The 72,089-nt window shown below is 42.9% G+C and overlaps 1 long non-coding RNA gene across 4 annotated transcripts; it reads right to left on the bottom strand.

Moving 5' to 3' along the window:
* Nucleotides 1-23,333: 23,333 nt before the first annotated feature.
* On the bottom strand, nt 23,334-43,197 carry LOC125402392 (uncharacterized). 4 transcript variants are annotated; one of them, XR_014999838.1, is made up of 5 exons: nt 42,953-43,197; nt 29,170-29,355; nt 26,394-26,601; nt 25,812-26,006; nt 23,334-24,088 (listed from the first exon to the last, which is right to left on the bottom strand). It is a non-coding gene; the product is annotated as an uncharacterized LOC125402392 (long non-coding RNA). The 4 variants fall into 4 exon arrangements; XR_014999837.2 differs by having other exon boundaries at nt 25,812-25,987; nt 42,953-43,192; XR_014999840.2 differs by having other exon boundaries at nt 26,445-26,601; nt 42,953-43,192.
* Nucleotides 43,198-72,089: the final 28,892 nt, after the last annotated feature.

The raw sequence follows: 72,089 nt of genomic DNA, 5'->3' as shown, positions 1-72,089 counted from the left end.
TGTGAGATAGTGGTGTACACCTATAATCCTAGTACTCAGGAGGCAGAGGCAGACGGATCTCTCTGAGTTCGAGGCCAGCGATGTCTATAGAAGGAGTTCTAATATAGCCAAACCTACACAGAGAAACCCTGTCCAAAAAAAAAAAATGAAGAAAAAAAGAAAAAGAAAGAAAGAAGGTGAGGTAAAGATTTTTCCTAGACAAGTAGAAAGTAGAAAAAGACAAGATCTCCTGAGTAAATTGGGAGCATGGGGACCTTGGGGGAGGACTAAAGGGGGAAGGAAGAGACAGGGAGGGGAGCAGAGAAAAATGTAGAGCTCAATAAATATCAATAAAATAAAATAAAGAATGTCTTCATGGAAAAAAAGGATTTTCCTAGACAAATAAAATGTGAGGGACTGCATCATGACTAGCTAAACCTCATAAGAAAATGTATACCTTACGTGTGAAAATGGAAAAGGAACTTTTGGAAGCTAAAAAAGGACTCAAAACAGTAGCTTTGAGGACTTAAGAAATTCTAAAACTTGTCAATGGATAACATGAGTAGGAAACTAGAAATGGTGTACTGTAATAGTGGTGGTGATCAGATCGCTGATTCGGATCTGAAAGCAAAGAAGCAGCCGTCTGCCACTGGACTGTGCTCCAGAGACCTGCAGCTCATGGTAGCTTACGTTCAACTACATTCCCGTTGTCTTCAGAAAACACTCAGCCCAAAGCAATCTGTCATGGAGGAAAGCAGGCAAGGAACCACAGAGAGACCCTGATTGCTGGCTCATTCTCTGACTTGCCTTCTTGGGCTCATATCCAGCCAGTTTCCATATACAGCCCACGGCTGTCCTGCAACAATAGGCTGGGATCTCCCACATTTATTAGTAATCAGGGCAATCCCTTATAGACACAGTCACAGACAGTCTGACTAGGGAAATCCCTCGACTGAAACTCCCTCAGGTGTCTCTAGTCTGTGTCAATTTGACAGCTGAAGCTGACTAGAAGTTAGTAGTTTAAACACCACTTAAAAGTTTGTTGGAAAGGTAGATCAAATTTTAACTGTTCTTACTAATATAGAAAATAATTTTAAAAAGTTAAAGCTAAAAGATCCTCAGGCAACTCATGTGCACAGTAAGTTCTGAGCAGTACTGCTACAGGACACTTCTGCATGTGTCCTCTATTCCAGATTCGTTGTGTGAGGCTAGCCCCTGTGTACTTCAGAGCATGTTTGTGCTTAGAAAACCATACTATTGAGATTTTAGGGGTACCGCACCCTGGTATGCCTATAAACACTATCATACCGCAGGTGTCCTTGTCTTACGACCTCATCTTGTTACTGAGACATTGAACTTACAGTTAATAAAGGTTACCTAGACTCTTCAGACAGACAGCTTCAGGGGTCTGCACACACACAGTTATTCCTTTTGATCTCTGGTTCCTTTAAGGGGCAAGCCACGCCCACTCCCAGCCACTTCTGACTCCCTCGTAACCATCTTAACCCCTTCCTTCTGTCCCCTCTCTCGGCGTGTGCATATGTGTCTCCTCTATGTCTGTCTCCATATCTCTCTGTCTCTCTGCCTCTTCTTTAAGTAATAAATGTTCACCTTTATATTCAGCCTTATGTTTATTTATTGTGTCCTGTAAACCTTTTATCCGCAGCACCTGGTCACCCGCCCGCCTGACTCTCCCGGCCGCATGGCTGGTATCAGCCTATCCGGGATGTGCTCCCGCCAGCTCTGCCGCTTGCTTGGGGGAAGACTGGTGGCAGTCTCTGCCTGGCTCGCAGGCCGCTCGGGGAACATGCCAACATTATATTTTTAAAGAACAAAACACACCACCTAGCCTAACTTTTTTTTAAAATCAAATTCAGGTCCTCATACTTATGGAACAAACACTTTACCAAGTCAGCCACCTTTCTAGCCCCTCTTCTTCCCTAATTGTATCTTGAATTCTCCAGTAAATTTCATTTTGGTTGTAATTTTCTCAAGTGTTGTCCTTAGGTCTGATAGATAGATAACATCCTCAATAATTTTTTATGTATTTGCTAAAAAAAAGTTTTTTTTCACACCAATTGATGAATCTCAGAATCCTGTTGGGCAAAAAAAAAACCTAGGTACAGATGAATACACGCTATATTCATCCATCCACAGGACTCATGAGCAAACTGGACAGCAAAGCTGCTGAGTAGCTGTGACCTTGGGGAAGAGAATGTCAGAATTTACTGGTGAAATGGAAATGTCTATTTCTTGTTCTACATGATGGTCATATATGTTTAGACATATGTGAAAACATTCAACTGCATACATACGTTAGATCTTGACATTTGTACCATATTGTAAAGTTTACATCAATGAATGGCTTTAAAAGATAACAAATGCATTAACAACTACAAAACGAAAAAGGAAAAAAGGCCAAGATTAAGCTTGTCCTTCCTAAAATGCACAAGATTACACTGAAAACTGATGAAGGCAAATTCTAACAAAACTCACAGTAGCACATATTTTTAATTCATTTAAAATATCATTAATTTTTAAATGGACTGAAATCAAAAGGGACAGACACCTACATTCCAAACCTTCAGGCAATGCCCCACGTTTGGGCTTAGAAGAGACTGAACTAGCTCAACTGCCCTCCACCCACAGCCGCAGAAGACTGAGGAAACTGAAGAAAACAGCAAGGTTCCTCCACTCTCGGTCCAGAATCCTTCACCTACAGGTTTGGCTTATCTGATGGGATACGGAGAACAAAACTGACTTAGATAATTAAAAATGCACACAGTTCAGATCTATTCTGTGAGTTCCAGTTACTTTGATCCATAATATCCAATTAGCATTTCCAACAAAAAGACATCAGGCAACGAAGAAGCAGTAAGCAGAGGTTTTTCGTTAAATCATTCAAATTCTTTAAGGGCTGGGGACATAGCTTAGTTGGAAGTGCACTTGCCTGGTTTGCGCAAAGCCCTGGGTTCCATCTCTTCTCTCACATAAACTACATACAGTGGTACACTTCTCTGATCCCAACACTTGGGAGGTGAGACAGAGGATTAGGAATTCAAGACCATCTTCAGTCTACATAGGAGTTGAAGCTATCATGGGATGCATAACAATCTATCTCTAAAACTTTTTAACTAATTTACTAATTAATTCTAAGGCCACAGGTGTATTAGAAAGCATGATTTAGCCAAACACTTGCTGCTGTCTGAGAGTGTGCAGACACAAACAGTGAAAGACGGGGAGGATGGAGAGCTATGTATGTTCCTCTGATCCCTGCATAAAAAATTAAGGTATTAGTAAAGATCTCAACTTCTCCACACACTCGTGCTAGGTCCTTAGAGGGGTACACACTGGAGTAGCTGAGCGGCAAGCTGCCCCCAGCAGCCCCAATCTAGCTCCTGCATCATAGAAAGACTGTCTGCTGCAACACGTTCATTTTCTAGACCAGGGACCAACTTTCCCCAGTTCTTTCTGACCTCCATACAAATGAGATTTGTGAAGCAATTGTTGCATCTACTGAGCTGAGAGGCTCCTTGCATTCATGTGCTGCTTTCTGGGGTTCTGTATTCAGGCAGAAGGAAAGAAAAGGCTGATGGAGCAGCAGGGTTTGGTCTGAAATCAGTACTCGGAGTATCAGCCCACGTAGAAACAGATCTTTTTGTAAAGTTGAATGTGGCTGATAAAATAATCGAGTTTCCTGCTGTGTGGAAGCGATGGGAACGCAGCTAATGGGGCTCACTCGGGTTCCAGGAACCTACCTAACAGTGGCAGCAGGAAATAGTGAAAAAGCACAATCTCAGTAAGGCAAATTAACCCAGTGGGTGAATGTGATCTGTGTGTGCATCTATCTACCATAGTAACTGAGTGTGTGAGAAGAAAATTTTAACCATTAACACACACACACACACACACACACACTTAATATATTTAACATCCTCTGATGTGAGCTGATACTTTAGAACTATATTTCAATCATACTCTTACTGAGAAAACAGTTTCCCCAGGCTATAGGACTGTGTATTCCATTAAAACCAAATCAACTGAATTCTTAGGTCATACAAATGTTTCCACGCAATTAGTAGTATAAATATAATTTTCTGAAAAATGTCACATAAATAAACCTTGAAACATAGTGATCAATTCAAAATGTTCATTTAGAGTCCCTGAGTTTCAACTTCATGATTTCCAACCCACTCAATATCTTAGGATTCCAGAACACATGTTCCACGGCTAGAATGTAAGAGACAACTTGGGGCTCTCACTTGAAGGCCAAAACCACCTTTTACCTTTTGGCTCCCTTCCTCCTGAACTCAAGGGAGGACACTGTGGGGCCAGATGACAAGAGCCTGTATCCATGTGCTGAGTGGCCCATAAGCAAAAGTCAAAGTGAGTATGTTTGTGTGAGACAGAGACAGAGACCAGAGAGGCAGGCAATCAGGAGGACAGCTGTTTTTACAGGAAAGAATTTGCTGAAGTAGAAAAGAGAATATACCATCACAGCAGAGCCAAGTCTCACGCTTTCTCTGTGAGGATATGTGATCTCTTCCCCAAGCTGCTTTAGGCTCCAGCAAATAGTTTTCGGTAGAAAAGGCTGTGGTGGTAGAATGTTGCAACATGGGCTTCCCGTGATGGACAGAAGGGCTGCGCTTCTCAGAAGCCTGAAGGAAGGGAGGGTGTAAAGTAGCTTCCCTACACCCCCAACCATGCAGCTTGACCTTATTCCAAGATTTCCTGGACAGAGGATATGGCCCAGATAGAAGGGTGTGCATGCTGTCCTGATTCTTCATAAACTATTAGAATATTAGTAAGCAACTCAACTCTTCAATGCACTAATGTTAGGTTCTAAAAAGCCAAAGTTTGGAGCAACTGAAGAGGCTGAAACTTGGGATAATCTAGCAGTCCCTCGCATGTCCCTAGGTGACCATGTCACAGTTAGCCCACAAACCAAAGGAGCCTGAGTCTGTACAGACAGGAAGACAATAGGGCAGTGTTGATGACCTCAGCTTCGCACTCTGGAGGGTTGAACATGAGGGAATTGTGAAGGGAACTAGTTGTCAGTCCATAGTCTCAGAGGCTAGTCACTTCCCCCGTGCATTTCTTAGTGGGGGAACGAAGGACCTGCACGTGAGAAGGTAATCTGTTGAGGCCAGCATCTATGCAACTGTGTGTTCTGTTTTTGACCTGCTCTCTGCCATGGGAGTATATCTTCACAACGCACCACGACTGACCCTGGATTCAACTGTGGACATGCCTAAGCTACGTTGACAGAATTACTTGTGGGCTTATCACGCTCTTCAGTAAATGCTGCATGATAATGTTCTGTATGTTGTTTCCAGTTCCTTCTCTGTGCCACATCCTACATCCCATTAGGATTGTAGAAAGGGACAACATACCATACTGCGCATTCCTCACAGAGCACGGTGAATGCAGGCCTCTTTAAAGACACCAACTCTCGCTGGATGATGGTGGTGCATGCCTTTAATTCCAGCACTCAGGTGGCAGAGGCCGGTGAATCTCTGAGTTTGGGGCCAACCTGGTCTACAGAGTGAGTGCCAAGACAGCCAGAGCAGTACAGAGAAACCCTATCTCAAAAAACCCAAGAACTGAAACACCAACTCTCCCAGTGGTCAAATAGCAGATCCAGGTAGATTTCTGGGAGCTTAGGCAAGCCAGGACTACATAGCCAGATGCTATCTTTGAATAGAAAATAACAGAGCTAATGGCACTGATTCTCTTTGGTGCTTGTCTGTGGAATCATTCTTTCCCAGTCCTAATAGAAAGTGCCAAGGGACAGTGCACACATGGTTGTCGTCTGGGGACTATGATCATCATGGCCTGCACTGAAAAGTATAATACAGACATCAGGTCAGAGTATACAGTAGATAACTATCAATTTTTCCTCACTTTGTTATTTATCTATTTCTAAGACTACTTTCTGATTCTCCCCCTTTCTGAAGTTGCATAATTTTTCTTCAGAAATATTTCCCTTGAGATGGTCCGTTGGGAATGAATCATTCAAAGGGTAACCCAACAGTGCACCACTTCAACAGGTTATATGGTCATCGGCCACATTAAGAGAACACAATACAAACAGACGAGGCAGTAAGCAGTAATTATCTGCTTTCAGGGAAGACTTTCAGCTCTCCAAGAGAGAATTGCTATAGGCATATTGTGTTTTGTAAGTGTTTTGGTTTTGGTTTGCCTGAAGCTCTTTGTAACAACGGTGTACTTACTAGAATCTCTCCTACAGGAGGATGGAGATTTGCAGCTAGGCGGCACAGACTATAACTGGCACATTTGCATTTCAAAACATTTTTTTCAAAAATATATTAACCCCACACTACAAACCTGTACAAAACAGCAATTAGAAAACTCAAGCCTAAAGGAAGATCCTCCTCTGAGGATTGTGGCAAAGAAGCCTCAAGGGGACTTTTCCAGCCCTGGCCACTAATCCAGCTGGATTACATCTGCATGTGAATGAATGACGTCAGATTCTTCTACAGCTGTGACCCACTGGGGTCACTGGCCAATCAGAGAGTCCAGGCACAGCTGGCCATTTGCTGGAAGATCTTATCAAGCTTGGCTCTTTTTTTCCATTAGGACGCTCCTGTCTCTGGCTCTCAATTTTCCTCCACTAACAAATGGCCGGAATAAGAAAAGGCTCAAAGGGGTCTTCTAATCCACTGGTTTCTAAACTTGTTATGTTTTGTTTTGTTCTGTTTTAATCAAGGAACCCTTCCCCTCAATTAAGACTTACCCAGAAAAAAACGAAATGTAAAACAGAAACGTTTGGCTGTATCTGGTCCTGAAGGAGGAGCCTGCTGACCACCTGCCGTGGTGCCTTGTCTACCCCTCTCAGTAAGACACCCAAGTTAGAAATGCTCCTCCGTGAGCAGGTGGAGAATCTAGAGGCCACAGGCCTTCAGACTTTGCTTGGAAAAGTTGGAGGTGCTGGAGGCCAGAAGCCGTCTTAACACGCAGCTGTTGCTTCCTGTGTTGGTCCTGTAGCCTTGCCACCTCCACCTATGAGCTGGAATCCCCTTCTACACTTGTACTGACCCAAACTGACTCTGGAGAGACAATGACTCTGCCTCCTCCACATTGCCAACGGCAGGCACAGAGTCCATTGCCAGAGACTGACTACCTAGAGCTCTCTGCTGGCCACTGGGTAGATTTTTCTGCCAAATGCAATTGTTTTCTCTTCCCTCACCCATCTTGAGCTTGATTTAATGGTATGATGTCTACTAATCAAAGCTAGCTTCTGCTCCAGGACGTTGCCTTGATAGCTCTTCCATACAAGAGTAAAGGTTAATCCCAGAAAGACGATTTCCCCTGGATTCTATGCTCAGTGCAGCTTCCCCTGGAGGGATTTTCCACCAAGTCATCATTTGTTTGGATTTATTTTATTTATTCTCACCATTATTTGTTTGGATCATCTAAATTCTAAAGACTGGAATCACTGTCGCTGATCCTGGCTGTGCAGTCGGGGGATCCTGGCTTAGACTCTTCTACCACTGAGGAAGGTTTGTGAAGCATCTGTGGCTCATCTAGAATAGACCGCCCTCCCCTGCAAGGACTCTGGTGAGAACCCTGTGCTGCAGGGCACACAGTACTGGGCTCAGCCAGTACTCAGGGGATGGTGCCTCTGTTGTGTCGCTATCTCCTCACCTTGCATAATTAGGTAGAAGGCAGGAAATTCCCCTGTTGGCAGGAGGGAACCAAGCACCCCAATTCTGAATTCTTTGCACAGAGTTTTTCTCCTCGTATAGACTTAAGCAGTAATGCCAGCCCTGTTTGGAAGAAGGATAAACTCGCCTCCTCATCCTCTCCAGAGAGCTGACACCCCGGATGGTGTGATCTTATTTCCCACTGATAGAAAAGTCAGCAAATACCCAGACCTGCACTAGCTGTCTATCAAGTCTGCACCAAGACCCTTGCATCTGAGACAGTTGGCATCTATCTCCACTGACAGTTTGAGTTGTGTAGTTGAAATCATCTTTGACAAGAAAAAAGCAGGCTTAAGTACAACGAAATCATAGACCAATAGTGACCAATTTTCAAACTTCAAAACCTACACCAGTGCTTAATTATGACAAACAAAAAAAGAATTCTCATGGAAGTTTGAAATGAATTTTTGTCTTTTGCACTCAGTACTAAAGAAACCAGTTGAACAATTTCAAAAATCACAGCTATTAAGTCAAACTAAACCAAACACAGTGTTCTGATATGTTTGCCAAAAGTTTCAAAATACACTTTACTTTGCTGAAACAATTAGTTTTACAAAGTTATGTATGTGTGGAGCATTCTTTCAGATGACTACACAAACTCTATCCACATGGCTAGTCTTTTAAATGATATATACAGATGTTAAATATGTATATATATATATATGAAAAAGTATATTTTATTAAAATAGTTAAAACCTAAGTAAATTATAAATTCGATATTAAATTCCATGTTGAAATTTGTTATAAACAACAGATCAAATTCATGGACTCTTCTTAATAGAAAGCTTTTGTGTTTCTCTGAGGAGATTTTGTCCAAGACTGGGAGTGAATCCGCAGTTACATTTCTTTCTTTTTTTTATTTTAAATGAAACAATAATTACTCAATTAATCTCATTAATCTCATCAACAAGTCATGGCTGGCTTTATTTCAACTGTATACTCATTATCATTGGGTGGATCTTTAGAGTCTTGAAAATGTTGTCCAATTGTGACAAACTATGAATGAAGCAAGGCTTGCTTAATTAGGGAATGAGAGCAATTAGCTTGTCAGTGGTCCATTCCGTCGGTCCCTGGAGAGATGCTACATTTAGGGGATCTGTATCACAGGAGCCATTGACCTCTGCACCTCCTGCCTCTGCTGTCACTGCTGTGTAATGGAAAATCACTTATTCTGTCAGGCTAATAACTGGGGTAATAAAGTAGCCTATAGCTTAAACTCACTGCTCTGTTTTCCTCTTGCTAAGTTTAGAAAGTTTAAAAATAGATGAATAGATCTATTCTGGACATCATTAAAAGAGGAAGCCCAAGGTAGGGTGAGACAGAATCCGTGGAGCCTGCGGCCGCCAGGCTCTCTGGAGTTCATTAGCTGGCAAAGCCACCCCGCCAGAGGAAGGCTGCCGGGGAAGATTTTAAGCGGTGTGTGTCAAGCCTGTTTCATCTGAGAATTTGCTTTGACCCAACAAGAAAGGATGATCCTGAGACAGGTTCTTTGGTTCCTTCTCCACTGTCTTTGGAAAACAGTGGCGCTGTGGTGTCCCTCTCCTGTCAGCCTGGCATTTGAGAGGCCGGGCAAGAGACTCTTGGAGCACAAGGTCAACCAGGGCTACACAGAAAGACCTTGTCTCAAAAACACAAACCAAACCAAAGCAATGGAATAAGTTCATTTCTTTGCAGCCACCAACTTGCTCCCAGGAAAGGAAGTTTAGGGTAGGAACTGTTTTTCATAAAAGATCTTGAAAATAAAACTCCAAATTCCTCAACGAACCCACCAAGGGGTAATCTGGCCATCAATTTCGAGCACCTCCCTTTCGCAGCATAAGCTGTGCAGAATCTACACACCAGAGTAAGACTCAACCCGGCCCACTGCTCTCGCGCGTCTCCCCGTCGCTGGGCCCACTGCTCTCGCGCGTCTCCCCGTCGCTGGGCCCACTGCTCTCGCGTGTCTCCCCAGACACAGTGCTGGAGCGGCTGTGACAGGAGAGGCACCAGCCTGACCGCCGCCTCATGCTAATGCAGGCCTTCACTCCGCTCTCCTCCATTTTTACACTGGGGCCACCGAAGAAATGTCTCTAAACCCAAACCACCAGAGCCGAGGGGGGAAAAAAAGTGAAAAGAGAACAAAACAAAAATGGAAAGGGGGCAACTAATTTGATCTTAACCCCGAGTTTGGTTGTCAACAACAGTAGGGTAACAAGGTTGACCTTTTTAAAAGTCAAAGGGATTTTAAAAAACAAACAGCATCTTTCTTTCCCTCCACTCCTGACTTCTGAATCAAGTGAGAGATCCAGAAGAGGTGGAGTGGATGGGAGCCCATGTCACCTTTTCAAAGGTCACTTCGGATTTTACTATTATCTCAAGGTAAATTGCCTCAATATCTTTTTAAAAATCAGCAAATATAACACCACTGAATAGCATACCAGAGAAGGTGGTTGGTAGACAATGTGGCTTCCTACAGGCCACCACAGAATAGCAACAACTGAGCCACATGTTTCCACAGAGGAAGGTGCCCTTGTGAACCAGTGCAAGAAGCAGAACCTGGCACCTCCTGGTGCCCACAAGGCCAAGAGGCAGGAGTGAGCTTCACAGGCTCAGCTTTTCCTTCAAATTCAGTGATAAGTGAAGCCCCTCCTTCTACCTCACCTTCATATGCCAGGCTTTGTGACAACCACGGGAGGCTTGCCCCTTTCTGAACAGAAACAGAGGGGGAATAAATTGGGGAGTAAGTGAGATAGGGGGAGGAATAGGAGGAGAAGAGGGTGGGAAAACTGCAGTCAGTTTACAAAATAAATAAGCTTAATTAATAATAATAATAATAATAATAATAATAATAATAATGAAGCCCTTCTTCTTCCGAGGGAGCAGTAAGGATGGGGCAATAGCACAGAGAAGCTTTCCACGTAGAATCCCCTCCTAAGAGATGTTCCCCACACGGGCGAGACTTCTGCATGGTTACATTCTCAATTAAGAAACTGAGTACAATAAAATCAGAATTAAACTTCATTAATTTAAAAATTAGAGCAATTAACTTTTTCATTGTCAATACACAAAGAACCTAGGAGGCTAATTATTAGTGTCAATAAAATTTTCAAGAGACTATTTTGATTCCCCGGAGAAACCACTCATTTAAAACACTTCAAGGTATCCACTCAAGTAAACAAAAGCCCATGCTAATTATAAAGACACTGTTAGCCGTTTAAGGAGCTCGTATATACATGTGTTCTCACCACAGCAGTAGAATTTTTGTACAAACTAACTTGATGGTTTTATTTTACTTCTCACTATGCACATGTTCTCCCAACAGTCTGGCGGTGACGGTAGCCAGGATGGAATACCTACGTTTTCCTGACTCCACCCACCCCTCCCCCACCACATCAACACTTTTAGCATAAATGACTGATACAGAAATTAATGAAATAGCTGAAAAGGTGAGAGGATTCCCTGGTCTTGTAACAAATTCTGGTTTGAGCAGGAAGTGTGATCCTTTGGAGCTGTTAACATTCGTTCTCCTTCCGTCCCTTGTTACTCGGCTGTGGCTGACACACATCATCTTGTACTTTCTTTGAGTCTTACTGAATGCCCATGCATTAAAGGTCCACCAGTGTCCTGTGTTCCTGGGGTATTATAAATGCTGTCGTCAAGTGAGATGGCTCGCTATTGTACATGTCTCCTCTGCTCGAATGTGAGTTCTGTGGGCCCACTATACTTCTTTCTCAGGCAAGTTCTCTTCGATTGGCAAGAAACATGGCCATTGTCACATCCAAACCCAACGTCTTACGTCTCCTGATTCTACGGAAGAGATGTGCTGAAGGGAATTCCACAGGAGTCTTCTGGTTAGCTCATTTGCATGGCCCAGCTGGAGAAGTCACGGAGAAGGAGCAGGCTTGAGGACCTACCTGACAGCACTGTGGGCAGGGCAGGCAACGCCAGACAAAGCAGGGAAAACACAGAACAGGTGAGGGATGACTTCCCCGAAGATGAGCTGCGGCCAACAAGGTGACACATGCTTGACAACTGTACCCCAGCGCACTCCTAGAACATAGGAGACTTCTATGACACAGATTAGGGCTTTCCTCTTGGCCTCAGTCTTAGAGGGCCCTTTTCCCTGCCTGGGGAACTCGAGATGGCATGGTAACCCTCAAAGTCCTCTGTAGTCACTCACCAACTGTAGCCCTTGGCTGGGTTTTCATGTCTGTTCTTTGTCACACTGTGAAAGTCTTAATTTCTGAGACAGTGAGCAGGTGCTGTTCATAGTAAATGTTCCACAAAGAAATGGGTGTGTGAGTTTTTCACTTCCAAAGATCACACAGCTAATGAATGACAGACCCGAAATGAAAATCCCGTGTCTTTCCTGTGGCCTGTGTTTCAAAACCTTTGTAGCGTGATACTCAGACAAGAGGCTGGTGAAGAAAGGCCATACTTTTTCATTTGTTGCAACAAACACCTTAGTTTCTGGATTAATGTAGAGGAAAAAAGAAAAAAAAGACAGTTCTTCAATGAATAAATAGAAAAAAATCTCAGAATGTTCTGCAGGTAAATTGTATTATTGGAGTCGTGATAACTCGGAGAACTTTTCTATTTTTAAGTCAGTATGCAGGGTAAACACCACTTACTTACTGGATACTGAGTTGGAGCCCGCCCACCCTCACGATGAGGGAAGGAGTGTGGGGTAAAGAAGACTCAGCGCCTGCTTACGAGAAGATACTGTCAGAAGAGAGTGTCATCCCCTGCAGCCTACACAAGCTTTGAACATCCAGGCAGTCGTGTTCTTTTATGTTCAAAAATATCCACTGGCTCATTTTTATTCTGGAAAACTTCAAAGTCGTTATTGTGACTTGTAAAATACCCACATCTTTTTCAACTGTCTTCTCCAGTCCTTCAGTATTCCCAGGCTCTCTGTCTCAGGCTGTTGACCCATCCTTATCTAAAATAACCCTCCCTCAGACCCCTGGAATCCAGTCTCTCCAATCCTTTTGATCTCTGTTCAAATGCCTTCTTGCCTAAAAAGACGTTCCTATTCCGTCTGTGCCATTCATCCCTAAACATCTAGCCTTGCTTCATTTCTCAAGCTCTTACTGCTAACTAATATACTATACGTTGCTTCTCTCTCTCTTACATTCACATACACAAAAAAGAATTATAAGATCTATATTACTTCACAATTATGAAATCCAAAGCAGGAATTTGCTGTTTCATTCATAGTCAACATGCAGCTGCTGAGTGGATTAATGAGTGACTGAGAGTGCACATTCTATGAACTTTTGTGAAAATATAACTCCTCCCAATTACATGCCTGTGACCACTTGTTATCTTAAACTCCTCCAGTGACAGCTCTGCCTCATGAGGACTGCATGTTGGTGCTCAGCACTCAGTTCCCACTGCTGTGGCCGTTTGCACTTCTGGAGAGCCGTTCGGAGCACTTGACTGGATGAGGTAAAGGATACAAATGGTTAAAAGGAGATTCGTGCTTGAAGGAGACCAGCAAGTCAGAGAAAATCTACACCTGGTCATTCAAATGGCATCAAATGCACTTTTGAAGATAGAGCATGTCATCAAAGTCAGAAGGAAGGATTTTTGTTGGAAGGTCAAAGAAGACTTAGAGAATAAATTGGAGTTTAATGTAAGTATTGAAGACACATGAAAAAAAGACAATTACCCACAGACAAGACTAAGGAGAGTTTCTAACCTGCCCTGAACAGCACCAATTGGAAAGTGAAATAAAGATAGAATGAACAACTGAGACCACAGGAGCCAGAGAATATGCTCAGTAGCTGGCTTTGGCCAGGCAGAGCTGCAGACCTGTGCTCACACCCACCCTGGGTCTCAAGAACAAAGCTAACTTACTAGAAAACTTGAAATAGCAGTCCTTTGTTCTCAGAGTTCCAACAAATAGCAAGCAGACATAACTCAGAGATATCAAAAGTTCCATTACAGATCACCACCATAAAGCTAACATCACAATGAAGTGAATTGCGTGAATTGTAGTCTCAGCCCAGTGGTGGTGGCATTCGCCTTTAATCCCAGAACTCAGGAGGCAGAGTCAGACAGATCGCTGAGTTCAAGGCCAGCCTGGTCTACAGAGCCAGTTCCAGAACAGCCAGGGTTACACAGAGAAACCCTGTTTTGGAAAAAGAAAGAAAGAAAAAGAGAGAGACAGACAGACAGACAAAGAGAAAGAGAGAGAGAGAGAGAGAGAGAGAGAGAGAGGGGATTATAGTTATAGTCTCAGTGATTGTGGAGTCCTCTCTCAAACTCTGCATTTGCTTTACCGATAAGTTTAAGTGATATTCTAAACCCTTTATGGTCATTTCAATAATATTGCAGCATCTTCAATAGGAGAAGATTCCAGCTCAAGAAGCCATTTTTCTTCTTTTCTTTTATTAAACACCAAATCCATATGCATCAATCTACAAGTGATGCCTGTTGTTTGAAAACAACAATTAAAATAAGTCATTCTGGAAAGAAGCAAACACATAAAAATCTAACAAACGTTACCTCTACTATGTGCACTGTTGCCTCCGAAGACGAAAGGACCTAGCACAGTGTTTCAATAGCTAATACAAGACAACAGCAGCAAAAAAGCACTCATTGTTTGAAGCACAAAAGACTATTTTAAAAACTGATTTATATACATATATATATATATATACACACACACATTCATAAATGTAGTTGAGAAGGAAAAATTGGAAAGCTCCTCAAATTCCAGCATGATGGATACTGATGTGTGAGGAAAACATTTTATTTGCTCAGCTGTAAGAGGTAACACTCTCTCGACTCCGCTTTTATCATATATTGCAGCAACTTGGCTTCTCTTCTAGTTCTAGTTCTGTGTGTTTCCACCACATCTGCAGTCAACATCTGCAGTCACTTCTTCCACTAACGCCTTCAGTGCTTCTAAGTCATCTATGAAAGTTAGACCTGACTTCTTCCAAACCCTCGTCAGTACTGATATTTTGACCTCTTCCTATGAATCACGAAGTCTTCAGTAGCACCTAGCACACTTTCCAGAAGACGTTCAGCTCCCTTCCCCGGGTCCATCAACAAGATCGCTATCTACAGTGGGATGGGTCTCTTAAATACCGGGACTTGAAAGATCAGGATTCTCCATGATCGGGAGTGGAGGGTTGTGTTAGTGGGATGAGGGCATCATCTCATCATGAGCAGGAGTGGAGGGTTGTGTTAACGGGACAAGGGCAACAGTCTCATCATACGTCCAGCTTTCAGGTGACCAAGTGCAAAGAATCCTTCTTCTAAGCAGTGAGGCTCAATCCAGGGGTTAGAATCTTCAGCCGTCCCTGTAAGTGGTTGTGCATGGTTTGCTGTTCACATGTAGAGAATAAATGAAATGGGAGTAATAATTCTCAAGGACCCCAGGACTTTCGATATGGAAGAGCCCTGGCATTGTCTGAAAGTCGCGAGCTACATTAACCACGACAAGAGAATCATCTTGACCTTTGAAGCCTTGCTTTGACTTATCCCTACTCATGAAAGCCCTAGCTGGTGTTTTCTTCCAATGGAAGGCTGTCTTATCCACATTAGAAAGCTGGAGGTGGTTGTTTAGTGTAGACAGCCACTTTCCTTTCATCTTTGCTAGATCTTCCCAAAATGCATCAGTTCTAAATCAGCTCTCACTGCCTTACCCTACACTTTCGTGTTATAGGTGGCTTCTTTCCCTAAAACTCATGAAGCAGTCTGTGTTACCTTCTACTTTTTTTTCTGTAGTTTTTTTGCCTCTTAGACCTTTTAGAAGTGAAATGAGTTAGGACCTTGCTCTGCACTAGGCTTTGACTTGTGGGGATATTATGGTGGCGTCTTTCTAGTCCACTGAGACTCTCCACCCCAGCAATCAGGCTGCTTCGCCCCACTAGTGTAGGAACTGGAATCTCACTTTTCTTTCCCTTCAAGTCTGTTTCTTTGGCTTTCACTGATTGTGTCCTCATTGATGCAAACAGTGTGGATTTGGCCCGTCTCCGCTATTGCTACGTTTCCTCACCAAGCTTCTTCATGCCTAGCCTTGGATTTAAAGGAAAAATTGTACATCTCTTCCTGTACTGAACACCTAGAGGCTACTTCAGGGTTCCTTGACCTAATTTCAGTTTTTATTGTGTCCTGGGGAGAAGGGTACCTCAAGAAAAGCAAGAGAGATCAGCCAGCTGGTGAAGTAGTCAGAACACAATATGACTTTATTAAATTAATCTTATATGGATGCAACTTATAGCACTCTCAAATCATGGGTCACAGATCACCACACCTGAATAACCATGAAAGCATTTGAAATATTGCAATACTTACCAAGTATGGGGAGCCAAGGAATGAATGTGCAAGATAAGATAAATTCCTGAGTGAATGTATATAGCTTGACATAGGCACAGCCATGTCAAAGACTCCAGTGTCTCAGACCCATGGGAGCGGCAAAGCTTTCCCCTGGTTAGGCTCTGAAGAATTGAAAGAAAAAAAAAAAAACCTTTCTCTGGTCTGCATACAATGTTCTGGTCTGCATGCAATGTTGACAGCGTGCAACTATGTTCTTTACCAATAACTGAGCAGTGTGTACAAGAATTAGGAGCTGCAGCCTCCCCATCCTGGAGCGTCTTTATACTGGATGACTGCAGGCTGAGACTGCTCCCCTCCAAACTCTCCTGTAAAATGAATTCTTCCTCCATGGGAGGAAGGAGCTGAGGTCCAGGTTGCTGCGCAGCTGGTGCACCTTCTGCCCAAGCACAGCCCACCAGACCCCAGCTTTTCTGTTGCATCTCTGCAGTGTCTTCTTTCCCTCACCACCACAGTCAGGTATCACGAGACAACAAAGGGTATGACACAGACACACATGTGAACACGTGCTACTAGGAAAAATGGCACCTGCTGATTTCTTATAGCAGAGTTGCCACAAACCTTCACTGTATTAAAAAAAATACACAATACAATGCCTGCCAAGTGTTATATAATGAAGCACAATCAAAATGAGGTATGGCTGTATTTGAAACTACTATATATCATATTCTGCTAATCTGGTTTTTTGTTATGTAAAATGTGTTTTCCACTCTTGGAAGCAATTTGGACAGCAGAAGGGCACACTCAGTGTCTGCTTGTTGTCCAACTGTCTGAGACTCTGGGGTAGTTGAACTTCCACTTCAGTGGGGACTTAGGAAATTCCAAACTCAATTTCATATTCCCTATATGTCAATCACACATTAATCTCTTCTTTTATAGACATGCATTTTATATATATATATAATATATTATATATCGAGAGAGAACAGCAAATTTGACCCACCTCCTACTTGTAAATGATCTATCAGCTGAAAATCTCATTTCTTTATGTTTTTAAGATAACAATTACAAAACTTTAGTGTTCATTCACAAAATTTTTTTAAAGCATTGCCACCAGTATCCTTTTTGTATATGATATTTTTGTCTATGATACTTTTCATTCTGTAAGAACAAAGTTAAGTACAGAGCCGTGAAAGCTGTAAAACCAAACATTTCACAACTGCCCCTTTACAGAGAGTGCTGTTGGCTCCTGGTCTCCTAATTTATACTAGACATCTAGAGAGAGGGAGGCTCTCCCAGTACCCTACGTGATGGTTTCACATTCAGGAGAGCTGCTGAATGTCTCTTGCATTTAGCAGCACAGTGAAACTTTTAGTATTCAGATGTATGCCACAAAACTCCTGCTTCTATATGCTAATGATGCTGAAGGCACTAATTTCCTTATATTTTTACAAAGCTTGACATTTACCTGGTTTGATATTTAGCATATGAATTCTACAAAAGATTCTTAACAAGAACTCTGCTGCAATGAGAGTTTATCATACCCAAAAAGAGAAGTAATTTTGTAGTCCTTAAAAAAAATATGAAATAGATGTTCATGTTGAAATCTTGAAAATTACACTAATGTACCATTCAAACTTTAAATGTCAGTACATAAAACTGTTAGTTTTCTAGTGAAAAAAATAAAGATTAAAAAGTTCCAATCCCTGGCACTGCATCTCCTGAGGATAAATTCAGAACTAGTGTAACAATAGTTCTAAAAATTTCTAGATTTTATATTTCATTTATTATTAGGGAAAACAGAATTAGGGAAAAAAGAATAATGCATCTTACAAAGTGTGCTATTGTGTGTTTAACAGAATTTAAGCAAATATGTATCCAGTAATTATGACGGGAGTAGATGCAGTGGACGGAAAAGGACGGTGTGCTTTGTACCAAATTTTTGTACTAAATCTTTATGGCTGTTTGAATTATATACTGCTACGTGGATGTGAAATTTGAATGAGGTCCCACATGACGATTTTAGTACAGAGTTTTACAGCATGCTAGAGTATCACAAAATATTATTTTTTCTCCATCCTCTTTTCAAAAATTTCCTTTATTTTTGGCTTTGAGATGAAAACTTTGCACCCACAAAATCAGGCGCTGCACTCCTGAGCTTCTCCTGTATCCTCTTCCTTTTGTTTATAACACACATCACCATTTTTCCCGGGGGAAGAGAAAGCCTAGGGATGAGGGCCTAGACAGTAGGAGATGAATTACGTGACTCAGTTCCCTGAGCAAACACATAAGAAAAGTTCCCAGATGCAAGGCACATCTTGAATGATAGAATTAGGCAGAATTGAGGCAGAAATGGGCATCACCCTTCTTAGGGAGCAGGAACTGGTACGTTCTGGAGATGCTGGGACGTGGGACATAAACAAGGAGGCTCCACCAGAAAGCACTGGATGAGAAAGGTCTGGGCTCTCCTTCATGTAGGGACTTGTCTGGGAAGGCCAAGATCCAAAGAACACACTGAAGAAAATGTGGGCAGAGACACAAATGACAGATTGGAGCCTGTCTCATGACAGTGAAGCCTACAGCGCTCAGAGCTTGGCTTCCAGAACCACCGCAGACTCCAGCAGACTTTCCACAGAGAGCAGAGGAAGTCGCTAGAACAAACACTGCCCTGAAACTTGCCCCAAAGCTGAACCTCATCAAACCCCAATGTTTTTTTGAGGTTAGAAAAAACTCCTGGCTTAGCGTTTTCGGGACAATATCTATTTGCCTTTTGTCTCCCAGTTGAAGCCAGAAGTGGAAGTTCTAAAGCCCATTAAAAACTTTGGGTTTTATTTATTTCTTTACTATAGTTCTTGCCTACCCAAAACCAGAGAAGGCTGGAACGGCGCAAGTTCATTCTCCTGAGATATCCAGATCAAAGTCCTTCTGAAGCGCCTTGGCTAAGCATCTGGATTTTTCCATTCTTACCCAAACCAAGGCTTCAATTCCTTGCAATTTGTTCAAATGCATCCACCTTCCCAAGTGTTCTGAGGCACTGCATTCGGCACTCATGTTTGGCCTTATAAGGATAGCTAGAAACTACACACTGGCAGAAGGAACGCATTCAAGTTTCTACCTCCACAGGATTAGCCAACAAAGAAAAAGAACTTTCTGGCAACATGGCCCACTCGATGTGTCTTGTGTAGAGTGAAAGTAGAAGAGAGGGCCCCTCCAACATCCTCCTGCCACACCAATGCTCATCTTGCCAGATAGCCAAGCATAAAGTTCAGTTTGTCTCATATGATCTGAAGGCAACTCATGTAAATCTAATGCTAATGGAAGAAGTGGATTCTGTTCCTCCTCTTTATATCTCCCGAGATATCTGTTGGGAATAGAACAAGCTAATCCTATCAAATAAGTTGTGTTTTTGTTGGGTAACCCAAAATTGTCTTTTATTTCACCATAGACCAAACTTTTCCTTAATCACATCCATCCATGTATTATTACCATCCAGAGAATTGGTAAGAACACAATCCTTTGTACCCCTTAATCTTTTATTGCTGTTGCTGTTTTCTTTGTTTGTTTGTTTGTTTTTTGAGACAGAGTTTCTCTATAGCTTTGGATACTTGATACTAGCTCTGTAGACCAGACTGGCCTCAAATTCACAGAGATCTGCCTGCCTCTGCCTCTGCCTCTGCCTCCCGAGTGCTGGGATTGAAGGCATGTGCCTCCACTGCCCGGCTGGAAGCCCCATTTTTAACCTTGCCTTCATTTTTAAAATCTAGTTTATCGACAATAGATTTTCTTCTCAGTGTTCTTTGTGTTGATTTTTCCAGTGGGAAATACAGAAAACTAGAGTTGGCCTTATCAAAGAAGCGAGTCATTTCCGCTTTTCTGATGGGATCAGGAAAGTGTGTGAGAAGACATAAGAGCCACGCCCATCGCTACCTTACCGTTGTTCTGAGCCCATCTTAGTGTTCTTGGGCATTCATTCAACCACCTGGTGCATCCCCGGCAACCCTGTGCTGTGTATATGAAGCCATACTCATTATGACATTTCCAGTGTCTAAAGAAGAAAACACTGGTCGTTCTGATCGGACAGAGCAACAGTTAGGATCAGCACTCCTACTTTAGTTCCCGTTATTTCTAAAACACAGATGCGACCCTTTAGCTTTGGAAGCCTCTGCCTGCTTCTTTGCTCTCACGCGGTTCGCCTTTGTTCAGCTGTTTTCACCACCCCCAGAGTGCTTTCACATATATTTCAGCTTCCCCAAGCAACCCCAGCTCAGCTGATTGACTTCACGGAACTCTAATGCTGGCCAGGCATTTTGCTGCAACCCCATTTAGACTCAGCAGGAACATCAGATTTAAAAGGCAGATTACGTTTTTTAGCTTTCTAAAAACTGCTTTATTAGAGAGGCTAAAAGGCACAGAGGTGGTAAGCTAGATTCTTTTGAAATACAAGCAAACTCATGACATCTAGGGAGCAGCCCCCCAGTCCTGGAGCTCCTCCTTCAGGTCTCAATGACAACAGGGGCCAGCTGCCTCTAAGAACTTTTTTTCAGGGTACTTGTGACGCCAACAACAGCATAACTGAAAGCATGAAAGGGGGTTCATTTGAGGGGAGGAGACCTTTGAAAAGCTGCTCACCCCAGGGCTTCTGGCAGGCCATTTTGTGTGAAAGTGTTGGTTATATACTGATCTCCCCTGGATTTCAGAAATGGCCAAGGGGCCATAGGTAAAGAACCATGATGAGATTGTAGAAGCCAGTTGGAGTGGACAGAATACCTACAGGCCTGCTTCCTACGGGAGGCAGCTGGAAGTCTCAGAATATAGCTAAAAGAATGCATGATGAAGGGATGGGTAGGTGGGTGGATGGATGGGTGAGTGCGTGGGTGGGAGGGGGGGGGTGCGTGGGTGGGTGGGTGCGTGGGTGGGTGCATGGGTGGGAGGGTGGGTGCGTGGGTGCGTGGGGTGGGTGGGTGCGTGGGTGGGAGGGTGGGTGTGTGGGTGGGAGGGTGCGTGGGTGGGTGGGACAGATGGATGAATGATGAGTGTTAAAGAAGCACCACACTGGAGGACACAGCTTCAGAGGCTTGTATTAAGCCCTGGAGCACAATTTGCGAGGCTGTTGTCTTTCACTCACTTTGGGCTCTGAACTACCCCTGATGCTTGCCGCCTGTAACGTGTCGACGACAAGAAGGTCGGTGTAGAGTGAGATTGTCATGCAATCAATAAGGTCTATACTGCAAGTTTTGTTAAGAGGTTTAGAGATGAAGTGAATATTACCAGATTCGGGCATGTGTCACAGAAGGGTGAGAATCGCTCTGGACCCATTTTAAAGACTGGACCAGAAATCCTAGAGACAATACGGGGCAGGCATAGATGACACTGTGTTCTCTGTCCCAGAGAAAACACCAGCGGCGATCACAACTCTGCCATAATGTCCCCAGCAGTCCTTGCCACCCTGGCCTAAACAGGAGGTGCCCTAATGATGTCTATGGACCAATTGGAAAGTGATACAAATTCCAAATTCCCGTGGGTGGGGCCAGCAAGAAGGGACAGAAGCTAAGGGACAGATGGAACGTCGTTATCACCTGCACAGGCAGTAGGCGACACGCTTCAGGTGTCACCCCCTTCAGCCTGAGATCTGTTCTGTCAACAGCAAATAAGATTAAAATTTTACTTAGAACCTCTTGACTTTTAAGTATTAGATCCAAAGATAGGTGTGTTTGGCCTTGTAGGCCTGACAGCTTTGCATGCCAACACACAAAACTAAAATGGGCTGGGCGGGGAAGACAATGACTCGGTTGGCAAAAATCATCTCTTTGAAGCAGGAGGACCTGAGTTTGATTCCCCAGAACTCATATTAAATAATAATAATGATGATGATAATAATAACAACAGTAATAATAATGAAATAAAATAAAGGCCAGGGTGTGGTGGCCCACACTTGTCCTAGAGTTGTGACTGGGAGGTCCCTTGGGCTCACTGGCCAGACAGACTACTACCCTAATTGGTGAGTTCCAGGCTGCCTAGAGACCCTGTCTAAAAATAAATTTTTTTAAAAAAAAAAGGTGGAAGGTAGATGGTGCCTGAGGCACAACTTTATTCTACACACACACACACACACACACACACACACACACACACACGGCTGTGGGTTCAAGTAGTACCAAAGCTGGAAGGAAGATTCCAGTTTCCTCTTATCTTTCCTGAACTCTCTTTGCTGGCATACAGGATGCTGCTTAAAAACAAACGAGAACCTCTCACCAGGGCTCTAAGAGGGCATTGACAAATTGCAGAAAATTATAGCCAACATTTTGTGGTTGCTGTTCTTCCCTGGGTTACACACTAGCAAAGTCCTCGGGGGAAGAATAGCAAACTCCAAAGATCAAAGTTTGCCCGCTGCAGAAGGGACTTTTCAGTCAGCTCGCTTTTGTCTGGCGCCTCCCACCCCCAAGCCTTCTTGTCAATCACAAAGCAGTGCGCCTAAGTTCCAAGCTGACATGGTCAGGGGCTAAGGGTGCCTTTCCCTGCTTGCTCCGTTTGTGCTCTGGCCCTCAGACCTCCGGCTCCCTTCGGGCTGTTTACATACAATTTCCTTCTGGGTGGAACTTTATTTTTCCTTTTCTTGTTTTGGGGCTGTTGATTTTTCTTAAAATAGGAGGTCATTTCAGGCAGAGCTGTGTTTTCGCCCTTTGCTTCCTCTGTGGCTGGGGTTGGGGCCCTTTGGGGCAAACGGAAATTTCCACGTTGTTTAGGAGGCTAGGTTGGTTTTCTTTGGATTTCCCGTTCACTTGCTGCGTTTGAAGCTTTGGAGTTCCTCCTATTATCTAGGACCGTGAGAGTGGAAGGTGCATCTTTGCTTGTTTTATTTCCGTTCATAACTGCGCTTTTTAAAAACTTATCTCTGCCTTACTCCCTTGTATCTTTCCAGTGAGCCTAGGCTTCCGAGGTGCAGGCTTCTGAATGCCGCCCTGCTGCCTTGTCTTCCCAGGATCCCCCAGCTTTGGGTGCCAATCTGGAGTTTTCGACCAGTACTCTGAACCAATTCCAGCATGAGTCATAGTCTTACACTTTTGGATGGAAAAGCAATTTTTCCCCTTCTCTTTAAAATGCGGTCATATCCCACTGCCATTACTGGGAAAGGCAGACATGGTGGGGCCACCTTTCTGGACCATATCTTCGGAGAAGAAGGTCAAATCCTACAGACAGCAGAGTCAATATGCACCGAGGTGCAAGTGATCGCCCTAAACCCCATATAGTTTTCTCAGGACCTGAGGAAGAAAACATTCTAAAGTGAGCACATGAGCTGAAAACAAATGCTTCCAAGACCATGTTTTCCAAAGCCAAACAGAATAAAACCCCTCAAGGTAAATCTTAAGGTGGCTTTATTAAGCTGGAAACAAAAGAATTATTAATTATGACATGATGTATTTAAGGCCACTGCAGACGTGTGATTTCGTGAAAACGGCATTATCACTAATGTAATTCTTAGACACTGAATTAGATGGAGGCAAGCGACCAGGTCCCGTGTTGACCGTCCAGTGCAGTCCCAGTCGTTTATGATGCTGGATTTGGGAAGTGTGCCATGGAGAAAGTGTACTGAGAGGAGTAAAGAAGGCAAAGATAACGAGATAATGAAGAAGGTGGGTTAAGGCGGAGAAAGGCTGTGGACAGGAACAAGTCTGGTGTTTTAAGAAATATGATTACACTGTTTAAAGATGTGTCACTCTGTTTGGTTTAATAAAAAGCTGGTCGATAGCTAAGGGGGATTTTCAGGCATAGAGGACACTGGGAAGAAGTGTAGAGTCACCAACCAGAAGAAGACAAGGTAGTATGGGTAGAACAGAATAAGGTAATAAAGCCATGAGACTAAAAGTAGACTGTTAAAATGGGTTAGTTTAAGATGTAAGAGCTAGTTAGTAATAAGCCTAAGCTATCAGCCGATCTTTTATAATTAATAATAAGTCTCATTTGGGAGCTGGCAGGTGGGACAGAAAAATCCTTCTGATGATGGTTGAAAGTCTGGATTTGGAACAGATGCAGATCAGGGTGGGTGGTTAGCTGACTTGATTCTCGTTGAGTGTCCTCAGACAATTTGCTCGCTGTCTACTCAGATTTCTCACCTGTAGAATAAGAATAATAACAGTTCCTGTCTCATAAAGTTAGTGAGAGGGAGTATGTTAGACATCATAAGCTCTTGTCACAGCCAATGACAATAAACCTTTATGGTGAAAATACGCATCAGACCCTACCTTTGCTAGAACACTCTGAGAGCTGTATCTTGTTACTACCTTCTTTTTGCCAATGAAAAATGAGGGGTTGAAAGAAGTAACTTCTCCAAAGTCTCAGAGCTATGTAACCTGGCTAGGGTTCCTGCCCCAAAGAACTGATATCAACCCTGAGCCCTTATGTACCGCAGAGCTTTGAACCTGAGTTTCCTACGTAATGGGGTCCTCAGTGCTCTTAGAGTCCGATCATCTTTAGCTCACTTATTTCCTGTGCATGTGAGTTTGCACCGAATTGTACACTGGTTTTAGCAGAGATGCTCAGAATAGCCAGTCTGTCATACATAAAATATCTACACCTGCACACATGTGCATAGACTCATGCACACCCAGAATTGGCAAACCACACTGGGCAATAAACTGTGTGGTTCAAAAGTATTTGCTACAGAGTAAAAAGAGAGATGACTTTCTAATTTATTTTTTACTTTCTAGTTAGACTGAAATTAGTCAGTTTAATCCCAATTTGTAGCTGGGCTTAGTGATGCATAGCTATAACCTCAGTACTTGGAAGGCTGAGACAGGGGGATTGTGAGTTCCAGGCCAGGCTGAGCAATGGAGTAAAATCCCATACTGAAACTAAAACAAAACCAAAACTCTCATTTCTCCTAGATTTCTGGCTAAGATTATTCTCCACAGTAAAGTAGATACATTTGGTAGAAATTTCAGAGTCAAAGCTTCAGTTCTGAAGGTCAGAATTCCTCGAATTGATCTAGTTTCTGGAAGAGCGAGTTCTAAACTGGGAATGAGAAAGCCAGTGATGGCCTGGTTTGGGCTCTGGTCGTTCTGAAGCTGTGAAGGAACGCTGCTCACTGGTGCACTCCCCAGCTCACTCCTATGCTAACGCGTTTTCATACAGGCCAGGAACTCCTGCGTAGGGATGGTGCCACCCACAGTGGGCTAGGGCCTCTTCCATCCAACATCCATAAAGACAAAGCCTCGCAGACATGCCAGCGTGCTAATTTGATCTAGACACTTCCTCAATAAACAGTTCCTTGTTCCCAGGTGACTCTATGTTGTGTCAAATTGACAATGAAAGCTAATCAAGGCGCAGAACTGGTATTTCAACAGAACCGCTAAACCACAGAGAACAATTTCTCTGTCACAGTCCCCATACTTCTTCTGTCTTTGTATTGTCCATCTGTCTGAACTGCTTTTCCCAGGTTGATCCGTTCACTCTCTCCCTTCCTTTCTGCAGTCAGGCCTCCTCAGTTGTTCTCCAGCATGACTTCTCCGGCTGCCTCATCCAAAGCAGAGTCCCTGTCCCCCTCTGTTGTGAAGAACTAGGTTCCACCCAGCACCCCTGCAGGTGAAGCAACCACACAGAGTTCTGTCTTCTCATTTGATTACTCTTGGGTGACTTTCTCTGCTACCAGAAAGAATAATCTATGAGGGCCGGAGTTTGTTTTAGCTCACACTTGTTTTTTTTCTGAAAAACACAGTCAATGGCTTGTTGCATTAATGTATCTGTGAATGAGTAAAAGACTCATGAACAACTACATCTAATATATTGAATCACTCTCAAGAAGAGATCAACTAGTGGTGAGTTCTAGTTCCTACTCACCAGGGACTTGCACTTTATCTGGCCAGGAGCTTTGGAAAGACTCACAGAAGCCCACCCAACCCTGCATGACACAGGACGCCGAGGACCGAGAAGGGTGGAGCCCTGGGCACTCCTGCTTTCACTTCACCTTCTTCCTAAGGTGTTGGCATCTTCCCCAAGCCAGTCGGACGTGATCCCTATTCCGAAGGAATATTTCTGCATCAACAAATCAAATGATAACATTTCTGAAGGGGACTTCAGACAAACTTAAATGCTCTCTGCAGCATGAGAGACGTGGTCGTTTTCTTTTGGATGTGACAGTCTCCAGAAGCCTCCACAGAGAGCACTGGGGCTTCCAGTCAGAGCACATTTTTTAATTACAGAGTGTATTCCCCAAAGTAAACCGGGAAAGTAAATGCTTTACAACTGCTAAAGATCTTGGGAGATTGAAAAGCAAACTATGCACTCAGCCCATTCGGTCCCAGCCACAGGGCTGTGTCTCCTGTGGGGGTCATTAATCAATCCCATTAAGTTATAATTCTCCTCCAAGCTAAGAAAACACAACCCAAACAGAAGTAAGCATTTCCTGCTCTTGCCACTTACCCCTAAATATAAAGAGTGGCCTTCTAAAGTCTCCAGTCTTCCTGAGATTACCTGGAGAATGTCTGCACAGTGTCCACTGGGTATGTCCGGAAAGCCAACGTGCCAAGTGTGATGACGGGCGAGAACACGACTTGATTCTGACCACTCACGTTCAGAACCGTTTCTCAGGCTCAGATAAAGCAATGCAGAGCTGCCCAGGATGACAAGACTAAAATAAAACAAATCATTTCCAATGTGATTTCCTGCCGAGCAGTGTGCTAAGCTGCCCACTGTGGGTAGCTGTTAACTAACACAGAACAGACCCTATGATCTGGAGTGGCAAAGCCCTCCATACGACAGATGACATTGTGTAGATAGTAATGAATGGGGCCAAAGGAAAGCCACGTGATATAAAGGAACCATCAATGGTTGCAGCTGAGGAAGACAACACTGTTCTTCATCAGAGAAGTGCAGCTTGATAGGGTATGATGGGCCAAAGGAATAAATGCCCTCTGGGACAATCCAACTTCCATTAAAGATGCTCAAGCAATGCAGAGAATGGCTTGCTTAAAGAGCTATACAATTTGAAACAATGTTTCATGTCGTCCAGGCTGCCCTGAAATTAGCTATGTAACCAAAGATGATCTTGAACTTCTGATCCTCCTGCCTCCATCCAAACATGTCAGCATTATAGGCATGTGCTGCTACACCGATTTACACAGAGATGGGACCCAACTCAGGGCCTTGTGCATAACAGGCAAGCACTGTGCGGTGTAACACAGTCTATCAAGTGCCTACTATAGACAATGTTAGAGGCTGGAGGTTGAAGGGCTAAAGATGCACAGGACGTCTCTGCTATTAGAGAAGAGCAAAGCACTAACTTAATAAGCCATCACTTCATTTGGTCCCTGTAAGAATCTGGGAAAGCAGAGCAAGCCCAGAGCTTAGAGAAAGTAGATGCCATCTTAGAGCTAAGGAGGCTGATGCTCAGAGCGGTGAGTGATACATCAGATCTTCATAGTAGTGAGCTCAGAAGCTCAGTGTGGGCCCGACCACAAATCCCGAGTCTCGCTGTGACCTTCTCCTGTCTGCCAACTCCACCTTGGGAAACACACCTTTCCTTCAGATGTATTTCCGGAGTCAGTTAAAATCTGACCTGTAACTCTAAACTCCTCATCACTCCATTATGTCATTAAAACCGTGACTTGAATATCTGTCATACACTGTTTGATCACGTGACAAAACAGCCAGATGATCTCCAGAAACAACAAAACAAGACGTCTACTTTCATGCATCGAGCAGGTCAGGACTGAAGGATGCCAGATGGCTCTGAGAGGTCCCAAAGATCACAGGGTCCTTACACTTTACATCCTGGGCTGGGCGCCTAGACAGAGTTAGCATCTCTATCTGGTCACAGAGGAAGCTGCCACTGCCTTCAGCGTGCCTGTTTCTTAAACTTCGGTACCACTTTCAGTTCACATGCTCCTTCCTGACATGTTTTTAAACATGTGTGCATGTTTATGGTGTGAGGGTACACATGTGAAGGTCAGAGAAATCCTCAGGTGTCATCCCAGCCCCAGGAACGTCACCACCTCCTTTGAGATGACCTCTCATGGTCCTGGAACCCCAGGGACTCCCCAGTTTCTTTCTCCTCAGTTGCGGCATTGCAAGAGCACACCACCAACCTAGCGCTTTTCTGTGGGTTCTGAGGATGAAACTCAGTGTGAGCCTGCAAAGCAAGCACTTAGCCCTTACCCACGGAGCCCAGGCCTATTTCCTGACATTTCTGGTCCTTAGAAATAGTTATTTCTTTACCTTTACCTTTGTGGTCAAAGGGATTCTTTAACTTCTCCCTCAATTTCTAGTAAAATATCTATTTCCTACATTGTATTCTCGTACATATGTTTTTTTATATCACCTATGAACTTAAAAGGCCTTTGAAGACACAAGCTGTAACCAAAGTTTAAATACTTTGGTTAAATAACCAAAGTTTAGATACATCTAAACTTCAGTCCTGAACTAAGTAAGCGTTTGGATGGTATATTAAGTGAGAAATCTTCAGACCAGCTGCGGTGGCACACACCTTTAATTCCAGCACTTGGCTGGCAGAGAGGCAGGTGGAATTCTGAGTTCAAGGTCAGTCTGGTCTAGAGTGAGTTTCAAGGAAGCTGGGATTGTTGCACAGAGAAACCCTGACTCAAAAAAAAAAAAAAAAAAAAAAAAGGAAGGAAAGAAGGAAGGGAGAAACCAACCTCCGGTTTCCATTCGTCTCCCGAGAGAATCCCTACCTGCCCTTCTCTCCAGGGTCCTTTTTCACCTGTACCCTTTCATTGTTTCTCCAGAGCTCTAACATTCCCTTAAGTATTTCTTGAGCCTGCCACTCTGAAAAGTTCATAAATCTTCAGTTCTTTCAACAATATCCCTGGCGAGGATGGTCACGGATAAGGAAAAGCGAGTTGTTACTTGGGGGAGAAGGTATTTCCAGCCTTGACCCACTCAAGTTACCAGATGTCCTGAGTCTTCGAATCAACATTCCAGTCAAAACACCTTCACCAGAGAGAGGAGAATCAGAGCGAGCATCAGACTATAAAATTCTGTTTCCTCATTTTCACCTCTAAATTGGTTAAAACCAGCAGTGCAATGTCACCTGCCCAGACTTACCTGGCTCCTCAGTAAAGGACCCGGGTATCCCTCCCAGACCTCTGAGATAACGCTCGTTTGACCTTCATTACCCAGAATAAACTACCTAGATTGAAAAGAAACTGATGCTTTGGTTCCTGGCTTTTACTAAACTTACTTTTATTTGCGGTCTCTCCTGTTTTCAGACTCGTCCAGAGCACGGGACCTCTCTGAGTGATGTGTCAATCACTATGGCTCCACCAGGCCGTCATCAAAAGAGAAGGAACATGTCTGGCCCCCTTGGAAGCACAGCTCTTCTGCTTAAGAAAGCCCATAAATCTGTCAGCCTGGAATCCTTTGATACCTGGTGGAACGAAAAGATCACACCTAGAGTTACGGCAGTCCAGTTGGGACTGGTGTGCTGTGTGTGGGTGAGGTCATTGTATTTGCCAACACGTAAACTGATCATTACATGCAAAATCGTTTCGCTGGAATCCTTGTGATTTTCATGTTTGTGTTTATATGGTGTGTGTGTGTGTGTGCAAGTGTGTATATGTGTTTCTCATGCTTTTTCTTTTTCTGTTTGTTTAGTTTTATTCTGGTTTGGTTGTTTTTCTTTTATTCACTTGTTTGCTTTCTAAAATGAGACCAAAAGAAGTCGTGGAGTTAAATGGATCGGGATGCTCTTGGAGGAGATGAGAGAAAGGAACCAAATCAGAATATATGATGGGAAAAATTATTTTCAATTAAATATAGAAAAAGAAAAAATGAAGCCAAAAAGATAGAAAGATTTAAAAAATAATAATGTCCAAGCAATGTAATATGAGACAAAAAGCAAAAAGTCTCCAAAAATACCAGAGTTCTTTTTGTGTTGGTCATCAACTGCTGGACACAGAGCCTGCCCTTCAGAGTGGTTTGTACACCCCATGAGACTCTGTTGGAGAAAACTAATTTTTCCTTTGCGAGCAGTTGACTGTTGGGAATAGGTTCTAGGTTAGGGATGGGAGTCATGTCCTCTTCCCTTCTCAGCACTAGGACCCCATCTGATTTGGATGTGCAGGCCCTGTGCCTCTGTCACAGTCTCTGGGCCTTCAAGTGTGTCGGTCCTTCTGTGTCTGGAAGACACTGTTTCCTTGGTGTCCTCCATCTGCTCTGGCTCTGCCAATCATTCTGTCTGTTCTGCAGGGTCATCAGAGTCCTCGGGGAGGGGTTTGATGGAGACGCCCATCTAGGACTGAGTGCTCCAAGGTCTCACAGTCTCTGCAGTTGTCCAGCCTTTGGTCTCTGTGTTAGTTCCCATCTCCTGCAGAAGGATGGCGTGGGAGCCCACAGAAGTGGGTCCGTCCCACCTTGGCTATAAAGACCAGAGAGTTCAGGCCTATTCCTGCTCCTTCATGGATGTGACAGAAGGTTTGACCCAAAGAGAAGCTGCCTACAGGATACTTGGTGGACGCGGTGGTCGCTGCATGTCCTGCCTGAACAAATAGAACTTAACTCAGGGTATAATTGCTTGATGCTTCAGGTATTGAAGAAGTAATTGCCCTGTTTTTCTTTGTATCATGTTAAAACAATCTTTGCCTTCTCCCCCATTTTTGGACTAGGGTATATAAGCATATGGAAAATAAACAGGGGCAAATTCAGTATTCACTGGATTGTCTTCCCAGTTTGGTTCTATTCTGTGTCCCTGTCCATTTCCTTTGTATCTCTGTTCTGTCTGTCTGGTGTTTTTAATCCACATGCCCTTACCCTAAAACGTGTGAACCCCATTGAGGCTGGACCCCAACAGGATGGCATCACCTTTTCTACTCTGACTTTCTAATTTTGATTTTCTGCTTTGTTTTTGTTTTTATTCCTTTTCTCTCATATCAATTTGTTATAAAATGTGAACATTTTATACTACATCGTTAAATCTAAAAGAACACTCACACACACAGTCTTTTGCTAAATAAAAGAAGAAGAAGAAGAAGAAGAAGAAGAAGAAGAAGAAGAAGAAGAAGACAGACTTCAGTCACACTGGTATACGCCTAAAATCACAGCCCTCAAGAGGCTGAGGCAGGAGAATCACAAGTTCCAAGCAAGCCTGAATTGCATAATAAGATCCTGTCAAAAAATAAATAATAATAAACTTTTTGCAAGATAAACCAATTAAATTAAATTAAATTCACTGAGACAAGTTAGAATTAAAAGAAAAGCCCTAGATATGAACCAAGAGATTAGGGTTCAAACCGAGCTCTCATTTCTCTGGCTGAGCTTCTGGGAGTCTCAGTGTATATTTGTAGTGCTAACAAGGCTACAGCGCAGAGGGAGCTGAGGGGTCCTGGCTGAGGTCTGTGTGTCATCAGTCGCCTGAGGACTCTCATCGCTCCATCCCCTCCTCCCCAGCCTTCCTTTTTTATACAGCTCAGCACTGACTGCAGGACATTCTGCAGCCAAACGTTAACTGAAGGGATATTCTAGGCTATTTTGTCCTACTGCTTCTTTCTGCGTCTTTTAAAATCTCATTACAGCATTCATTTAAGGGAAGTACATTAAATATGTGTGCAGTGTGAGCGATAGTGCACTTAGGAGGAGCAGTGGCAGAGACTGGGACTTCCTCCAGAGAGAAGCACCGAACAGCATGAGGTGAGAATTTCAACAGCTTCAAGAAGATAAAAGAAGGGAGGGGGTGGTAAGAAACATAAAATAAACAAAACCAACTTGAACTGAAATCAAATATTGAAGAGGTTTGGAAGTATTTACTTATATTTTTCCTTTTATCTGAACTCAAAATGGCAGCCTGAACAAATATTTTTTTATTTTATTTACTTATTTATTTTGGCTTACTGAGACAGTTTCTCTGTACAGCCCTGGCTATCCTGAAGCTTACTCTATAGACAAGGCAGGCTTCAAACTCACAGGGATCCTCATTCCTCTGCTTCGCAAGTGCTGAGATTAAAGACATGCTCTACCACTACCTGACTGAGCATTGATATTTTTAACTAGCGGGGGAAGCAACATGAGCCAGGCAGTGGTGGTGCACACCTTTCATCCCCACACTCAAAGGCAGGAGGATCTCTGAGTTTGAGCCAGATTTGCAGAGAGAGGTCCAGGATAGCCAGGGCTACACAGAGAAACCCTGTCTCAGAAAGCAAAATATTTTAAAAAGTAATGTAATTATTTAAAACCCAATTTAAAACAGTATTGAGAGTAAAACTCATCAAGAAGACGTAACCATAACCCCCATTTCCTTTCTGCATTTGTTTCCACACTGGCTTTTAGACAGTGTCCAATCACCCTTTGAATTTTAGTTCTCTCTCTCTCTCTCTCTCTCTCTCTCTCTCGGTGTGGTAAACATTTTCTGTCCATTTAAATGACTGCAAAAATATTTCATCATGCTACTGAGTCCTTATGTAACTTAACTAACTCTTGTCATGGCCCTAGACATTTGGAACTCGAGTTAAATTTGGTAATGCGGTTTGTCTCTTTATTGATTTAATGACACCTATAGTTTTCACTTCGGAATTCCCCATACCCCAACTTTAGTGGCTGTTTCTTTTGTATGAAGTATAAAACAGATCAGCCAAACAGAGCCACTGGAGAGAAGAGCTGCAGCTGGCCCTGTGGGGGAGGGGAGGCCAGACCGAGCCTCACAGCCGCATTCTAACACACAGCCTCAGTTCATGGACTCAGACTATCTGACGCTGTCCTTTGGATTCGTTTCATCAACCACTTTTCAAATTCTGCATTCCTGTTGTTAGAGGGCACAGTCTAAAAATATCTACAAACAGAGATTCCTAGGTTGACTTGACTGTCTGTTTGTGCGTGTTGGGTTATAGCAAAGGTTAAAGGTGGCTCACTTATGTGAGTTCTGAAGGATTTCAGACTTTGGCCAACCACTTGCCTGCAGTTTAATTGTTCTATTCTGAGGAGATTTCGGTTGGTCAGGGGAGTTCCCTTTTATTCCTCAAAGTCTTACTTCACATTGCAGCTATTTTTTTTAACTCCTTTCTCTCCTGTTTATGTAGAAATCAGTGTAGCATGCAGCACATCATCTCGGTACTCTCGGTTATTACAAACACTTTATTTTTATCTTGTTCTATCTCTTGTCTAATTATAACCTGGTGGAGGCTTGCTTACTCAAACTCCTGAGGTCACAAACCAGACTTTTATAGGTTGCATCTGATTGTATTAATCAAGTTGAAAGCAACAGCAATGGAGCAGCTAAGAGTTGGAGGTTTTTGAGTGAAGATCTTTATCCTGTCTATAGGAAGAGCTCTATCCTGTCTATAGGAAGGGCTCTATCCTGTCTATAGGAAGGGCTCTATCCTGTCTATAGGAAGGGCTCTATCCTGTCTATAGGAAGGGCTCTATCCTGTCTATAGGAAGAGCTCTATCCTGTCTATAGGAAGGGCTCTATCCTGTCTATAGGAAGAGCTCTATCCTGTCTATAGGAAGGGCTCTATCCTGTCTATAGGAAGAGCTCTATCCTGTCTATAGGAAGGGCTCTATCCTGTCTATAGGAAGAACTTTATCCATCTATAGGAAGAGCTCTATCCCGTCTATAGGAAGAGCTCTATCCTGTCTATAGGAAGGGCTCTATCCTGTCTATAGGAAGAGCTCTATCCTGTCTATAGGAAGAGCTCTATCCTGTCTGTAGGAAGAGCTCTATCCTGTCTATAGGAAGGGCTCTATCCTGTCTATAGGAAGAGCTCTATCCTGTCTATAGGAAGAGCTCTATCCTGTCTATAGGAAGGGCTCTATCCTGTCTATAGGAAGGGCTCTATCCTGTCTATAGGAAGAGCTCTATCCTGTCTATAGGAAGAGCTCTATCCTGTCTACAGGAAGGGCTCTATCCTGTCTATAGGAAGGGCTCTATCCTGTCTATAGGAAGAGCTTTATCCTGTCTATAGGAAGAGCTCTATCCCGTCTATAGGAAGAACTTTATCCATCTATAGGAAGAGCTCTATCCCGTCTATAGGAAGAGCTCTATCCTGTCTATAGGAAGAGATTTATCTGTCTACAGGAAGATCTTTATTCTGTCTATAGGAAGAGCTTTATCCTGTCTATAGGAAGAGAAGAAGGCAACAAATGCACAGGCATCGCCATTCACTGCAGCAGCAGCCATTCTGCTGAGATGTTTGTTCAGTGATGACTTGCATTTGTCATTGGTTTTGTTGTTGATTTGTCTGAGATTATTTTTTGTTTGGGTTTGGTTTTTAGTATTTACTACATGTAAAATTTCTGAGTTCTGTGCTACAGCGTGGAAGCATTTTGACAAGAGGAAAGGGACACAGTGTCTAGCTAGTCCAAAACTTCACACCTTTTTGGAATTTTAGAACTGACAAACTTTCCGTGTGTGGCTGTCACAGCAACCCAGTGAGAGGCAGGACAGGGAAAATGTCCTGTTTCTCATGGTAATGAAAAAGACCCAGTAAAAAGCGTGACGTTCTAAAGTCTATCAGAACTGGGATATGGAAAATTCTAGGCTCACGCTGATGCATTCCCATCCCTAATCCAACTTGATCACCACCACTCTCAACTGAAAATAAGACTTCCACCAGGTGGTCCTTGCCCTCTGTGTCTCTGTAGTTTCTGGATGCTCTTGACATTATAAATGTTCTAAGACCTCCCAGGCTGCTGTCAGACTGGCACTTCCCATGCTGCTGCCTGGCAATGGCCTTCCCTAGGTGCCCAGACTTCCTCTCTTCAGTCAGCCAAAGTCTACATTCCTTTCCCTGACCCCAGGCCAGGGTGGCATCTGCCTCAGACCCTGTAGAGTCTTTGGTAGTGGGCATCTGGGGACAGCTGTGCCTCAGCCATCCAGCAGCAGCCCCTACAGCTTGCTCCACAAAGCTCTAGTGTTCCTCCCTGTTCGGCCCAGGCCTCCCACCAAGTTTGTGACCAAAGCAGGATAGTGGTTAGATGTCAGAGATACTTGACCACCATTTGACACACACACACACACACACACACACACACACACACACACACACACACATACGCACTGGATGCTTCATTTAGCCACAGCTGTCAGGATCCTCTCCAGGGGTTGTTTTGATTCTAGAACAGGGAAAATGTTAATGCTGATTTTGTTTTCAGTTTTACTATACTACTTTGAAAAGAAAGGTGAGCCCAATAGATATTTTTTGCACCTAATTTTTAAAAAAAAGTATTTCCCAAATGTCTGTAGTCCTTATGAAAACCTAGGATGAACCACTGTGAGGAAGGATGGCCTAACCAGACGGGCAAGGCTAGAGTACAACAGCGCCGTCTGCTGGACAAATATGGAGTTCATTGGCTGCTTTCCAAGTAATGGCTGACAGTGGACCAATGAGCTGAAAGAGGACTTTGAGGGATTACTCTCTTTAAAACGTTTTAAAGTTTACTCCCCACACACCGAAACCACTCCAATCTGTGAGCTGACTTCCATTGTTAGGAACAGGATTACTGAACCCCTTCTCACCTTGTCACAGTACATCCGTTCCTTTTTTTTTTTGAGCTCAGGGTGTTGGGGATACGAAGTGAGACCCTACATCCACAAGTCATTGGTGGGGCTTCTAAAACTGGGCGTAGGCTGGCACCTGTTTCCTAGTCTTTATCAGCTTCCTGTTGATTCTTATATTTTCTGAGGTTCTCTGTTCTCTGCTGAGAAGTAAATAGGACATTTGGCTCTCTGTGTAAAAGAACCAGGCTGTATTTTAACTTCAAACTGGGTTTCTTCTCCCATGTAAACTCAAATCCTAGAATCCTTAGAACTGGCAGAAATAGTTGTGTATACCTGTAATCCCAACCCTTAAAAGACTGAAGCCAGAGGACTGGGGGTTACTGTCCAGTCCGGGGGATGTGCCAAACTCTGTGTCAAAACAAACAAACAACAACAACAAAAAGCAAAGTATGATTCTAATACCAACATCTTCTAGTGATTTCCAAATGGGTAATTGGAGGACATCTAATCTACATGGGAAGTTAAAAAAGACAAAATCCCCTGAGTAAATTGGGAGCATGGGGACCTTGAGGGAGGGTTGAAGGGGGGAGGGGAGAGGCAGGGAGGGGAGCAGAGAAAAATGTAGAGTTCAATAAAAATCAATTTAAAAAAAGAATGTGTGGCCCTCAACCAGCCAGCAGAGTCAGCAGCTGCGTTTTCTATCCATGTAAATGATCGGGTCTGACCATCTGGCTAGAGAACAAAGAAAGCTTGAATTTCCCTAGGCATGATTATTTTATATTAATATACAATTTCAAAATTTCCCTTCCTGGGGTGGGGAGATGGCTCAGCGAATACAGTGCCTGCACAAAAGCATGACAACGTGAGTGTGAAAGCCCAGATCCATGGAAGGTGGGGCGTGGCACTGCACGGCCCTAGATCTGGTACTCCTAGGCAGAGATGGGAGTCGGAGACAGGTGAATCCCCAAAGTTCACAGGTCAACTGGTCCTGCATGGGCAGCAGCAGACAACAACAACGAAAGGAGACCCTGCCTCGAGACTGCTGGAAGGTGGTAACCAGTGCTAAATATTGTCCTCTGTTCTGTTGTCCACAGACATTTATACTCACACACATGTACATGCACGCATGTTATAAACATATACATACATGTCATGTACACACAAAAACACACACCAAAAACTTCCCATTGTTGATGAATGAATGAATGTATAAAATGTATAATCTGGTCTTTAAAATTGAGTAAACCACACATAACATGAGGAAGAGAAAATAATTTTAGAAAGATAAGATGCCTTTCTATACAGATTAAGGAAATTGGGGGGAATAAAAATCTGTTCCACGTGTACTTACCATTAACAGATTATGTAAACATGACAGAGGTCACCTCAGTGTGCCCTGACATTCAAATTAAGCCATGCCTAACTCCAACCTCAGATTCCAGGTTTGCAAATGTTTGAGAACTTTTCATTCTCTTCATGTCAAACCATCCTCAGCAGATGCTTGTCAAAGACTTGAGGAACGAGAAAAAAAGAGAGATGTGACACTGGGGCAGCAGCATGGGGAGACAATACACCAGCCACACTTTGTTGGAAAATGTTGTAATGAGTGGCTAATACTTCGCATATTCATTTTAAAGTAAACAAATTTAAACTGCAAGAGAAGTCTACCTTACAGGCTGGGCATGGTGGCACACATCTCCAATCTCAGTACTTGGGAAATGAAGCTGGAAACTCACAAGTTCAAGACTAGACTTGACTATAAGACCATGCCTCAAATTCTTTTTCATTCTAGGTAAATTGAGTTTATACATTCTTTCTTAGCCATATCTTGGTAGTTGAAATATATTAGTCTGAAAAAAATTACCAGGAGCCAAGAATGTAGCTCAATGGGATAGTGTTGTCTTTCTCCAGCAACACAGACAGTAATTTAAGCTCTATGGAAACCTGTGTCCTAGTGTGGAGAGAGGGTGGGGAAAGATAGAGTAGAGACGGGAAGCAACAATTATCCAGATAGTCCTTAGAATAGTGAGCCCTGGTCTGTTCAGCTTTTCACTAAGCATGTAATAGGTCTGCGGAGGCCCAAAGAGGCCAAAGGTCAGGAAGTTTGGGACTTGTTTTGAGTTCTTTCAAGGTTTTTGTGCTTCTAACTCAAAGGTCCCACCTAGTTGTAAACCAGAGTTCTGCTTTCTCAAGGCTGTTGTCAACAGGCGTGGCTAGTTGCCAGACCTACTGAAACAGGGAAGTAGTTGGTTCCTACCTAAAACAGAAGTCTAAGGATCCAACTAAGTTCCAGTTTCCTTTATGGAAATAACTTGGGATTCCGTCCAGGGAGTGTTTGGTCTAGGCCTGTGTCAAGGGCATGAGCAATAAATGTACCCCATGACTTTCAATGTGTATGTTAATGCAGTCCTCTTGTTCTACTCCTACCTTTTGAAATTAGGAATATATTAAGTTGATGGAAATTAAACACGGACGAATTTTCAGTACACACTGAAATTCCCTCGCGATACTATCCTGTATGTTTCTGCATTTTATTATTTTCGTTTGTATTTTTGTATTCTTTACTATATTTCTAAATTCCCATGCCTCCACTCTGGAAGGGGCATTTTTGTCGAGGGGGGCCCACGACATAGGTCACAGCGATAGAACAGATGCAGTCACGAGGCAGCTTCGTGGGCTCTATCTTGTCTCCTCTCTTTCTTTCATAGAAAATGATGGGTGATTTGAGTGTTTGTAGGTGGCTATTAATACCTGTGCATACCCCTTTATTAAAAAGAATCACACAGTCAAGCTGAATTATATTCTCTTGTTTTGTGTTTCCAGTTTCTGAAAGGATGCGGAATCGTGAGGAAATGACCACAGGTTTTCAGAAATGAGAAACCCTTGTTCTCGTCTCTCCATTCTTTCTGTCATGGGAAGAACGACTTGGTGAAGGTTCTGCTCCTGCCAGTCCCAAGCTTAGTTTTTCTTATGGGCTACACTGTCTGCCCCAGAGCCTGGGTTAGGAATGCTCTCATAGTGAGTCCTGTCTGCTGCTGCAGCTTTCTGGAGATCAAAGGGCCCTTCTCTGTGCTGTCACCGTGAGTGACAGGCCAGCACTGTGCAGTGCAACAGATCAATTCAATTTTTCTCGAAACAAAAATAATAGGACTTCTTCCATAACTGGTTGAGTAAAATCAAAGCGCTAGTCTTGAACAACTTAATTTCACTCTTCAGGGACAAGTCTTTCTTGGGCCCACAGCAAATTAAAATTAGACTAGGCTCTGTCTAATTGCTTCCGGGTTAGCCATTTTACTACTATAACAATTTTGTTCTATTTTTGTCTGTGTCTCATTATTATTTAAAAACAAGTGTTATGTGAATGTTCTGAAAACATAAAATGAAAGGAAGAAAAGAATGGTTCTCAGTGAAGTTGAGTAACAGGTTTATATTTTTCCAAAAAACTGATGCATGAGGATTGAAATTTCAAGGCCAGCCTGTCTATATAATGAATTTCAAGCCAGTCTGGGATACATAGCATGATCCTGTCTCCAAAAGATAAATAAAAGTTGAAAAATATAATTAAATAGATAAATAAATAAAATTAGGGAATTAATGAAATAGTCATGGACCTTAGCCACCACTCCATTTAGGGATCCATTTTTCTTTGGTTGGTTAGTATTCCTTTCAGATTACTCAGTCTGGGGCCTCATTAACAAAGAACAAGCAGTCTGAAGCCCATGAACAAACACAAGAGGTATACTACTTTGTTTTCTGGAAGAAGCCAAAACCTCTCAGTTGTCGTAAGGAAGGGGCCACTTGTCGGTTCCCAGCCGCTTAGCTTCAAAATAATCAACACAGAAACTGTATTAATTAAATCACTGCTTGGTTCATTAGCTCTAGCTTCTTATTGGCTAACTCTTACATATTAATTTAACCCATTTCTATTAATCTGTGTATCGCCACATGACTGTGGCTTACCAGCTAAAGTTCCATCTGGCTCAGGCAGGGCTACACGACTTCTCTCTGACTCCGCCTCCTTTCTCCCAGCATTCTATTTAGTTTTCCCCACCTAGCTCTGTTCCCCTATAGCTCTTTTATAGGTCCAAAGCAGTTCCTTCACTAACCAATGATATTCACAGCATACACAGGGGAATCCCGCAACACTCAGTAGCTTTGTTTTGCCTAATACTGATTATACCAATATTAAAAACGTTAGTATATATACAATTAGACTAAGGTGTTCAATTTTTTGGATTATTTTCATATACAGAGATATTTGAAATGGTGCTATTTATAAAAATGAGGACCCAGAAAATTTAATGTCCGTCAACAAGAAGAAAAGCCCTGCTTTCATGACTGTGGAATAAAGCTTAACAACTGAAAGTTAAAGAAATCTATGTAAATAGTATGGTGTGTGTATATGTGTGTGTATGCTCACAATACATATGTTTCAGGAGATAGATAGATAGATAGATAGATAGATAGATAGATAGATAGATCTACAGAAACTAGGAACTTGTTTTTAAATGAATGTGCCCCTTTTCAAAATACAATGTTTGATATGATGTTTAAGAAAATGTACAGATAAAAGGAACTTCCATAGAAACATGACAAAATGTTAAAGATAATTATATATATGTATATATGTATATGTATATATACATATATACATACTTGGTAGCTAGGATCACCAATGAAGCGTTCCTTATCCTTTAAATGTTATATAATTTTTTACAATAAGCATGCATTTTTCCCCAGAGTTTTAAAAGCTGTTTCTACTCAGGAAAAAGTAACTCTGAAGTATAGAAACTATTTTTAGCAGGTTTTGTTTTCTTCAAATGAAACTACTTATATGAAGAAAAGATCTATGATAACATATAGTAAAGTTTAAGTAAGAAGAAAGACTAAGGAATGGAGTGTTTGAGTTGACTGGGTGTCTAGAGTGTGTTTGGGCACAGAGCAAGGGCACATCACAGAAAACTCTGCAGAGTGGCTTTCACACAAACTTTGAAGGCCTTTTTTTTTTTTTAATGACTGGATCAAAACCTAAAAGAGACATCCCTCAACCCAGCACTGTGTCACTCACCCTCACAGCTTGGCTGGAAATACATCCCAGTCCTGCCTCCCTGCTCACCCACAGACTCTTGCCCGTGAAAACACTGGAAGGATTTGTAGATAGATGATACAGCCAAATGATAGCCAGATATATAGGTGACGGGGAAGAAAGTTAGATACCGCCTTCAGATACAAAAGCTGATTGGCACAGCCAAAAGTTCTTACCAAAGTGGACCTGCCAGCATCAGAATTCCTGACTTTTGTTCCGTCAGCTGTGGTTCTTAATTTTATTATTGCATTTTATCTATGGAGTGTTTGTGCGCGTGTGTGTGTGAGAGTGGATGGGTATGCAGGAGTAATGCATATGGGAAGTGGACAAGCTTTGGTGTGCATCATGGGGAGATCAAAGGACAGTTTCGAGGACACCAGTTCTCTTCTTCCACCATATGAGTCCTGGTAATTGAATTCAGATTGTCAGACTTGGTGCCAGTAGCCTGCTGGGCCATCTCACCAGTCCAGTTATCGCTTTTATGGCTTCATCCATATCTTCACTCACACACACACACACACACATACACACACACACACACACACACACACACGCAATGCCTGTAGGGCAAATAGGAGGTTAGACCTGGTAAACAACAAATACTCTCGTCTCAAATCGAAACCATTCCTTTTCCAGTTGAAAAATATCTGCATTTTGGCTTCTTGAGGCTTTTACAAGAGACAACATATCAAATTATAAGTCTTTAAAATATCTAATGCAATCCCTCAGCGAAGCCATTGTGTTAAATGTCACAAGAGGTTTTCACCTTAATATTTAGTGGCTGGCAGGAGATGACTCACCACCATGGAATTTAATTTTAAATTGTTTTCAAGTAAACTCAAAGGATCCAACAGTATAAAAATTTGAAAGGTGACAAGGTACCTTCAGAGACGGGGGAGTTTTTAAACCATGTATCAAAGATTGGCTCTCACAGTCCTGAGAATTTATCATGCTCTCTGCCTTAATTGTTTCTAAAAGCTCTCGACCATGCTTTCCTGCGCAAGAAAATTCATCTTGGAATTCTTATCATCTTTGCCTGCCTGAGACCTCAAAGTATCGAGCCTCATACGCCTAGAAACTGCTCAAACATTCCTTTCTGGGGGTTGTCATTAAAGCCCTGTTTTCTGGAGACAGGCGCTGAGGGTGCAGCCACTGGTCAAGGCTACCCAATGAGTCAGTGCCAAAGCTGTGAATTCAGCTCAGACTTTCTGACTCCCTGGCCTGTCCCCTGACCAACAAGCCACATGCTCTTGACCAGTTTGAAACTGGTCTCTGTGTTCCCTCAGTGCTGAGGGAAAGAAATGCCAACCAGCCTTTCTTCTCCCAACCTTCACAAGTCGTTTACTTCATCAGCCAACAGGCAATTTCTCTAGATCATTCTTCATACTTGGAAAAAATAGATTTTTTTTAAAAATTAATTTGTTAAGGAAAGGCTATTTTAATTTGGAAGAGAAAGAAAGCCACTTCTCCCTCATCGTATCATATTGTGTAACACATGGGCGTTGTGGTCACCATGTAAACCGCTTCCTGTACTCTGCCGATGGCAGGGTATTTTGCCAGCTTTTTCCATGTGGCCTTGTACCGGGGTCAGGCCTCCCACAGTTCCTGGTGAGGGAAGGTCCCCTGCACAAGTCACAACTTGACGTGGCCACCCCTGCAGCTCTTTTGAATCTTCCTTGACCACAAGAGAACCCAGTTCTGCTAACTATGGCCTGCATGCTTCTTCAGATGGAGTCAGAGGTGGCTGTCCAACAGGATGCCAGCCTGAGTCCAGGACAGCGTTACTAAGGGCAAGGGGAAAGGTGCACAACCCTCCCCTGTCAGTGACCACAACAGGCGAGACAGCAGTTGAGCTGGTGGGGGTAACTTTCCTACTTGTTCTTGGAGTTATGGAGTTCCTTGTCTCCGTGTTTTGTACCTGTCCTGTTGGAGCATAAGACGCCTCTCTCCAAATGAGCTGATTTGTTTACTTCCAACAGCCTGTCGCCACCTTAGCGACAACTTCCAAACCCTGGGTTTGGCCTTCAGCCAGGTAGTTCTACCCTTCTTCTCCATCTTGGCAGCTGCTCATGACACTGGGCGCTAGGCTCTGTGCACAGACATGCGCAGCAGCTCCAAGGGGTTGGAAGAAAACAGAGTGTTTTTGCGGCTCTGTTTCTTTCTACCCTGGCCTTGGTAAGACTTCTCTGTCCAATCCACCCTCCTCAGAGTCACCTCAGATCTTCACACCGTCTCCCAGGGCAGTGCTGAATCTGGACCTTCGCAAATGCCTATCTCCACCTCGACTCCAGAAAGACTGTGAAGGCTAATCCATCCCACACACACTTCAGAACAACACCCCCACTGGCACCTGAGTGGCCACACATCAGTTTTCCTACAGTTCTTAAAACTGCAACACTTAAAAAACTTGATTCTGCTTGTCCTTCCAGTCACACATGGTTCCAAACTCACCGTGTTATTCTTTCCCCTGGCTGCTTCTGTCTGCACAAGCCGTCAAGTGTCGTGTTCCTGAGAGAAGCAATGTTTGCTCAGTGTGACAGCACCCTATGTGCTCCAGGGGGAGTGACAGCGTGATTTGTTTGCTATTCTCTCCAACTTCCGAAGAGGGAGACTTCATTAGCTTTTCTGATAACGCGCAAAGACTGTTATTTGCCTTATCCCTAAAATTAAGAAAGGGAGGTGTCTTTTGAAGCTCCTGTTGCTCTACCTGGGTGCTCAGGAGAAGGAGATGGCGGAAGCTGCTGCTGGTCCCTGACCTGGCATGAGAATATCCTAATAGAAGTTCTTGTCATACCTGGCAGCTACAAATCCGTTTGCTTGCCCAAGTATACTGAGTACTCTATCTTTCATTTACACAGTGACTAAACTTAAAAGACGGAAATTTCATTTCAAACAGTCTCTCAACCAAAAACATAAGAGACTTAAGAATATTGCACGAGGGACTGGAGAAATGGGTCAGCAATTAATAGCACCGGCTGGGCTGGTAGAGCCCTGGGGTTCCATCCCCAGCACCCACATGGCAGCTCACAACCATCTGTAACTCCAGTTCCAGGGGATCTGACGCCCTCTTCTGGCCCCTTCAGGCACTGCACATGTATGGTACACAGACAAGCAAAAGGCCTATACATGAAAAATAAAAGGAAGAAAAGAATATTGCAAGAGCTCTCAACAGCTCTGCCTTTAAGTTGCAGGTAGGGCTGATGAGCTGGAGCCTCAGATAGAGTCTGGCTTGGTAAGGAGATTATAGGGAAAATGAACCATATGTGTGGGTGTGATTTAGTATGAGTAGGTGCACCATGAGTGTGCAAGAGCCCTCAGAGATCAGAAGAGCAGCCAGATTCCCTGGAACTGAAGTTATAGACAGTTGTGAACCACCATGTTGGTGCCAAGAATCAAAACTGTAACAACAGCAAGGGCTCTTAACCACTGAGCCATCTACTCAGCACCAATTTATACCTTCTTGATCCATTTGTACCTGGTGCAAATCTGCTTGCAAAAAAAGAGTTGGCAAGCAAAATGGATCCAGAAAGTGACATGATTTTCGAAAACTCCTCCTTTTAAAAAATAAATCTAGAAGGGCAAGAGAGAAGCCCTGAGCATACTTGGGTCCGTGAGCATTGCCACCGCCTCCGACTGCACAAGGAAATCAACTTGCTTCCGAAAAGTAGCAGAGGCAGAAAAAGAGATTAAAACTGTTCTCGTCACTTAAATGTGTTTAGACACTAATAAACTTCCACATATGTGGAATCAGCCTTTTTGCTTCATTTTGGAAAGAACATTTGAAGATCTGAGTGTCTCTCCATGAAAAAGTTTCCTTCACAGGACTCTTTTGACTCTCCCCTCCCCCCCACCAAGAAAGGGGTGTTAGCTGGTGGCAGCGCATGCCTTTAATTCCAGTACTGGGGAGGCAAAAGCAGGCAGATCTCTGTGAGTTTGAGGCCAGCCTGGTCTACAAGAGCTAGTTTCAGGACAGGCTTCAAAGCTACAGAGAAGTCCTATCTCAAAACATCAAAAAAAAAAAAAAAAAGAAAGAAAGAAAGAAAGAAAGAAAGAAAGAAAGAAAGAAAGAAAAAGAAAAGAAAAAAGGTGTCCATGGCATAGTCCACAGAGTCAGGAGAAGCCGAGTCTGAAGAGGGATGCGGAAGAAAGATTTAAAGTCTGTGAACATCTCAGAACTCTTAGGGATTCAGGACTAGACTCTCTAATATATCAAACAAAGATTTCAGTTGAGCTGTTATTAATTTTAAAAAAGGAGAACTTGTTTGTGCTATTCAGGCCTTGTCCCCTAAAGAAGTCACATGACTCCCAACATATTAAGAAGCTAAATTCCTTTCTTGTGGGAAGACTGAGATTTGCTTTAACTTATTCTGATGAGATATACATACAAGAGCATCGAGCAGAAGCTGAAGTGCAGTGCAGTGGCACTGAGCATGCTCACCATGCAGTGCAGCCGTTACCACTACCCACCCTAAACTTTCCATCAGTCTAATAGAAACAGTAAGCTGCCCCTCTTCCTCGGCCGGGCCCTGGCAACCTATCTTCCATTCCCTTTCCCTTTACACTCACACAGCATTTCCCCTTTGTATCCGGTCTGTTTCACAAAGTGTGCTGTTTTCCAAGTCCATTTAGGTTGTTGTAAGCAAGACAATTTCATGACAAAAGAATTAAGCGTTTGCATACAAAGACACAAGTGTGGGCCCGTGACCTCCATACGTGCAGCTTTGGGTCTACTGTTTAAGGCTGCAGAGGAAAGAGTACCGTTTCTGATCTCCCCTGACACTGGCTGGCACAGCCTCCTCCTCTGCTCATCAAAGTCCTTCCCTGTTGAATGAGAGGCCCAAGAGGTTCTGGATTTTTGTTTGGAATTTTCATATGATTATTTGGTATTATGAATTCTGTTTCGAAAACTGAAGACAAAACCTCCTACATCAAGGCTTTGTGGTCAGGCCCAGAAGATCCCACACCCTTCTTTAACCTTCCTTGCCCGAATATTGGTTCTAATTTTCCTTCACTCAAATCAGGGAGGGCAACACCGTGCGTGCGGTAATGGGTATCTGCCACCTCCCGCATTTCTGAGCCCTGCCTTCTCTGGGACCTTTGAGCAGAGCTTCATTAACCCATCGGGTCCCAGGCCGTGTTACAGCAACATTTCATCAAATCCTAAACTGTCATTTAGAGCCGATAGAATATATATCCATACTCCATTAACTTTCTGAAGACAAAATAATTTCTTTTCTTTTATGTTTTTTAAAGACAGGGATTCTCTGTGTAACAGTCCTTGCTGTCCTAGAACTCGCTCTGTAGACCAGGCTGGCCTCCTTCTGCCTGCTTCTGCCTCCCAAGTGCTGGAATTAAAGGCATGTGCCATCACCGCCTGACTGAAATAATTTCTTAGGAGAAATAGAGATTAGAACTCACAAAATAGTTCAGAGGATTAAAGCCTCTGACGCCCAATCCTGATGACCTGAATTAGATCCCCAGAATCTGCACAGTAGAGCCATCTGAACCCCACAAATTGTCCTTTGACCTCCACATGTATTCTGTAGCATGTGCGTGCACCGTCAAATGTGTATGCACACACACACACACACACTCCACAAACAAAATGATGATGGTGGTAATGCCAAAGGCAATTTAAAAATTTTTTTAAAGCAATATGAACTAGAGGGTCTGAGGAGAAGCTGAGTTAGCAAAGTTCTTGCTGAGCGAGCCTGACGGACTGGTTTGGCTCCCCAAACTCCATGTGAAAAGCCAACCATGGCACCACACACCTATCATTCCGGCACTGGGCAGGTGGGAAAGAGAGGATTGCTTCCCAGGGCTTCCTGGCCAACTAGTCTTGCTGAATCAGTGAGACCCAGGCTTTATGAAAGGCCGTGTCTCAAAAATAAAATGAAGAGTGATGGAGGGGAGCACCTAATATCAGACACTAGCCTCCACGCACGCATTTACACCTACGTGTACATAAAACATGTATGTACACCTAATATCAGACACTAGCCTCCACGCACACATTCACACCTATGTATACACAAACATGTATGTACACCCCATGCCCATACCTCGAGAGTACTATAAACTAGAAATGCAAATAGAATGCTTTCTACAAAACATTATGTATTCCAATAGGTAAACACTTGGGAATAAGAACATTTGAAGCTGTAGGGAAATAGCCAGGCCTGTATTTAAGCACAGATTTGCACAGGAACACAAACCAGGATGGCTATGCCACGTAGACAACAAAAGTTTCTGAGCAGTGTTGGAACAGTATAACTTCCAAAATAATGAGCAATATTTTTAAAAATAATATTGATTCTTTGGGAATTTCACATCACGCACTCCAATCACATTCACTTCCCAGTTCTTCTGTGTTTATTCCCCCAAACCTTGTGATAATCCCAAAAAATAAAAATAATAAAAATCATAGAAAAATAAAGAAAAAAATAAACCCAATTTGTGTCATCTATATACTCTGTGGAGCATGGTCAAGCTCTCTGTGGCCTGCCCTTTACACAGAACTGAGTCCTTAACTGCTGTACCCCACCATCAATTGTGGAGAGCTAACTTCAGCTTCCTTATTGCACTTTTGAAAACTTCTTTATGCCGGTTTCTTGTTTCAGCTGTTACTCTGGGGGCCTGAGGTGGGAGTAGGGGTTGGCCATGACCCTCTTTCCCAACAGTGTGTCTACAGTCGTTGAAATCACTGCAAGAGTGGTTTCCTTGCTCTTTATAGCCAGCAGCAGCTTCCACATGGTTGCTGGTGGCAGCACAGCCCATCCGCACAGCCCCAGCTGCAGTAGGACCACAGATGCAGACAAAATGCTCAGAGGCCGCCCAGACCACAGACGACACCATCATGGCTGCTGTCGGGAGCACAGACTGTGAACATCCACAGGGATCTTGGGCTTCGTCGTGGCCTGAGGCATCAGCATGGACCATATACACCAACTTGGCCTCTGGTAGCATCACTGACCGTGGTTAACTGGGCAGGTCCAGTTCAGAAAGTGAGCAGTTCCTCATGTCAGGCCTGCGTTGTTGCTCATGGCTGGGGCAGCAAGACTGGGAACTGAGTCTGTCTGCTTACGCTCCAGGCTGCTGCACCCTGCCCCACTATGGGTCAACGCCGTGCTCTATGTCCACTTGAGCCACCTGTCACTACTGTCGTGTGTGCAGCTCTCTCCACAGCGCATGTTCTGCTCCCCTGTTCTAGCTTTCCTGCCTCTCCACACACCTGTTCATCACAGTGGCACCCACCTCTCAAGAGGTTTCCAATGAATGACATTTTTTTTTTGAGACAGGGTTTCTCTGTAGCTTTGGAGCCTGTCCTGGAATTAGTTCTTGTAGACCAGACTGGCCTCAAACTCACAGAGATCCGCCTGACTCTGCCTCCCGAGTGCTGGGATTAAAGGTGTGTGCACCACCACCACCCAGACAATGAACAACTTTTTAAAAGTTCTGAATGGGCATGGTGGCACATGCCTGCAATTCTAAAACTCAGAGAATTGTGAGTTTGAATCCAGCCTGAGCACTGAGGAGAAGACTATGTCTCAAAACAACAAGGGTTCTGAACAAAACGAACCCGCAAAGCCTTATACTTAGGAAGGCTAGGGTACATTAAACTACGCAGTAAACACAGGTAGTGAGATTTGGGGTTTGAATAATTAAATATAGGTTTCTCCAAATTTGTAATTTCCTAGTGAGGTGTGTGAGAGTCACTTCTAGTACAGATCACTTTTCTTTCCAAAGTTTAAGCCCAAATGTGTATACTGTTGTTATCCTGACACTTGCTCAGGAAATGTTAGCTGTACCCTCAATCGATAATCAAAAAAAAAAAAAAGGAAAAAAAACCTCTCACTTTTAAAAAACATACTTATGGTGGGAATAAATCAGGCTATTCTTTTCTAATATGTTTTTAAGTTATGTGCATATGTGTGTATCCGTGTATGAGAATGTGCACGTGTGAGCGCAGGAGCCCATGGGGCCAGAAGAGAGCTTAGATCACCTGCAGCTGGAGTTCCAGGCAGTTTGATCCACTATTATGGACGCTATGAACTGAACTCAGATTCCTCTCTGAGAGCAATAAGTACCCCGAACCACTAAGCTCTCTCTCCAGGCCCTGGTGGAGTCTTCTAGTGATGGGATACCAAAAGCCGCTGAATCTCAGGGAGTTCTCAAACATCTTTGCGCGCCCCTTTCCAGCTCGGGGTCTACAGAGAGAGAAGTCCACAAACAGATCAGGAAGGGGGGCTCCGTCAGTGAACGGCTCGGACCTTGAGGTGGCCTTGGTGTCCCTGTCTGCCCTGTGGCCCTGGGAGCCTGGCTTCTGCTTTTCTCTTGTAGCGCTCCATCACTTTCTACACATCAGAAAGGACATCATTTTACTGTGGCACGGTGGAAGCTTAAGAGCTGAACATGCAAATTATATCATTATAACTTCAAAAGAGGATCAAACTCTCTTCTATTTCATTTCCCCCTTTAAAGTTTGCCCTTAATTGCAGCCTCTAGACCAAGCTGCATGTCTTGGCATAACTCCCATGCTGAAAAAAAAAAAAAAAAAAAAAAGTTAAGGAATTCCTTCCTGCCTGTGTGTCTAGTCCACTTTCAATCTGGTCCCAGGCCAGCGCTGTTCTCTTTAAGGTTGTCTGAACCATGCCCTGCCTTCTGAGTGGTCTACAATTACCTGAACTGAGATCCCCCTGTGACAGCGACACCGTCTCCCAGTCACTCCTTGAAAGTGACCCATCTCACCACAATTCAGAAGCGGCTTCTAGGAACTAGAGATGTAACTGGTGATAGGGTGTGTGTCTAGCAAGCGCGAAGCCCTGGTTCAGTCTTTAGCACCGCATACACTTCAGCAAAGGGCTGGACATCTGTGATCCCAGCACTCAGGAGGATTAGGCAGGGGCATCAGGAGTTCAAGATCATCGTTCCTTAGCTATACAGTGAGTTCAAGGCCAGCCTGGAATAGATGAGAACCTATCTTTGCAGAGAGGGGGTGCAAAATTAGCAGATTCTAGACTAGGATCATTCAAAAATCGTGTACTCTCTAGAAAATACAAGGCCCTGGGCTCAGTCACCAACATAGTAAAGTCTAAGGGTGAATTAAAGTAAAATTAAACAAACAAAAGAACAAATTCTCTTTACTATTCTATAGCATTCAACTCCAGTGCTTACTGGGTAAAAGGTTAGGGATGTGACAGAGTGCCAATGAGCCCACTGGTGTGCAAAGGGGTCCGTGAATTTACTAATCAATTATTACTACCATCATTGGTGGTGCCATGAAACTGCTACTAAGTAAGAAGGGAAAATGATGTAGGCTTTTGTTTATTTTTGCTGCTGTTTTTAATACCAGCACAGTTAGATGTTCAGTCATCTATTCAGAACTCCACTAAAGTAAAAATATCTTTGGTGAAGTAATTCATATTTACCTTTTCCTTGCTCCTTTGAGAGTTAGTGAGTCTCTCAAAATGTCTTCCTGCCTTTTTCTTTGTCAGCACAATTGGAAAACCCTTCATTTTCTAGTCTATTATCACATCCTCAGACATGCCTCTGCCCTTCTGATGGTTTAAGGTGCCCTTCCTTTGACCTTTCCCAACATCCTTAGTTTTTTCTGGATATATAGAGACTTGCCAAGCTGGAAGATACATATACCCTACATTTGGGCACAGATGTAGAACCATACATTTTCATTTCCTTTCTAAAGAATACCACAGGCCAAGGAGCACTCGGGGGCTTGACATTTCTTAGAGAAGCAACCACTGTGTGTCTCTTCACTGTGAACCAAAGATGCAGCTTTCCGTTCATGCTTCCCTGTCCTTCAGCTGCTCCTTTACTCTAGAATTCCACGCAACTTCAAGACCTAACTTGAATGCTGCCTCCTCTATTGTATTAGTCTGTTTCCAGAGTAGTAATATAAGAAATTGATTCACGCGGCAATGAAAGATAAGACTCATAACCTGCCAATCAAAAGCTAGACATCCATGAGAGCAGGTGGTACAGTTTCAGCCTTAACTGGAAACTCCTAGAACCAGAATAATCAATGAGATAAGTTCCAGGTCAAGTCCAAAGTCGCAAAAGCTGAACGGCCCCTCGTATAAACCTGTTATGGTTTAGGCATAAAGGCCTCTCATCCCTCCCTACCAAAACCAAAGGACTCATGTGTTGAGGGCTTTGTTCCTAGTACCTTGGTGTTCAGAAGCAGGACTTTAAAGGAAGAATTGAAATGCAAAGGCTCTCCTGTCATCAATAGCTTGATCCACTGGTGGAGTCATATGTGGTGGTCTTCTGGTGGGTGGTAGAAATTAGGAAGCGAGGTTCACTAGGAAATAGATTTCATAAAGGGTCTCATAGAAACTTGTCCCAGGTCGTTTCCTGCCATTCTCCCTCATTCTGTTTCTTGATTGCCGTGAGGTGAACAGCTTTGTTCTGCCACATGTTCCCACCATAGTGCTGTGCTTCATCTTGGACCAAAAAGCAAGGGATCTGGTCAACAATACAATACAAGCTCAAAATTTAAGAAAGGAAACACAAGCCCTGTTCCTAATAGGAAAAAAACCAATGTCCCAACTGCAGAGTTTGGGAGGAAAGAGAACTCACTTTTTTGCCATAGACTTTTTTATTCAAGCTTATAAATAAACAAATCAAGTTGTGTTGGATGATGCCCAGCCACAGTAAGGAAATACAATTTTCTTTACTCAATATATGTTTTTGAATGCTTCTCAGACCTCTCCAGAAATACTTTAACCAGATTATATGGCTGCCCTGTTGCCTAGTCAAGGAGCCCGTGTGTAGAATTTACTTGCTGCTCTTGACAAATAAAGAAACAACTTGAGAGATGAAAAACTTACTTTGGCTTATAGTTTCAAAGCATTCAGTCCACAGTCTCTTGGCCTTTTGTGTTTGGGCAGAACGTCCTGGTAGAAGGAGTGGGTGATAGACTAGTTTCTTCAACCTCATGACAACGGCAAGCAGGAAACTAGAAAGGGAACAGGGGCAAGATACCAGTAAGGAACCACACCCAGTGACCTACTTCCTTCAACTAGGACCTATCTCCTAGACTTTCCACTATATCAAAAATAGTGGAACCAGCTGGGACCAAGTCTTTATATAGTACACGTCATAACCATAAAACTATAGTAACCATAAAATAACTCTGCGGAGCCTTTACATTCTCAACCCAAGTCCTCCTCATCTCTAACAGCACACTTACTAAAAATCTGTTGCGCACTTATTTAGTATTTTTAAAAGATTGATTTATTTTTATTTTACATGTATATGTGGACGCTTGCTCACATGCCTGTGGGTGCCTACGAAGGCCAGAAGAGGGTCTCAGCTACTCGGCCGCTGGATTTGCATGCAGTTCTGAACTCTGTTATGAGGGCACTGATAACCACTGAGACACCTCTCTAGGCCTAAAATTGTACATAAATATACAAAATTATATCTATATATAATATTTGTTCACTTTTTAAAAAAAAGTCAAATGACAAGACTGGAAAGATGGACCAGTGGATAAGAGCATTTATTGGCCTTGTAGAATATCTGGGTTCATTCCCAACATTCACATGGTAGTTCATCATCATTTGTAATTCCAGTTCTGGGGAGCTGACACCTTTTTCTGACCTCTTTGAGCACCAGGCATGTAGGTAGTACAGAGATACACGTGCAAGCAAATCACTGGTACACTTAAAATAAAATAAATATTTTTAAAATTTAAAATAAAATTAAGAAGCAAATATACTCAATTATCTCCCTCACCAAGAACTCTTGAAATAGGATGGCACTTGATCCCATAAAGGAAGGAGCCCTTCCCTCACTGACTGACATTTTCTACGTTTTTGCTTGACTGTGGGCCAACCACTTTCTAGACAATAGATACCATAGCCCAGGAATCACAGACGAACACGACAATATCCAAGTCAAGAGGACTTTCATCTCCCTTTTTATTGTTGTTACTGTTGTTTTTGTTTTAATTTTTGATTTTTCAAGATAGGGTTTCTCTGCATAATCCTGGCTGTCCTGGAACTCACTCTATAGATCAGCCTGGTATCAAACTCAAGGGAGTCACTTGCCTCCGCCTCCTGAATGCTGGGATTAAAGGCGTGCACCCCCATTGCCTGGATCCTTTTTTTTTTTTTTTTTCTTGATCCCTTTCAAGGAAAAGAAACCTTTAATTTAAGCCAACCAATAGACCTTTCTCTAACTGGACAGGATGAAGCATGCAGCCCTTTGTAAAACAACTACTGTCCAGGGCAACGGGGCTACAACAATTAGTGCAGGCCAAGGTAAGTGAGGGCCAACAGCAACACCATCATGCTGAGGCACAGCTGATGTGTGCTGTACTGGAGAATCCTCACAGGAAATGTTCCCTAGACATCCCTGGTCTCCATAGCGGGCCACACACAAACAAAGCCAAGCAGGGTTCAGCTTCAGTGGTATGCCAGGACAGAGAGCTTACACTATGCGGTTCAGTCATTTTCAGTGATGTTGGATCATCAGGAATGTAGCAACAACAGTTTCCAGTCAGGTGAACAGGCTTACTGGGATGAGAATTTGTGAATTTGAATGTTAGCCACTTGGGTGAGTTTCCAGGTCTCAGTTTATAGGTGTCAGCTATAGATACCGTAGCTCTTCCTGACCTTGTTTACCCCTTCCCAAGCTAGTTTGTTGCTAGGCTGCGTAAGGGAGCATAGGGTAAGACCTTGGCACCAGAAGCAAAGTTCATCCTGCCTCATTCCCAAATATCACGTGGGGAAAGAGTGTACACTTGGATCAAACACACTCTCCTAGCAACAAAGTCAATAGAGGGAGCGGAGCAGTGGACCCTCTGTGCCATAGCGGGCTGACCCTTTCCAACTGTTGCTAGATCTCAGGTCTAAACTCAGTAGGTTTTTGCCTTGAACACTGAAGATTTTACCTGTCTTCTCTCATCCAGTGTTGCAAATAAGGTAACTGAGGTTCTTGTCTGGTTCTGGAAGTACTCCTCTTAACTTAGTTTTTTGATCTAGCTAGACATGATATGGCTGATCCAAATGTTCTAATTTCATGTGGATTCTTCTCTCTTGTTTGGAATGTGTCCTCAGGCCTAAGAGGTCATTTAGTTTTCAGGTTCTCTTACAGATGTTGGCATGAGGATTGTCTCCTGTCAGCATATTCCCCAGAGCCACCTAGGGGAACCACATACTACTAAACACACTTTGTAACTTTAAAACTTTCATACAGCCAGGAGGTGGTGGCTCCCACCCTTAATCCCTGTACTCTGGACGCAGAGGCTGGAGGATGTTGGTGAGTTCAAGGCCAGCCTGGCCTACAGAGTGGATTCCAGGACAGCCAGGGCTACACTGAGAAACCCTGTCCTTTGTTTTTCATTTCTTCATTCTCTGTAAGCTTTTCTAAACAGATATGTGGCTTTGATCTCCAGATCACCATTTCAGTTTTGTCTTTCTAGTTGATCACCTTGATATGGAGATTATTTATAATGATTTTATTAGTGCATACAACATACATACAGGAAAGCAATAGCAACCCAAAGTGTAGAGATAAAGAAGAACTACAAGTGAGTGTGTTTGCATGCTACACATGAAGTAAGAGGGAGCCAGACAAAGTGGCAGATGCCTGCAATCTGAACACTTTGTTGGCTATCTTAGTCACTGTTCTACCGTTGTGAAGAAATGCCGTGACCAAGGCCGTTTTTCTAAAGAAGAACATCTCACTGGAGGCTTGCTTATAGTTTTAGAGGGTTAGTCCATGATCGTCATGGTGGAAAGCAGACAGGCATGTCGCTGGAGCAGTAGCTAAGAGCTTTACATCCTGATCCAAGGGCAGGGGACGTGACAACACCAACATGATTGGGTCTGGAGAAGGCTTTTGACACCTCAGCCACTCCCAGCGTCACACTTCCTACAACAAAGCCACACCTACTTCAACAAAATCACACTTCTTAATTCTTCCCTAGTTGATCCACCAATTAGGGACTAGGCATTCAATATACAGCCCAATGGGGGCCATTCTAATTTAAATCACCAGGAATTGCATTCTGTCAATTATATTTAAATAAACACTAATTGGCCAGTAGCCAGGCAGGAAGTATAGGCGGGACAATCAGACAGGAAGTAGAGGTGGGTCAAGGAGAACAGGAGAATTCTGGGAAAGAGGAAGCCCATTCCTCTGCAGTTGTGAGCCCACCACAGAAGAAGCAAGATGTGACTGCCTCACTGAAAAAGGTACTGAGCCATGTGGCTAACATAGACAAAAATAATGGGCTAATATAAGTTATGAGTTAATAAGAAGCCTGAGCTAATGGGATAATCAGTTTATAGTTAATATAGACTTCTGTGTGATTTCTTTGGGACTTAATGATTGTGGGAACCAGGCAGGACAGAAAACTCAGTCAACACCCAGGGGCTGAGACAGGATGGTCTTCAGTTCAAAAGCCAGCTTTGACTTCCATGGCAAGTTCCAGGCCAATCAAGGCTACCCTATCTCCAAAATAAAAAAAGTAGACTATTGTCATTGGCTCTTTAAGATATATGACACATACTTCTGAAGAGTTAATAAAGTGGAAAAATGAAAAATAAATCCAAACCCTGTTGGGTTCCTTTTTAAGTTATGTGTTAGTCAGATTTCTATTTTAGTGCCAAAATACCAAAGATGATCAATTTAGGAGAGAAAGATTAGTTTGTCTCATAGTTTCGTTGGCTTCACTGAGTCCACTGCAGGTTGACTGTGAAGACTCTGGTAAGTCAGAATATGGTGATGCAGAGTGAGTGGGAGAGAGTGGTGGGTCAACCCATGGAGCCTAGAGCACAAGGAAGAAGAGGAAGGGAAGAGGGGCCAGAGAGAAAACAGCTGCGTCCCTCCAGAGTGCATCTCTGAAGGCCTGCTTTCTCCAAAGAGGAACCACCTCTTGATGCTTCCACTACCTCCTAATAGCCCGTTAAGAAATGAATGCTTTGGTGCTGAAGAGACGGCTCATCAGTTAAGAGCACGTGCTGCTCTAGCAGAGGACCTGGGCTGGGTTCCCAGCATACCCATAAGGCTCATAACAACGTGTAACTCCAGTGTCCTCTCCTGGCCTTCACAGACATTACGCATATGTGGTATATGAGCATACATTCAGACAAAAAAAAACTCATACAATAAAATAAAGTAAATAAATCTCTTTTAAGAAACAAAGATGAAATAATCCATCAATCAGTTAATCAATTGATGAGATCAGAGCCCTCATGGTCCAATCACCCCAAAGGTATTACCTCTGAATACTTCTACAATACAGATTTTCTTCCTTTGGGGGTTTTAAAACATATTCATTTTATTTTAACTGTATGTTTGGGAGATGTACACAGTGGGCAGAGGCGGGGTCAGATCCTGGAGTTGGAGTTGTGGATGGCTATGGTTTGTCCAATGCAGATGCTGGGAAGTAAACCTAAGCCCTCTCTAAAGGCAGCATGTGCTCTTGATCACTGACCAGTCTCACTAGCCCCTACTTTATAGACACTAAGTGCATCTGTTTAGGAAACTTTCAGATCCAAACCATAATAGGTTAGTTTTCAATTATATCATGCATGCATTTCTACAGAGCTGCCATTTTGCTTAAGAGAAAGAATTTTGTTCAAATGGGATAAACATCAGTTACCCTATATCTAAAAAGATTTGGTGTACCCTGTTACTGCTGATGACATTTCTGATTACTTCCATCAGAAAGAGACAGTCAGATTATTGACACTTGGTCTGATGCTCTGTCTGCTGCTTTCAAAACCATTATCACCCATCCCATTTAATTAAATTAATATTTAGTTAGTTCATTTATTTATTTTGGTTTTTCAAGACTGGGTTTCTCTGTAGCTTTGGAGTCTGTCATGGAACTCACTTGGTAGACAGCGTTGGCCTTGAACTCACAGAGATCCACCTGTCTCTTCCTCTTGAGTGTTGGGATTAAAGGTGTGTGCCACCACTGCCTGACTATCACCCATTTTATTGAAAATTGAGTGTGATTCTCTAAAAAGGAGAACCATCTCAAGAAACTGGTTACAGTTTTCAGCTCTCATATGAGTCTCATGAAATCTCAAAAGGTACTGTAGTCTGAGTGTGTGTACTATGAGGGAAATCGGGGTTCCCACACTGGGTTCTTAATTTCATCAAAAGAATGACTCACAAGAAAGCTCAAGGACAATTTTATTGGAGTTTAAAAGAGAAACAACAGGACAAGCAAGTTGTAAATGTTGGCAAGTGTCTAGTGGAGGAAAATGAAGAAGATACTAAACCATGCCAACTGTAAAGTCACATGATAGAAGATAGGAGACATATGTTTAAAAATAGATTCAGAAAAAAAGGGTGAAAAGGCCCAAACATCTCCAGCCAGTATCTGAAAGAAAGAAAAAGACATTTAAAGAAAAGGAGGAAGAAGAAGAGGAAAAGTTATACTTTTCTGAGTAATTCACAAAGCAGGCAAAGTTGGTGAAGCCCCATCACAGTGACTCTGTAAACTACACTGAGGAAGGAATGGGCATTGTCTCATTAAAGAGATAATTATTCCTCCCATCTTTCTCACGACGAAGGTGGAGTAGCCTTCCTAGAGGGTGGTCTCTACCAGGTAATTGGCAGGTCTAGCCTGATTAACTCATATTTTAGCTTCCTTGGGCTGTTAGGTGTCCATCTAAAACAAAAGGTAGAGTTCCTTCGTTTGGCCAGGAGGCCTAACTTTTCCTCAACAGGTCTCATCAGAGCCCTCTTCACGGCTACTGTAACACTTCCTACTCTGAAGTGGGAGATGGGTTGAACTTGGTGGACATAACCCACTCCCACCATGATAATCTTTTCATTAGAAAAGAGTAGTGTTTAGACATGAGTGTCTTTTACATGTTCACAGGTAAACTTCAGGTAGGATTGCTCATTTAGCAGGAGAGAAGAAACCAAACTCTCTTCTGGCATTGCTGACCTGGCTTCTGACCAAAGACTATTATGGAACTGCTCACTTCTGGGGGCCTATTACCTATGCTACCAACTTCTATATCCTGCCCTTATCAGGTGAAAATATTTGTGATTATTTACATATAACAAATTCTTACAGATTCTTACTAATCTTTTTAGCTGCTATTGTTCATCCAACAAAAATGTATTGATCCCCTACTCTTCCCTGGACTGTTTTAGGAGCCAGAGCCAATACAGTAAGTAAGGTGAAGCCTTGCTTTAAAGGAGAGTCAGGCTAGCAGAAATGAGAGCAAGTGACAGATAAGGACATGTGCCCTGGAACGGTGTGAAACTACGACACTGGAAGGGGTTTGTCACAAGGAGTTCACCCTCAGACCATTAAGTCAGAATGTTTTCCTGGACTATGTATTCAGAGTAAACTTTGTAGATTGCGAGAATTTGATAAAAATGAGGAAAGAAAGAGCCCTCCAATGAGGAAAATTTTGTGACGACCAGTAGAGTAAAGTGGCTGGGAAGAGAATGCACACTAAAAACTGACAGAAATTGATAAAGAGAGAAAGACGTGGCTCAGTACGAGGCCCTGGATTCAAACCCCAGTACCATATAAACCAGTTATGTGTGGTGATTGTTCTAGAAGTGTGGGCAGGAAGATCCAAAATTCAGTATTAGACAGAAACCAAGGAAAGAGGGAAGGAGAAAAATGAAGACAGGCAGGCAGAAAGGAAGAAAGGAAGGGAGGGAGGGAAAGAGGGGAGGGAGGAAAGATCTACATGCCCCACACTTACCAATTGTAACTCTAGAAATTGGTATTATATCTAAAGCTATAAACACACCCAAACAAAATATATTTTTAATGTAAATGTAAATATTCTTAAAATTAATTTCCTGAAGAAAAATAAGTGATACTCTTTGTTAATCTAGATTATCCTGGATCAAAATGCTTTCCCCAGTATTCCTAACTACAAACATGGTTCTGCTGACATAGACATTGATGACTGGAGTGAGTTCCTTCTTTTTTTCCTTTTTACATTTAATTTTTTTAGATTGATTTTTATTGAAATATATATTTTCCACTGCTCCCATCCCTTTCAACCTTCTCCCATGGTCTCCATGCTCCCAATCTACTCAGGAGATCTTGTTTTTTTTCTACTTCCCATGTAGATTAGATACATGTATGTCTCTCTTAGGGGCCTCACTGTTGTCTAGATTCTCTGGGAGTGTGAATTGTAGGCTGGTTTTCTTTGCTTTATATCCAAAAGCCACTTATAAGTGAGTAAATATGATATTTGTCTTTCTGGGTCTGGGTTACCTCACTCAATACAATGTTTTTTAGATCCATCCTGCAAATTTCAAGATGTCATTATTTTTTTCTGCTGTATAGTGCTCTATCATGCAAATATACTACATTTTCCTTATCCATTCTTCAGTTGAGAGGCATTTATGTTGTTTCCAGGTTCTGGCTATGACAAACAAAGCTGCTATGAACATGATTGAGCACATGTCCTTGTGCCACAATTGAGCATCCTTTGGATATATACCCAAAAGTGGTATTGCTGGGTCTTGAGAAAGGTTGTTTCCTAATTTTCTGAGAAATTGCCAGACTGACATACAAAGGAGCTATACCAGCTTGCATTCCCACCAGCAATGGAGGAGTCTTCCCTTTACCCCACAACCTCTCCAGCATAAGTTGTCATCAGTGTTTTTGATCTTGGCCATTCTTACAGGTGGAATTCTTAAGATGGAATCTCAGAGTTGGTTTGTTTTGCATTTCTCTAATGACTAAGGATGTTGAACATTTCCTTAAGTGTCTTCTAGCCATTTTAGACTAGTTGAGAGTTCTCTGTTTAGGTCTGTACTCCATTTTTTTTATTGGATTATGTGTTCTTTTGGTGTCCAATTCCTTGAGTTCTTTGTATATTTTGGAGATCAGATGCCTGTCTGATGTGGGGTTAGTGAAGATCTTTTCCCATTCTGTTGGCTGTCATTTTGACTTGTTGACCGTGCCCTTTGCTTTACAGAAGCTTTTCAGCTTCAGGAGGTTCCATTTATTAATTGTTTCTCTCAGTGTCTGTGCTGATGGGGTTATATTTAGAAAGTGGTCTCCTGTGTCAATGCGTTCAAGTGTACTTTCCACTTTCTCTTCTATAAGGTTCAGTGTGGCTGACTTTATGTTGAGGTCTTCTTTGATCCATTTGGGCTTGATGCATGGTGATAGATATTGGTCTATTTTCATTCTTCTACCTGTTGATATCCAGTTATGCAAGCACCACTTGTTAAATATGCTGTCCTGGAGCTTTCTATGTAGACCAGGCTGACTTCAAACTCAGAGATTCACCTGACTCTGCTTCTCGAGTGCTGGCATTAAAGGTGTGTGCAACCACACCCAGCTATCTTTTTTTCTAGTAAAGATTAAAGTAGAGGGAATGTCATTGTCACTGATTGAAAGTGGCCTGTTCAAGTTCAGTTATACAGCACACTGATCTTACCAGAGGGCCCAGGTTACTCTATACAAATGGATATATACTCAGTGTGGCAGCCATGCCTATAACCCCAGCACTTAGGTGGCTGAGGCAGAAGGATCATCCATTCAAGAGAAGCTGGAGCTATATACTAAGTTTTAGGCAGATACTGTAATGCCCATCTCAAAAACACATGTACAATCAACAACAAAGAAATTGTTTTGTAGGGGAATACAATTATCTGTGTATATCTGGGAGAGTGAGATATAAATAGTAACTTAGATTTGGGTTGATTGACTCCATTTTGTTTGTTTGTTAGTTTTTGAGACAGAGCTTCTCTGTGTAGCCCTAGCTGTCCTGGAACTCGCTTTGTGGACCAGGCTCACGGAGCTCCATCTGCCTCCTGAGTTCTAGGACTAAGGGTGTGTGAAACCAGGCTCTACTAACTGACTCCACTTTTATTTTATATTGACTTGGTAAAACTTAGTACAAGAGTTTGGAACAAAACAATGTTTCCCATAATTTTTACTTAACAAGCACACATTTCTATAACGTGTGAAAAACTTATTAATCAAGTAACTGTGTCCATGCATTCAAACAAGGTCTTTTGTCAGTGGGGGCAGGTGTGTGTGAGGGGTGCGTATATGTGTGCGTGTGAATGTGTGTGCGGTGTGTGGTAAGTGTAGCATGTGTGTGGGTGTGAAGTGGTATGTGCTGTGTGGGGAATGTGGCATGTTGGGGGCATGGTGTGTGAGTGTGGTGTTTGGTGTGTGTGGTGTGTGTGTGAGATGGTGGTGGTAGCTTGTTTGTTGTTGTTTGTGGGCAGTGGATTTTTTGATTTTTGTTTATTCATTTTGCATGTAGTATGAGCACATGTATGTGCAGGGACTCACTCCCATGCACACACCTGTGAAGGAGAGACTGAATGTCCAGCTTTTCCCCCTAAGATTAGTTATTCCTCATTCCCTTGAGAAAAAAATTTCTTCATTTAATAACAGTTCTCACCTCAAAAAGGATAGGAAAGAGTTTGTCCTAGAGCCAAATATGAGTGACCATGGCCCAGGAACATTAATTTAGGTTATGTTAATTTCCATGTTCCAACACGATAGCAATTTTGTAAACTTTTTATAGTAACAGAACAAAGAAAATCACAAACCAAGAAAAACACTCTCCAAATACACAGATAAAACATCAAACAGACAAACGGCAGAAAAGTGGGGGAGTTTACTTTGGACACAGGAGAAATCAGGGTTTTCATTTTGGGGTTCTTAGTCTTTTTTGTTTGTTTGTTTGTTTGTTTTTGTTTTTGTTTTTGTTTTTGTTTTTCCAAGACAGGGTTTCCAAGACAGTTTGTTGGAGCCTGTCCTGGAACTAGCTCTTGTAGACCAGGCTGGCATCGAACTCACAGAGATCCTCCTGCCTCTGCCTCCAGAGTGCTGGAATTAAAGGTGTGCACCACCACTGCCCGGCTTCTTAGTCTTGTTATGAAGAGAATTTAAGAACAACTCAAATGGAAGCTCAATGACAATTATATTAGAGTTTAAAAGAAAAACCACAGGCAAGCAAGGTGTAAAATCTTAGTTTCTGCCCATGTTAAAAATAAATTCAGGGTAGCAAAGAAAGAGGCCAACCCTCCAGGGGATGCTCTCTCCGTGACAACATAACTTTACTTCTGGTCAGGAGGAAATGCTGCTGGAAAAAAGGGAAGTGTTGGCACACAAGGACGGGACGTGAACTGCTATTTATTCTATTGCCGTGTGTGTGTGTGTGTGTGTGTGTGTGTGTGTGTGTGTGTGTGCTTTCTTCTTCATAGGCTGGTGTCTGACCTCACAGTCATTCATGATTGACTAGTTTTAGAAGAATTTTCTAAAAAGGAAAGGAAGTATAGTGGGCAGCCACTGAAAACACTTGAATTCCGAGAGCTATGGCCCTTGCCTTGCACAAACAAGGTTTACAGTGGGAGATTAGAACATTTGCATAAAGATTTTACAAGATGGGAGACATAAAAAATTTGGGCTCTGCCATAAGCAGAAGTTTGATAATGCTTAACAGGAAAGATGAATTTTTTATGTTTCTTAAGCCAAAGGAGGAGAATGCAGAAGGGAAGGGGAAGGGTATGTATGCCATTTAAGCTAAGTAATTCAGAAAAGCTGGCAGACTTAGGACCTTTGTGTGGCTGCTGCCCATTTGCTACTGCACTATGGCAGGCATTCTGGAAAGAAAGCGTTATTCCTCCAGTCTATGTCTCATGGCTTAAGGTGAATCCACTTCCGAAGAATGGTCTCTTAACCAATGCCAATGAAGCAGCTCACCTTGAGGGCTTGGTCTGCAGCTAGGCCAGAGATTCTGTTCCCTACTCCAATGCTGCTTTCACTGTAGTATCACAGTACCCTGAAAGCATCTAGGAAGCAGAAAAGAAATCAGAACTCCTGTTATGCCCAAGTTTCTGGTCCCCAAATAAATTCTCATAGCCAGATTTCTGATTCAAATTACATGAGAGTTTTTAATAATATTCAAACTCACGTTTAGACCAACACCTTTCTGGTGTGAGACCATAGTCTGTATTCTGTTAATTATATTTTAAATAAATGATGATTGGCCAGTACCCAGGCAGGAAGTATAGGAGGAACAACCACAAAGGAAGTAGAGGCTGGTCAAGGAGAACAGGAGAATTCTGGGAAGGAGGAAGCCCATTCCTCTGCAGTCCTGGCCGAGCCACAGAAGAAGTGAGATGTGACTGCCTCACTGAAAAAGGTAATGAGCCATGTGGCTAACACAGATAAGAATAATGGGCTAATATAAGTTAGAAGAGTTAATAAGAAGCCTGAGCTAATGGGCCAATCAGTTTATAGTTAATGGAGACCTTTGTGTGATTTTTTTGAGATTTAACAATTGCGGGAACTGGGCAGGACAGAAAACTCGGACAACACCTTTCCAGCACCCCAGCATGGTGGGTGCAGAGAGTGTGGCAGGGTACTCTCGGAGGGTAGAACTTTTAGAGGAGAATCAGAAGAGTTCGTGTCATGTCGTCTTGGGATTGGGTAAAGAGAACATAGGATAAGTTAGTTTCTGAACCCATTGGTCAGTTTGGGGCGCAAAAACCTAACAAGAGCCATTAGTAACTGACAAGGTATGTTCAAGGACAGGATGCCTCCCAAGAACATCTGGACCTCGTTAAATTTTATGACCCTGCTCCCTATCTTCTAAATTGGCCATTTTTAGGGCATCTGTTCAAATTTCTGCTAAGGTAGCACATTTCTGGAGCTGAGAGCGCCCACCCCCAGCTCATTATGTCGCTTAAGATGAAGCCCCTTAAAGTGGAGTTTGCAAATTCAGGTCCTCATACCAGCAAGAACATCCAGCATTCCCAGCCTCTGGAGAGGATGAGGCTGCAAAGAGGCCCAAAGACTTGGCTTTTTTTTTCTTTCTTTCTTTCTTTCAAGACAGGGTTTCTCTGTAGCTTTGGAGCCTGTCCTGGAACTAGCTCTTGCAGACCAGGCTGGCCTCAAACTTACAGAGATCTGCCTCCAGAGTGCTGGGATAAAAGGCGTGTGCCACCACTGTTCAGTTCCAAAATCAAGAAAGAAACTTACTTTTCTTTGGGATGGTTTTACACTGAAATACATAACCTAGTTCTGCTTCCTGTTCCCATTACTATGGAGCTCAGATGCTGCCTGATGGCATTCTTAACTTTGGGGTCTGTGAGAATATGTGCCCTGTTAACACATCCAAAAACGGTGGACATAATGGTTACAAGGATGTTAGGTCAGCCACAGATGGGCAATAACTACTTATGGGGCCAAAGACAGCCCTAGATTAACTGTAGTTAGACCCTGGACCTGCAATATCCCCACATCTCCATGATCACTGGAATTTTAATAGAGTAATTGACCTTTGTCGAATGTCCAATCTCCAGCAGCATGGGTTCTTTTCAGAAACACTGATTTTGTGTAGGCCAGCTGTTCAGTGAGCTCCCAGTCTGCCTGTCTCAGATCCCAAGTGGAGGGGTGACAGGCCCACGCAGCTACACTGGGTTTTGTGGGGGGGCTTGGGTTTTAAACTCGGGTCCTCATGCCGCACGGCAAGCTCTCTTCACTGTGCCGCAGCCCCGCCTGTCATTGCTTAAATGCATCCTTACTGCTAAAGCAACATCAAATGGGCTGCTGTCCCCACAATGTGGGCAAAGAGAAGGAGGGGTTGGGGAAGGCATTTGGGAAAAGTGGATGGCGACCTGGGATCTAAAAAGTGCCACCCCCCAAGTAAATAAAGCAGCGGGCAATGGTGACTAGTGGGAACTGCTGTGATCAGGAAATGTCAGGAGCTCTGGAGGCCTGAAGTCCAAGAAGAGTGAAGTAGGACCACGGGCATAGCAAGGCAGGAGCCGCATCTTCTGCGGTTTTAGTCAGCATATTCCCACTCTGGAAACAAGGGACGTCATCAACTCATCGGAAGGGAAGAGAGTAGAAAATGCTTCTGGCGCCTGGAAGAGAAAGACGATAGGAGGGGTCTGGAAGCAGACAGTCAGTGCCTCTCCCCAGGTAGCATCCAGGTGTTGTGGGCCTCTTTACACAGCGGTGACTAGGGGGGCATGTTCTAGTAGTAAGGGAAAGAAACTGAACTGCCTGCTTATGCAGTTAAGGTCTCTCTCTCACCACCCTGCTTGTCAGAACATTACGTCAGCCAATTCTTTAAACCATAATGCTTAGAAATAAGAATATCACATACATTGAAGACATTTTAATTAACTTGCCTGAGAGCTGGAAACTCACCTCTTGTAAAGTTCAGCACATTCCTCAAAGCTGCCTTCACTTCCCAGCAGCTGAGGCAGGCAGGGAAAGGGCCTCCCTGCGAACACATCTCCATCTTCGGCCAGCACACCAAATTGCCTTCTGCTGAGCTCTGAGACTAGGCCTGCGGTGATTACCTGGAAATTCACAACTCCACAAATACAACCTCTTCACTTGCCTTTCCAAAAATCTCCCTTGGAAACCCTCTTCCGTCAACCATTTTGTTTCTGCCTATCAGTTCCACTAGCCATGAGCACTCTCCTCTTTAAATGGAAATAATTTAAAGTCCAATTTTATTTTTTTTCAGATATTTTAATTCTAATTTGCTAGTATTCTATTCCCAAAAAAAGATAAAAGGAAAAGAAAGAAGGAAGGAAGGAAGGAAGGAAGGAAGGAAGGAAGGAAGGAAGGAGGAAAGGAAAGGAAAGGAAAGGAAAGGAAAGGAAAGGAAAGGAAAGGAAAGGAAAGGAAAGGAAAGGAAAGGAAAGGAAAGGAAAGGAAATCTCTTAAAGGATCGAGAGGGACAAATGTGTGCCTGTGATGTAAGCTCGGAGCTTAGGACTAGGTTCTAGCAGGTACATGAGTATAGACTCTAAGCTCATTTCCTTGTTAAAATATATGACTCCATGGATGTGGAATAGCAGCATAATTCATCTGGATTTCCAAAAGGTGTTTGGCTAAGTTTCAGGACAAGGAACGAGGTGAAGAAATGGAGACTGTATAAGGTTGTGTGGTTAGACTAGCTCACATCTGACAATACCCAGAAGGTGTTGATGAATGAATCCTCTACGTTTTATAGAAAGGGCTCTAATTTTAACTTTGCCCAATTCATCAAACTTATAATCACATATAGTGACACAGGATATTAATTTTACAGATGGCCCAATTCATCTAGGGCAATACTAGGCACTTAGTTCAATAAATGTTGAATTTAATCAAGAGGAAACTGTTCATGTTTTATATGATGGAATCGCAATTGTGAATTAGTTCATTAGGCAGAAAAAAAAAGTAAAATATAAATACAATAACATTGAAAAGGGATGAATGAATTCTGCCCTCTTGGACTGAAATAATCAATTTTAAAAGTATGGCATTAAAAAGATCAATTTAATATACTTTTACAGTATAAAAACAGATTGCAAGCTAAACATGGTTAAGAAATGACTTTCCTCTCCCTACAAAGTGAGTAGAGTCCACGTAGCATTATTTACTAGTCACAAAGATAATGGTTCGTTCACCTCTGCTGTACGCAGACCACATCTGGAAACTGAGTTTTAAGCTAGAAACTGCTTCCAAAGAGGATCATTAATCATGAGCCCACAGAGTAAAGGGAAGGAAGATTGCTGGTCTACCAGTGGGGGAGGGGACATTCTGTATTATGTGGGTGGGCCCGAAGCAATCACACGTGTCTCTGAGTATGAAACAGAGAAATGGGATATAAAGGAAGCTCAGGGAGACTGCAGGGTAATAAGGACTTTTTCTTTGTTTTTACCTGTTTTTAAATGAATTTGCAATAGAATGAGACATGGTGCTTCTCATCACAGGAAGTTTGTGGTTTGTGGTGGAATATGACCTGAGTAGATAGCACCAACGTGTCTCTGGCAAAACCTGGCCCACTGTAGTCCTGCCACCATGACAAATTGACACAATTAAATTTTACTTGGTGGTTTTGTTTTATTTTATTTTTTATTTCTTTCTCGAGGAGCATTAAACCCACAGCTTTGTGTATATTAAACATGTGCTGTACCGCTGAGCTATACCTCACTTCCAAATTATTAATTTTTTGCTTATTTGTTTATTTGTTTTCTGGTTTTTTTTTTTGAGATAGGGCTTCTCTATAGCCCTGGTTATCCTAGAACTCTGTAGACCAAGCTGGCCTCAAACTCATAGAGACTCACCTGCCTCTGCCTCCTAAGTGCTGGGGTTACAGGCATGCACTACCACAGTCCATCCCAAATTATCAGTTCTTAAAACAACATAATCTTATTCTCTTCAGTTCTAGAGGTTAGAGGTCTAAAGCTGATCTTGATGAGTCAAGGTTGGCCACCCAGAAACCTCCTTGCCTTCCACACTTGGTTTCCCCTTTGCCATTGTTCCGGCCACTAGAGATGCGATGAGAGCCACTAAAGGCTAGGAAGCTTAAACCACAGGGAGGCGTTTTATTTCCTCACAGTTCTGGAGTCTGCAAATCCAAGGTCAAGGTGCTAGCAGGACTGACGCTTCCTGATTTCTGCCTCCACAACTTCCCTCTGGGCCTCCATGGGCATTCCAGGCATCTCTTCTTGTGATAATGCTTCTTCCAGAATAATAAAGTCTTACTCTATGAATTTATTTAACTTCATTTACCTCCCTCAATGCCCTGTTCTCAAATACAGTGATATTGTAGGTATGGCTTAAATACATGAATTTAGGTGCGCCCAATTCAGTCCATAATAGTCATATAATAGTCATGCAATCTAACATTTTCCCACTTTATGGGGAAACTTGAGTGCCCACTTCTCCTACCACAAAACTCAAAAAATACTTGCTAAATGAGTGGATGGATAGATTTTAGATGAATACTAAGGCACTGATTCCTGTAGCAAAATTCAGAGGAAATGCTCACTTAATCTGATACCTCGAAGAAATTTTCTAGAAGATTGATTAACACCTAAATGATCAACTCAGGAAAGAGTAGGAAAAATATTAAGCATCATATAGCCAAACACTCAAATTCAAATAAGAAATAAAGGCTTGGAGAAGCTGACCCTTGCCATAGAACCTAACTCTCTACTGTTGATCTAGGACCAGTGATGTGAGTTAAGGTTTTACATTCCGGGGGAAAGAGCTGCTCTGGGAAGTCAAAGATGACAGAGTTAGGCTAGCAGAGAATGGAAGGACTATGTCTCATCAGACAAAAGCACCCCAGGGATTGAAAAAGCAAAATAAATGAAGGGCCATACTCCAAATAAGATGAGGAGGAGGTATACGGGGTGGGAACTTTCCCTCTTAGCTACAGAAACGGAGCATGCGCAGTCTCTATCCACAAGATTGTGCAGTTTAAAAGATAAATGAGCTCGGTGTGGTGATGTACCTATAGTCCCAGTACTTGAAAGGCTGAGACAGGAGAATTATGGTTCAAGGCTAGCTTGGGCTTAAAACAAAACAGAAAAAGATGTTGAACTTGTCATAACTCATCACTATAGCAGAAGGAAGTTGAGAGCCACCCTTGTTAGAGGCACAAGTAGAGCTTTTATGTATTGGTTGGTCCAAAAGTTGTCATATCACTTGCACCTCAGAAATATCTTCTATTCTCATCTATATTTTGAAATGATGCAAATAGATATTCACCCTTAGACATTGTTATTTAATATATTAATAAAGAAGCATAAATCTCACCATATCATAAATTTGTTTTCAATAATTTTTTATTTTATCGTATGTAGTCACTTTTGTGATGCTGTTTTCTTTAACCTCAAGAAGGTTCCCATGGGCTGCAAAATACAGACACTGTAACACACACACACATATGCACTCACACACTCATATGCACACATGTAAGCACATACACATATATGCACACACATGTATGCACACATACATGCACGCACACACATAAGCACACAGGCACACAAACAACGGAAAGACTTGAACAAAGTGAAAAATAATGACGGAGAAGATGGGATAAAAGACTACTCCAAAGTCTTTGATAAAATGTTTGCATGTGGCATGTAGTGACCCTTACTGCCACAGACACACCCTCAAACTCTCACTAACCCTATCAGCTACTGTGGCTGAAGTCCAACGTCGGCAACTGAAACTGACTGAGTCTGGGTAAAACCTGCCTGCTGTTATCGGACTGTGTTACTCCGTGCGCTTTCCTCGGCACCACGTTCAGCTCAGTGAATGAGTCATGCTGGAGCGTATGCAGTGCAGCAAGACTCCACTCCTTCATTTGAGGTCTCGCTGGGCTGTCGGTCCCGGCTGGCTTCTTCCTGGTGGAATTTACCCAAAGCCTCTCTGCTGGAGGCTGATCACTGCTTACTTTGCAGGTCTGGGAAATGTGCTTGGCCTGTTCCCCACATGCTCTGCCTGCTGGGTTTTGCAGATCTGAGCCGGGTTGTGGATTTATTTAGTTCCAGGAGACTGGGGTCGGCTTTTCACATTCCTGGGTCTTATATGTCTGAAAACCTTCGGTCTGGCTTTCAGAACAATCCTACGGTGTAACCCTAGCTCCTGAATGGTAACATAAATTTGGTAATAATAATAAAACAGAATCAGGGAGCTATCAGAGACTATTAGCACAGACCCATGAATTAACTCCAGTTACAGCGAATCTATTCAAGAATAGCGAACTCCACTGGGATAGAATTGAATTCAAGACCTCAGCCTTCCTGGCACTTCCCACATCCACTTCCTCTAAATATTAAGTTTTCCAGATCCATACTCAGTTGATGTACGTTCTCCAGCTTGTCTTTGGATGATCTTCTAAAAGAAAGCCAATTCCACTAACAACAAAAAGCCTGATAGTTTTTAAGGTCCAGGTAGCCAGATACCCATCCAATCATAAACACAAGGGTCTCTCTATGGTCCCCAAGGACACAGATTTGCTTCTTTTGATCATAATGACATCTGTAACCTGGCACATGATAAATATTCAGCAAATATTTATAAATCCAAATAAAAAGACAATTTAGATTAACAAGTGAGTTCATGCAACATATGTGATTTTAACTGAAATGCTCAGTTCAGGGATCGTTTAAGATATTGTACCTGAAAACATCCATAAAATCCTAACTTCTGGGCACTGAAGTAGCTCAGCATGTAAAGGTGTTTGCCGACAAGCCTGATGACCTGAATTCAACACCCAGCTCCCACGTGGAGAAAGGAGATATCCGATTTCCTCTAGTTATTCACTGACCTCCACAATAGTGTGCTGGAGCACAAACATATTTACACATGTAAATAAAAGTCATTTTAAAAATATAAATCCCAAGTCCTATGTAACTGAGGATGTTGGATTCTCTCGTACCATAAACCAGTTACCTCGCCCCCTTCCTTCAAGCAATATTCTCTAATAGTTGCGGAAACTCCTTTATGCCCACTCCAATAGACTTCAGTTATAGAAAAACCTGTTTCATAAGAAAAATGTGCGATTGACAGGCTTCACAGTTTCTGCCAGTCCCCCCTCCATCGGTGGTACCTCTTTTAGGGGCTCCCAACCTGCATCCTTACAAAGTCTTGTGCAGTGCATTTTACATGACAGAGTGTTGAGGTTTCTGCCACCTTCCCTCCAGACACTGGCCACCACTTCACATTGTCCAGCCACCGTCAAAATTTGCCTTTGCTACACTGCAGTCCGTCTCCGCAGCACACAGAGGACCTGAGTTGCTGCATGTATGTGGGCATGCATGCTCTTGGCAGGTTACTGCTTAATATGATGTTTCCTGGGTCCTGAGCGGACACTTCATTTATCAGACCTATTGCGTTCATTCTTGCAAAATGATAGGCACACACCAGCTTACTACAGTTACAGTGTAACCATATCAATACCTGCATACTTTCCTGTACCAGCCCAGTAACAGACCCTTCACCCCTGCTTCACTCAGATGCCCTCGGAGACTTTGACAATGGCCTCTCTCTCTCTCTCTCCTCTCTGCCTTAGGGGAGAAGGAGGAAATAATTCCAGGGTTTTTCATAATATGTTTCATATGAAATAATTAGGCTAAAAGAGATGTTGCTATTCTCACAGCTAACACTGAATGATTAGTGACGATAATTTAGGATCTAGAAGGTCTAACATGTGTGTATGTTTGTGCTATGATGCATCCTCCGGGTGCGTCTGTCTCCTAAGTCATTGCTCATCCAGTCCAACTGACCGTGAAGCTCAGTCACAAAAGCTGAGTGAACTTAAAACCAGTTCACGTGTGGTTCAAAAATGACTCACAAATCAGCCTCCCACTTTACCCTATAAATTTACTTTCTCTCCCCTTTAAACCATCACATGACGATTAATCGACCCCTTCCCATATAATGAGCAAATTGTTGACAAAACAAGATAATTCTAATTTTTAAGTTCTATGGAAGAAATATGCTAATCTCAAGATTTATTGCTTACACATGACTTTTCTGTCTGATAAAAACGCAATGGTTAATAACGAAGGTCTACCTTTTTCACTATCTTGTTTACCAGTGTGTTGATAGGCCATGTCAGACTATCTGTTCTGCAGAATAAACTAAGCTTCTAAACACAAACAAAGGGATGTATTCTTCTGAGGCATTTTGTTGACAATGGGTTTTTGTTCTAAGTAAAAACAAAGTTTTTTTTTTTTAAATAAGTAATGACTTCAACTACAGAAGAAACATTTAAAGACAGAAATATGTTGGTAGAAGTCAGACTATTTTTATATCTCTTTGTGAAAGATTTTTTTAAGGAATTAAGAGGCTGCTAAATATAAAAATACTTTTAAAGAGTTATGGTTCTTTTTAAAAATATGACTTAAAGAGTGATCAGCTTTTCTTTCTGAGGAACAAATAAGTCTAGAAAATGCTTATAAATGAATATATTTTTCAACTCAGAAAATAAAAGTCTATATATTCTTCACAGTCATGGAAACCAAGGTTATTTACTGCTGTGGAGAAACCCAGGAGCTTATGGGTTAAATTATCCTGGGGTCTTTCGGTCGGTCTACCTTGCTTGGGCAGGCTGACTCACTCATACCTGAGCAAACACCACAGCGTTAATGTAGTTCAAGCCCCAACAAAAGGGCTGCTGAAGGCGAGAAATGAAGCTCCCTTTTGGAATCTGAGGGCTTCTAAGTGTCGCGGACATCCCAGCTGGCTCCACACATCCACTTTCTCCCCAACCTACTGGCAGGGTACTGAGACACCAGGTGGGTGAGTCAGGGCCCACTCAGATTCACATCCCATCTCCAAACCCACCACACTTGCCGTCCGACACTAAATTCCAGAGAACCACTCCTCAAGCCACCATGACCGTCCCACAGGAGCGTTGGCCCCAGATCACTTCCTGCTACATTTCCTTTCTTCATTGCCGTGGAGGAAATTGTGATGGGGCATGAAAAGCTAGTGTCGGGAGCCAAATCATACCCTCAACTTGAAAATAACATTCTAATATCCTCCAGTTAAAAAAACAGTTTGGCTTATAATTTTAAAAGTCAGTCTAAAAACTTAGAAACGATACCAAAGACCACAGGATAGACTACAGGCTGGTGAGGAACAGTGAAAGAAGTCCTCGGGGGCTGAGGCAGGAAGGCTCCCCAGTTAGAAGAAGCAGGTTTGATGGTTTGCCTCACTCAGCTCTAGCACAGTCTTTTGCCATAGCACAGAAGAATGAGAGGTGAGTGGGAGAGACAGACCGATCAGCAATTAAAAGTACTTGGTGCTTTGCCAGAGACCCCAGGTTCTGTTCCC

This window comes from Myodes glareolus, chromosome 25 (assembly GCF_982192425.1).
Source record: "Myodes glareolus chromosome 25, mMyoGla1.1, whole genome shotgun sequence".
NCBI lineage: Eukaryota > Metazoa > Chordata > Mammalia > Rodentia > Cricetidae > Myodes > Myodes glareolus.
This window is presented reverse-complemented; position numbering and strand designations above follow the sequence as displayed.